At 37.3% G+C, this 54,786-nt stretch overlaps 4 protein-coding genes across 4 annotated transcripts; 3 read left to right on the top strand and 1 right to left on the bottom strand.

Annotated features, from left to right (window-relative positions):
- Positions 1–3,778: 3,778 nt before the first annotated feature.
- LOC126795688 (uncharacterized) lies at positions 3,779–4,584 on the top strand. Its single transcript, XM_050522469.1, has 2 exons — positions 3,779–3,955; positions 4,109–4,584. Exons 1-2 carry the CDS (start codon positions 3,779–3,781, stop codon positions 4,412–4,414), a joined length of 483 nt encoding a protein of 160 aa, XP_050378426.1. The 3' UTR covers positions 4,415–4,584.
- A 6,938-nt stretch (positions 4,585–11,522) lies between these two features.
- LOC126793179 (uncharacterized) lies at positions 11,523–14,815 on the bottom strand. The gene is made up of 8 exons (XM_050519626.1): positions 14,713–14,815; positions 14,460–14,595; positions 13,925–14,024; positions 13,697–13,817; positions 13,456–13,577; positions 12,929–13,050; positions 12,678–12,837; positions 11,523–11,900 (listed from the first exon to the last, which is right to left on the bottom strand). The coding sequence occupies exons 2-8, from the start codon at positions 14,584–14,586 to the stop codon at positions 11,786–11,788; spliced, it is 867 nt and encodes a 288-aa protein (XP_050375583.1). The 5' UTR covers positions 14,587–14,595; positions 14,713–14,815; the 3' UTR covers positions 11,523–11,785.
- Positions 14,816–25,405: 10,590 nt separating this feature from the next.
- LOC126793169 (putative pentatricopeptide repeat-containing protein At3g16890, mitochondrial) lies at positions 25,406–29,727 on the top strand. The gene is made up of 2 exons (XM_050519614.1): positions 25,406–27,830; positions 29,194–29,727. The coding sequence occupies exon 1, from the start codon at positions 25,509–25,511 to the stop codon at positions 27,537–27,539; it is 2,031 nt and encodes a 676-aa protein (XP_050375571.1). The 5' UTR covers positions 25,406–25,508; the 3' UTR covers positions 27,540–27,830; positions 29,194–29,727.
- Positions 29,728–29,966: 239 nt separating this feature from the next.
- Positions 29,967–43,971, top strand: LOC126795686 (disease resistance protein At4g27190-like). The gene is made up of 8 exons (XM_050522468.1): positions 29,967–30,684; positions 30,770–31,928; positions 32,285–32,665; positions 41,346–41,574; positions 42,129–42,226; positions 42,982–43,142; positions 43,375–43,471; positions 43,918–43,971. Exons 1-8 carry the CDS (start codon positions 30,227–30,229, stop codon positions 43,969–43,971), a joined length of 2,637 nt encoding a protein of 878 aa, XP_050378425.1. The 5' UTR covers positions 29,967–30,226.
- The last annotated feature ends 10,815 nt before the right edge of the window (positions 43,972–54,786 follow it).

Genomic DNA, 54,786 nt, shown 5'->3' with positions numbered 1-54,786 from the left:
TGTAAATTTCAAAGAACTCTAATCATCATATCTCGTTCAAAATGACCAAAAATGATCATGTCAAAACCAAGAAGACAGCAAAACCGAACCCATGATTCAAAGAATCTTGAGTTACATAAAGCTATTGCTGCAGGCAAGCAAAGCTATGTCTGCAGGCTAACAAAGTTACTGCCGAAGCTTGAAAAAGCTATTGTCAATGAAATTTGACAATTTATTCCTCTCCATTCTCAACACAAATATCAAGATGAAAATTCATCATTGGCATCTATGACCTTTTAAAACTTAGCAAGAGACAAAGATATAAAACACAATATCCGCACGAGATCCGTAAAACAACTACCTATCCCGTAGAACAGTGTGGGTGGTTACGCAATCAACAAGTCACTCGACTTCGCCACGAGACATCATCAAAAGAAATTAAGAGAGTCGACAACATGGGGAACAATTCCAAGCAATACCCCGTAGGACATTGTCAGAAAGAGGATTGAAAACAAATAGTACAATCATATCGACTGTATCAAATGGCAATAACTACATTCTTCAACCTAAGAGTTGGAAAAACATGGTATTGGAGCAGTTGAATACCAAACAATTAGGGTGGTAAAATCCATCCAATTGGTGCGGGAGGTCACCAATAATAATAACATCATTTGAGCTATGAAACGACTTAGAGAATACCAGAAAATGAACTGAAAATCATGTCAAAAGAACTTAAAATTGGGTGAAATTTAAACTCGGAAAATGTGGAAGTAAAAAATTGTGGGAAATATGCCGGAAAATTGACGAGAAACGACAAAAAAGTCGCTGGAAAAGTCGACAGAAACCGGCAAAACAGTTTGCCAGAAAACCAGCCGGCAGCGGCCGAAGCTGGCCGGTATGGAGCCCGGAGTTGTGATCGGTTCGATTACTCGACATCAATATTCACCATGTAAGCATCGTTAGTAATATAAAGCAAGAGGGTATCGTTCACAAACCGGGGATCCAGTCTATCAAAGAATCACAAACATTTAACAACGAAATCACAAAAGATATAAAAGATTCGAAATATATGATCGGATTGTATAAAAACATAAAATAAAAACCTAAACTAATATATACAAGTGATCAATCAAACACACACACAAGCCATCACCAAAACAAGGTACACAAAGCCAACGAAAATTAAGTTTCATTCTCCCTAAGGTTCATGCCGAAACATCTCATAAGTAACTAAGGTTGAATCATGCAATTAAGGTTCTCAACGGTTATCCTAAACACATAGACACTAAACACATTCAACTATTTCTCAATGGCATTCATTAAACTCTAATCAATTAATCTTAACATGCATACTCAACGCATCAAATAAAAATAATTGAATTCATCGCAAGCCTTAAATCTAACAACCTAGATGTCATAACTCAACGCAAACATAACACTTACCGTGTGTTTGGGTAGAGGACTTCAACGAGAGAGAGGACTTTTAAAAGGGATTACAAATTCCTCCGGGCTGAATCCATCGTTTGGCAAAAAAAGAGGAAGGGATTTTAATTGCATAGGATTTTAACGAGGAATTTTGTGAGGGATTCCACCGAATAAAACTCTCTCCTCTATGTTCCACCTCTCCACGCGTAACTTCAAAATTCCTCCGGGTCCTCGATTCCTCGCTCTCTCTACCCTTGGCATCGCTCATCTTCAGGTTTGTTCCACACTCATGGGCTGGTGTTTCTCTTTGTAATCAACGGTTCTATCGTTTAATTTGGCGTGAAGAGATCTCCATTTTGGGCGATCTATCGTATGTGTTCTTGAGATCTGTTCTAGGTTTTGGGTTTTGTAATGAGATATGAAACTTGTTATGGCTTCTGGGTTTTGTAATATGATACAAAACTTGTTCTGGATTCTGGGCTTTGTTATGGGATTCAAAATTTGGGATAGGGAATTGTTATGAGTTTTGAGGGTGGATCAGGAATTGAACTTTGATAGTTTCCTGGTAATGTTACACTGGTATTGATATCTTTTGTTTATTCAATGATTGCCAACGAAACTGTTATTCAATTTCTCTGACTGTCTGTAGGCCAAGCACAAAGAGTTGCACTTGCTAGAACCCTGGCCAATTCACCTGAGGTAACACCAAAGTTCATATACGACCTTAATTGAGCTGCTCGTTGTTTTGTTTATCATTTTTTCTGTACCATTAAACAAGCAGAAAGGCTTTAAACAGTTTAGCGGTTTCCTTTAGTTTCAAATGTGTATATGCTATTGTCATCTATCCTTAGGACCTACCAGAAGTCTTAATCTGATTTTCTTTAGATCCACAAGTTTATATGCCATTACTAATTTTAGGGCCTGTAAGAAGTCTTAGGATTTGCATTAGTGTTAATAGCTAACACTGGTAAGTAAGCTCTTGCTCCTGTGAATGTACATAAATAAGGGAAATTATGTTGCTGCTTCAGTTAAGATTTTGCCCCTTGAAATATTTGGGATTACCTCTTAGGGGTAGTTGAGATATAAAAAGGCATTCTTTCTAAGGGAGGGAGGATGAGTTGTGTTAAAGCTTTCCTTAACATTTTTTTTTAAGTAAGACAACATGAGAGTCTATGGACGTTGTGGAGGGCAGCGACACAAATAGTTGGGGATGCCTCTCTAGTATGAAGAGGGTCCAGTAGGAATCTTAGGTATTTCTCAAGGTTTATGAAGATGTAATCAGTTATGCAGGTTGGATGTTGGTTCTGGAGAGAGGATTATGGGAGTACCTTTTCTTTGGCGGTATCATTTTGTTATGCCTGTTTATTTTAACTTGTAAACATTGGTGGTTGTACCCTCATGGTGTGCTTCTTGTCGCCTGGAATGGGGTTCAAGAGAAATATGAGCGGCACTGAGATTGGGAAAATCATGTTCTTTGCTAATTTTGCTGGGTACTACACCATATATGAGATGGATGCCTACTGCACCAGAGACTCTTGTAGTTCTTATGTCATGTCTACCAGCAAATACTTTGAGATTCAGCAATCTGTGAGCTTGGTTGGATTTCTGGTTGCATGATTTACTAGGCCGAAATACTTTAGATTTCAGAAATGATGATTTTTGGATTGATTTTCTTAATTGCTGCATCATAAGTAAAAAATGATGGGAGGCTTTTGATTGCATTCCTCCTGAATACCCAGTATGCTGTGAAGCTGTTTTTGAATCTTTTCATACGTTTTGCCATAAGCTGGTTGATTCTCTAATGAATTTGTTGTGTGAAAAAAAAAACATGGTTTTGATGGTAGAACAAAAAATAAATCTTCATTGGGATGCAGTTTTTAAATTAAGGTGGATGGAAATGAGTTGAATACACACACGAACATCATGTATTATATATTTGGAGATTTTTGTGGGCTGGAGATGGAGGAGGTTTGGATAAGGCTAATTTTAGGGTTACTTTTTGGGGGTTATTTGCTAGAGTCCATTTATTGAGTAATGTTCTTTTCGCCGGGGGATTCTTGGTTCTATAGTGGATAGGATTGATTCATCCAATAAGATGATCATTGTGGAAGTACTAGTTTGTTGTTTCTTGCTGATGCCTCCTATTTACATAATTTCTTTATTTTTTTTCAACAGTAATCTAAGAATGGAAGCTAAAAAATGAAAGGATAAGAAGCAAAAATGTATAAAAAAAGAAGATGATGGAAGCAAATACTTGCAATGGAATCCGGAAATGGATATTACATTGGCCGATATTCTTAAAAGTGAGAGATAACAAGGCCACAAAGGTGATGGTGGGTGGAAATCTGAAGTATTCACTTCGGCTGCATTGAAGATGTCAACCATATATAACGTATTTGTGACGAAAGATAATGTCAAAAACCACCTGAAAGGGTGGAAAAAGACATATGGAGTAGTTTCTGATATCTTAAGTCAAAGTGGCTTTAATTGGGATAGTGGACGTAAGATGATAACCGTGGATGACGACAATGTGTGGAGTGAATATGCAAAGGTATGATCTTGTTTCCAAGTTTCTGATATCTTTTTTTTTTTTCAAGTTACTTTAATAAGCTATTTATATTGAGCTACATTGATTATCACTTTGCAAATTCATGTTTTAAATTTGAAGCTGAATTATCTTGTTTTCACATGTTTTTCATGACAGACACACTCTGAGGCTTCGAAGTATCGATTCAAGACAATTGTCAATTGGGATGATATTGTAGACTTGTGTGCGAAGGATAGAGCAACCGGTTATGGGGCTGAAAATGCTGATGATGCAAATGAGACTATGAGCATTGACGAGGACAATGTTAGCCTCAGTGGAATAGGAGGAAGTTTCCAAGATGATAGTTTGAAGAGAAAACCGAATATTCTACTTCAACAGTTACACCGCACCCAAAAAAAGTGGCGGTATCCGAAATGGCTTCTCCAATCAAAGAAATGGCATCTAGTATGGTTTCAACATTAAAGAAGAGTGCAAATGTGACAGTTGATGAAGTTTATGAAGAGTTGATGGGAATACCTGATTTAGAAGAAGATCTTCGGTGGAGAGCAATTGAGGTGTTTGTCAACAATCCCACAAAGTTTCAAATATTGAAGAAGATTCTAATTGAGAAGAAAAGCCAATTTATATTGAAGTCAATGTCATAATTGTTTTTTGAATTTATATGTTTTTGTTGTTGTGTTTGATATGTTATCAATCTTTCTTAGAACATTCGACATTTTAATATTATGAATGTAAGTACGATGCAATCTAAATTGTGACGGAGACTTTAATTGTTGCATTTTTAGAATTATTTGGTGACACAAACTTTTTCATGTTTTATAATAATTTAGTTAAAAGAAAATAATTACTAGTTTAAAAATAATTATATTTATAAATTCCTTGATTAAATCCCCTTTATCACCCAAACAAGTCATTTTAATAATCCATTCCCAAAGTCCTTTCATTTTAAAATCCCATCACCTTCAAAACCCTTCACTTCTAAATCCCTTCACTTACAAATTCCTTGGAACCTCAAAGTCCCTTACCCAAACACACACTTAGATACTTTCGAAATCACTTCAACAACATGCACGACAGAAACCAGATATCATAGAACAAAAACCTAAAAAATTCATCATCTTTATATAACTCGAAATCATACTACAACTTCATAGACAAAGTCGAAATAGATTAACAAAAACCAAACATTGTAATCATCCAAATACAAGAAACCTAAAAACCGAATTGAACATAGAAGAATCATGTTACACTTTAGGCAATCTCTACGCATTCACAAAGGTAGGTCGAGACTTCTAAGGTGATGGAGGTCCTTCACTCAACATGCTTGGAACAAGGGATGATGAAGGATGGAATTGATATTTAGGATTTCTTGGTAGTTAGTATGTGTTTGGGCAGAGCTTTAGTTAGTACTTGGTGCAAGGTTTGATGATTCTTTTCTGTAGAAATGAGGTGTTATATATAGAGGAAAAACTCTAGGGAGGCCGGCCACAAAGTTGAAACCAAATTGGTTTAGGTTTTCTAGATTTTCTCAATTTGGCAGAACTGACCTTTGTGTCATATTGTCGCCATAACTCTCGCTAGAAAATAGGTATTGAGGTGATTTCAATTGCATTGGAAAATAGGCTTTTGTAGATTTTCATCCATATATCATACGTTGTCTGAGTCATCGTGAGTTGTCCAGGAAAGTCCATCAAAGATGGATGACGTGCACTGGCAGAATTCTGATTCTGATAAGGATTGGACATTAATTACATATATTTTTCCTCCTTTAATGTTGATTTGTTTTGTACGAAATTCCTCATTTGAATTAAGGAGGCAGCTCTCTCTCTCTCTCTCTCTCTCTCTCTCTCTCTCTCTCTCTCTCTCTCTCTCTCTCTCTCTCTCTCTCTCTCTCTCTCTCTCTCTCTCTCTCTCTCTCTCTCTCTCTCTCTCTCTCTCTCTCTTATCTCATTGGCTGCAGCTTTCTTTGATTTTTTTTTCCTTCATTTACTACAGTCTTCTTTGATTTTCTCACCTCTTCTCATTTATTTGCTACATGACTTCTTTGATTTTATTACCTCTTCTCATTTATTTGTTGTAGCCTTCTTTGACTTTATTTGGTGCAAGAATTTTTGCTGATTCTGATATAGATTTGTGCCTCTATATATAGGAGAAACAAGACCCCAACTTTCCCTCACAACTCTTGGATTAAAAGCAAATCAATGGCTGAGATAATTCTACCGAGTCCACTGGACCTCCGAGTAATGATTCGGTCATATCTCCCTGTATGAATATGATATTGATTCGATTCTAAATCCTACAGAAAATAAACTCGTAGAGTTTTCCATCCATAAAAGGAACATCTTCTAATTCGATCTAAGCTATCCAGGGGAGCCCGTCAAAGTTGGACTACAAATCCTAACAGTTTTCTGATTCTTGCATGGATTGAGCTTCTAAGTGCATATCTTATTCTCCTTGATAATTCTAATTTGTATGCACGAAAATATCTTCATGTACACCTTGAAAATCCATCCCCAACTTGGTTTTGAAATCCAACTCCCAATAGGAAACCATCAATGTTGCACGGCCTCTCCTTATTCCTTGCGCAACTATGATTGTTTTCTTTCTCCAACATAGATTTATATTTCCTAATAAGAACAAGTATGTTAGAAACAAAGAAATAGGAAAGGATGAATCATACACAAACAAGGAATCATATCTCAACAAGGATTCTTAACATTTAAAACGATTTCATCATCAATTAACTCATAATCGATATAAACTCTACCTAAACACTTATTCATACAAAATAAACTAAAACATAATAAATAAGATGTAACAGAGAGTAAGAATATAGCATAAACACATTAAGAACGTCGCACTTTGTGCTCCTATCAAGTTGCAGGTCCGACAGGGGACGCCGGCAGGAATCAGGTGGTGGCGCCGGAAAGTGACATGAAGGCGGCCAAATCACCAGAAAATGTTCCGGAAACGCCAGCAGAGTAATAGGGTACGGCCAAACACGACGTCAATTTTTGACGTTCCGAGGTCCGTTTCTCAAATTTTAAGGTCCAATTTAACAATATAGTACTATTGGGGGGGTCTCATGTAAGCCAAAAGCGGCCAATTTAAAAACCACGTGAGTTGCAAACGTTGGCCATTCATGCTAAGTCAAGCCAAATATAATTCTCACGAGATCATCTTGTAAATAAGGAATACGAGAAATTTTATTGAATATGCCAATATTTAATACAACACAAACAAGCTTCTAATTCCAATAGACGACTTAAGCCAAAGTCCAGCAAAAAACATGACAATGCCAACGTCATACTCGGCCTGACCAAGTGTTTCATCCATTCATTATATCTGAGCCATGGGCTATTTTATGATATGGCTTCCATATCAATCCTGTGGCACAATTCTAAAGATTATAATTAGATTTTAAACAAAGATATATAATTATCGTAGGTAGGTTGTTTGTCAATGTTCCGTTAGATGTTTCATTTAAGTTGTAACTTAATTATTCCTACTCCTTAAATATAGTTACATGCCCATTTTCCAAGTAAGTAAGGAAATCCCAACCAGTGTTTTCAAAGGCGACGCCGAGACGCGCCGTGGTGCAGGGCCAAGGGTAAACGCCTCGCGTGCTCAACCTTAGATGAGCCGCTGGAAAGGCGACGCTCCGGGAGTGTGAGGCGACGGAAAACCAAAGGCGGGGCTTGATGCGAGGAAGTAGGCAGGTTGCGTGATCTCGGCGTGGATTTCTGGAATCCGGCGTCTTCGGTCTTGATCAGGGTTGGGGTCTTCATCGTCCAACGGGTTGTTGTCGGCGGCAATACGGCCGTTGTTGCTCGATATCTTCCTCGAGATCTCAGACGTGGCCTGATCGTGAGGGCTCTTGAAGCTGACCTCTTTTCCGGCGGCGATTTTGTTGAGGACATTCCGGTACTTCTTCTTCAGGCCCTTTATTATTAACTAAGTAGCACCGACACGGACACGAGTGTCTGTATTGGACACGATTCGATACGTAGACACGGCATATAGAAATGTTTTTGGAAACAGACACGTGGTGGACACGTTAATTAAATATTATTTTTAATATATATATATTTATTTAAAAAATTATTTTATAAATTTGAAAGTATTTAGAATTTTAGATGTATATATATGTCAAAGTGTGCATTAAAATGATGAAAACATAACTTGTTAGAATGACTAAGGACTTGATAAGTACCTTAGATAACCAAGGTTCGAATCTCACCACAAACATTCTTATTTTTATCACGAGTTTCTCTCCTTATATATATATATATATATTAAAGTGTGCATAAATATAATAAAAACTGGATCTGTTGGAATGGTTGAGGAGTTGTTGAGTGCCTTGGATGACCAAGGTTCAATGCTCACAATAAGCACTTTAACTTTTATTATGAGTTGGTGCGTGTCTGCGTGTTCGATTCGGATACTCGCGTGTCCAGGCCGTGTCCAAAGTCAGTTCACGTGTCCAAGCATGTCCGTGCCGGACACGCAATACGGTGCCATGAGCACGTGTCTGTGCTACTTAGATTATTAAGAACATGACCTGAAAAAAAAAAAACAGAAGTTCCAGAATATATCCTAGTGACAATGAATCATAAAAAGTATCATCATATTCAACTATATTGAACCACAAAACTGTTTCTCCAAGAGTAATCAAAATAGTTTCCTACCACCTTTCAGGGAAAAAAGGAAAACAAATTGCAACAAAGCTTATGGTGATGGATTATTATAAGCCATGATGATTAAAGCATGCCTCAAGTATTTACGTCCTAATGCAATTACATCCTGCCATACTCCTCACTGTCATCTGTTTTCTGTAGAGTTAATAATGCCGCTGTGATTCGATTCCATATAGATTTTAGACAGAAGTTGAACGATTGTGCCTTGACTGCGCATTCCTTGTGTCCTCTTCAAGACTGATCAATGAACAATTGGTTGGATTCTCTATCAACATCTTAGCAATTAGATATCCAGACATGCTCCATGTTTGGTACTTCCTCACTTGCTTCCCAATGCATATGCCCGTCTTACCATCATAGTACTCAGGCCAGCCATCTTTGGAAAGCCGCTGCTCAGCCAAACTGCTAGACTGCTACTCTGTTTTATTTTATTTTTTTGTGTAAATGGTTATGTAAATTTGCAACAAAAGAAATATTGGATTTATATACATCTAATTTGGTTTTAGAATAATTTATATATATATAATTAAAATAATTATTGTTGGAAAGGCGGTCGTCTTAAGTTGCCTTATTGTGCCGATGCTCTCGCCTCGCGACGCTCAACCTGATCACCTTCGCTTTCGTTTTTGCCTTTGAAAACATTGATCCCAACCCGAATTGGAATTCCATGTTTCAAGTAAGGTCCATTTCCTCCTATATTGGACTCCATATGCTTCAAGTAAAGAGAAGAAATCCTTATCCGTACTGGACTTGATACAAGAACCTTCTATATAAGAGGGCCTACTGCTAGGTTTCTATTATCTCACTTCCTTCTTCTCACAGACAATTGACAAAAACTTGAAGCTTTCGTGTTCATTCTCCGATCCCTTGCATTCCACCATGGCTAAGATTGTCCAGTCGCTCTTGTTCCTCACGATCTTGGTCACTTCTTCATTTTCAACCCTAACCGCACAACCCTGCTCAACCCACCAGTTCCTTAACCAGAAAACATTTGCAGCATGCAATGATCTGCCGGTCCTAAACTCAACTATATACTGGAATATCCCATCAAACGGCACAGTAGACCTTGCGTTCAGAGCAACCCTACTTGGCGATGCACGATGGGTGGCATGGGCGATAAACCCTAATTCCAGAGGTGGTATGGTTGGCTCGTAAGCTTTGGTCGCTTTTCAAAGAAGCGATGGAAGGATGTCTGCTTACACATCCCCTATAAAAAGTTACGGCACTCACTTGGAGCAAGAGAACCTCACCTTTCATGTCTACACCTTGTCCGCGGTTCAAGAAAACAAAGAACTCACAATCTCTGCCACCCTAGGGCTCTCAGACAACGTTACAACTGTGTTACAGTTATGGCAACAAGGACCTTTGCATGGTGACACACCAGGTATGCACCCAATGTCAGGCCCTTACCTAAACTCCTTCGGCATCTTGGATTTTCTTTCGGGCAAAGTCGAAGGAACCAGCACACATCACTCTTTGATGTCTCCCTTGAAAATATCCCATGGGATAGTAAACGCCGTGAGTTGGGGTATAGTCATACCAGTAGGAGTAACCGTGGCTCGAAATTTCAAAGGGTTTGGTCCAATATGATTCAAAGCTCACAGAGGTATCCAGATCTTCGGTTCTCTTGGTGCAGGAGCTGGCATTATAAGCGGCTTTGTGCTTGGTAACATCTCTCCAGGGATCGTATACAAACAACACAAATGCATAGGCATCACGCTGTTGGTTCTTATCATAGTCCAGTTACTGGTTGCGTCATTTCTCCGCCCCAAACCAGATGGAAAATATAGGTGGTTGTGGAATTTGTTCCACTATGCCATTGGTTACCCATCAATAATCCTCGCCAATGTAAACGTCTTCATAGGGTTTGGTATATTGGAACCGCCAAAGTCGTGGCTGTATGCCTACGTCGGAATTTTCGCTGTCTTGGTGTTTTGTGGTTTAGCAGGGGCGGCGTTCACAAGCTGGAACAACAAGAGAACCCAGTCTATAAAGACACAAGTCGAACAAAGGGCTGATGGAACTGTTTGAAGAGTCTACAATCTGTAGTTTTGTTTTAATATTTTTTTTAGAAGAGCAGTATATTTCCTTTGTTTTACAATTGTTGTACGTGCCTTGTATGATAATTATTTATTGAATATGAATGAAGAATATTTTCTTCTTTTAATCCCATGTTCTAATTTTATCTAAAGTTGATACTCCAGTTATCTGAGGGCCCTTAACAAATTAATTCACTTCTCTTTTTTCCAATGTTTTTTTATTCTTAATTCTTTTTTTGTTGCCTTTTTTTTTTTGTCTCTGTAAGATTATTCGTTGAACGTGAAATTGTAGTGACTAATGCTTAGGGGGGTAATTATGTCTGTATTCAACTTTGCTGCCGCATGCTGATGTTGAAGGCAGTTGCTCAAGCTCTGGAAAGGCACTGTATGCTAATGTTTCATCACAACTGAAGAGCCTGACGTTGTCCAATCAGACAACTCCGGCCTTTTCTGTTCCAGATGAGGTGACGTTTTATAGGATTTGAACCTAGCTAAATCTTTATTCAAGTTCGGCCAATTATTTATATTTCTCCTGTTCCTTGCATAGTTGCATATAGTTCGATTATTGGACTTATATTGATTGCTGATGATGGATACTCCAGGGGAGCATCTCAATGATGTAACTGTGATCATGAGTAACCAACAAGCAACTGTTAGCAAATTTGCATCGAATGTGAGTGGAAGATGCATCTAAAGTTCTAAAAATCAAGTGTAAAGAGTCCCCTGGTTGTTTTCCCCGACTCACTGTCGACCGTGCAACGTAGAGCAGTAATAGTCATAATCTGTATGCATTGGGTTGCTTGATAGACAACCCTGATACAATTTAAAAAGAAAAGTTGTCACTACATGGTAGTAAGTACTGCAGAACTCTGATACAATCACGGTCAATTAACTCAATGAACATGAGAAATTTAAAGTTCGATACTACGTTACTCTATTTACAATATTAAGAAGTTATATGCTTCCATGACTTCAAAAGAAGCACATGAGTATCTGTTAGTTAGCCCTTATCAACATGTAACTCCTTTTTCTTTCTCACATTCTAACTACATACCAGTATAGATTTTCTCCTATACATTGTCTTTCATTCCAAAGGCCTACTGTGATTCCACAACCGGAACAGTACTATAGGTGCACGTTTCTACCACCGTGTCATCATCCTTCCTTCTATATTCAGTCCAGGAAACCTTCCAAATCTTGAGCAAACTTTGCCTGCAAGAACATCATAGGGGAAAGGAGTAAGAAATATTATGTTAGCAGAAACACATTGTTTACAATAGAACTAATACATAAATAAGAATATTATTTAAAAAAAGAAAAAAAAACAATAGAATGATAAGTAGATCGCAAGGGGTTGTTCAATTCCTCAAGTACAAACTTTGCATGGCATCATGCCAATTTCACAACTAACAAGTAGTGGCATGAATGACAAGCAAAATCATGATACAGTTGGTCAGTTCTCACAAACTAATGAGCTACACTGCAAACCCAGAATAGGAAGCACACACAGCTAGAAGGGAAAATCGACAAACTAAGCAGACAAGCTGGCGAGAAAAATATAGAAAACATTTTAAGGTGTGCGGCTGAACTCTTAGTTTGGATTGAATTTCGAGTCTTCAGACGAGAAATTTGACAAACTAATTAAGTAGATGAGCTGCAAGAATGATAGAAGTGTGCAGCTGAATTGTTAAGAGTACGGAATTGCAGTCTTCGGGCCAGAAAAAAACGTCTCAAATTTAAAGTTAATAAGATAAACTGTGGGTATTATCAGTTAATTTGTATGGTCCATTGGTCCTTTTCTGGTTTATAGAGTTTTCTGACTGCTGTTATATCATACAAGTAAAAAAGACGGTTGAAAGATCATCTCATCTCTTTCAGGTGAATTACAGAGATTAAATTTGTGAATTGACCCTACTTAATGCATATTCCAAAGCTTACTGTTATAGACTTATAGTGAAAAACACTTTCTGAAAGGGAAATGACAAATACCTCTCTGTTTCAATAGTTCTCTTTGCAAGCATAAGTGTAAGGAAGACAGGAACCATTGCGGCACACAGATGCTTAAGGGTGTGCCCGCTAACAATATGATATGTCCATTTGTAGATCACTTCATCACCAGCTTCTTCCACCTTAGCTAAAAGATAAAACACTGCAATAACAATAAAAGTTTACAACCAACACAGTGAAAACACTAGATATATAAAATTTATTATAGGATTCTTGTTACTGAAACCACAAACCTGCTGCCCAAAGCCAATATGTGGAATGTGTGTACATAGGAGGTAACAAGACAGCCATCAAAGGAATGGCAATGCAGGGAAGAAACTGGACAAGAGCATATGGACGGAGGTCATCAAAAAATCTGCAGAAGAATACCACATCAATTATATTTTGAAATAGAAGGCAGTTTACAGACGGCAAAACAAACTTTGATACTGAGGGCTCCATCATCTATTACTAGGCAGATGCACACAGTTCTTGGGCAATTTTAGCAAAGACTATAAAGCAATATCAATTGATATTTACGACTTCCAGACCCCATTAAGGTTTCATTAATACCTATCAGCCAATGTTTCCCAAAACTCCATAACCCTACAAACGGTGCATGCCACCAAAGGGAATGCAATAGCAAACTCATATTCGTCTTGAATATTAGTGTTGCTCTGGAAGATGTATATCATTATTACAACTAGTTCTTCTACGGTGTAAATACAGCTTAAGGAAGGAGTGGTTATCATAATAAAAAGGAATGAGATAGAATTCTTGCCTCCAATACAATATGCTTATTACACCTGCCAAAATTAGAGGTATGATGGAAATGGTTCCCTTCCGCTCATCAATCCTTTCAATGATAAAAATTGCAATGATTGATGTGAAGGCAATGGTCATCTACAATTGTCACAAAAACATTCAGCAAAGAAAAACCTGCCAGTTAATGGAATATATGATATTTTGATATCGCTGATATTCTATAAAAGTAAATCATGTCAATTGCTAATCAGACTCACAGGCAAGCGATCCCACACTAGAGTAGCGTCATTTGGATTCAGATGATAATATGAGGATCCAATCCCAACAGCAGCCACACCAATGTAGAAACATGTCCAACCCCAAAGCTCACCTTGCAAGCTATTATCAGAAAGTTGAATATGAAATACATTAATTTCTCTTTTTCAGAATATCGTTTATCCATTTCTAGGCATTGAAATTTTTCAAAAGGTACAGGATCACACTACCTGAGCTTCATATGGTTCTCATAATAGCAAAGGATGAGACCGATAAGACCAACGACCAGGAAAGGGAAATTTGAAATCACATTAAGGGTATTGGGAATACCTGATAATCAAACTGACACTGTATAAAACTTATGCTTCTAATCAATATAAAAACAGAATTACAGGAATTCTTCAAAAGATTATAAAACGTATGCCGGGTCAAAACCTATTAAGGAGAGTCATACCCTAAAGCCCTAATCCATGATGAATATCCCAGCCTTATACTTGGGAAAGCTCTTAACGGAAAATCATAAATCAATAATCATTATTTAGGTTGGTATTGAAGTATTGAACTCATTGCATTATTATCTTATCTTAACAGTCGGAAAATCCGAAATGGGTGAGGTTAAAACACAAGTAGCCCAAATCTGTGTCATCTCCGACCGAAACCCAATATTCATTCTACTAAACAATAAGAAATCTCCTAAGGACAGAACCCATGTTTCGGCAAAAACACATGTAAGATGAGAGAGAGAGAGAGAGAGAGAGAAGAGACCGAAAAACCGGCGCTGGTCAGCGAAATCATGGTAGGCTTGGGACTGAGGGATGGCAGGAGTGACTATCATCAACACTACAAAGCAGATGATGGCCAATCCCCAGGCGTACATCGTTCTCTTCCTCATTTTTTTTTCCTGATAGAAATAGTCAAACCATTAACAGGTCACAATTCCATAGGGCGCCCTTTGAAACAATCATCAATTGGATTACAGAAAGACCCAGAATTTCAAGCAGCGAGTGATTGTACAAACCTGGAGATCGGTTCGAATGATTCTTGTCTCAGAGGTGAGAGTCTTGAGGTGACACAATTCTTAAGAGTTAAAACTGGAGCTTTTAACACGCCCAAGACCAAAACAATGTGATTTCGTCATTTCGACAAAGACTATGGAATAGGGTGTAGTAAAACTGAAATTCCGAGTGTAATTTGACTGGTGACAAGGCCAAGTCTTTTTTTCTTTTTTTAATTAGGTATTAATATCGAGAAGAGCTTCTATTTATATCTCAAAAAATGGTATTTGGACCTCATTACTTAATAAATCTCAATTTTGATGCAGGATGAAATAATTGTGTATTATTGAATGATATGGTGGCCTATATATAGGCATTTACAAAACTACAATCCCGTAGGATTCGGAGTCCTAATATATTACGGAGATGCTAATCTATCTCCTAACAGGAAACCTATTAGGCTAAGACACACATAAGGGTAGAATAGTAATTCTCCCGGAACACTCCCCCTTGTGTCGCATGCCTAGGTTGCATGGTGCACATATCGTTGCCTCGGTAAAAACCTTGTCAAGCAAAACAAAAACCTCTTGGGTAAAACAAAAGCTTGATCGAAGGGAAAAAGAGCACAACGCACCAACTACTTAAGGATCTTAACATGTGATGTAGAATCCCCCTGAAGTCTACCAAACTCTAATGTTCCGATAAACGACGCATGCCAATGCTCTTCACATGTTTCACAAAAGTAGATTTAGGCAAAGACTTGGTGAACAAATCCGCAACATTGGATTCTGAACTCACTTGATTGATCTGAACATTCAAGAACTTCTGTTGTTGAACGTTGTAGAAGAACTTAGGCGAAATATGCTTGGTGTTGTCTCCCTTGATGAAACCTAACTTCGTCTGCTCTATGCAAGCAGCATTATCTTCATAAATGCACGTAGGTTGATCAGTTGTAGAGACTAATCCACAAGAATCACGAATATGGCGAACAAGTGATCGTAGCCAAACACATTCTTTAACTGCTTCATGGAGAGCGATGATCTCCGCGTGATTCGAAGAAGTAGCAACAAGAGTTTGCTTTGTGGATCTCCAAGATATCGCCGTATTCCCAATGGTAAACACATAACCGGTTTGAGAACGAGCCTTGTGAGGGTCAGAGAGGTACCCTGCGTCGGCATAACCAACTAACAAGTTGTTTGGAGTCTTTGCATCGGGGGAAAGAGCTGCACGGGACCGGTTGCTGCTCTCGGCACCGCGCACGGTCTCCACGCCATGGCGGCCGGCGGCGTCGCTGCGGCGTACGGCGGCAAGGCCGGGGTCGGCGACGGCGGTGGTGTGAGGAGATACCGTGGCGGTGTTCTCTCTGCAATAGGGGTAGAACAATCCCATGTCAAGGGAACCTTTCAAGAATCGAAACAAATGCTTGATTCCATTCCAATGACGTAGCGTAGGTGCGGAGCTAAATCTAGCTAATAAGTTCACTGCGAAAGATATGTCCGGTCTAGTGCATTGAGCAAGATACAATAGTGCCCCAATCGCACTAAGGTATGGAACTTCAAGACCAAGAACTTCTTCATCATCCTCTTTAGGACGGAAGGGATCCTTCTTAATATCTAGACTTCGGACGACCATGGGAGTAGACAATGGACTGCAAAGATCCATATTGAAGCGTCGAAGCATCTTCTGCGTGTAATTTGACTGATGCACCAAGATGCCGTCGGCCCTATGCACAAGCTCAAGGCCGAGACAGAATTTCGTCCTCCCTAGGTCTTTCATCTCAAATTCCGACTTCAAATAAGACACGGTCTCTTCAATCTCATCAAGAGTACCGATTATGTTCATGTTATCAACGTAGACTGCAACGATGACGAATCCGGAATTTGTCTTTCGTATGAACACGCATGGGCATAGTTCATCATTCTTGTAACCCCTTCTCACCAAGTATTGATGCAACCGATTGTACCACATTCTTCCGGATTGCTTTAACCCGTACAACGAACGACGTAATCTGACTGCATGAGCACTCCGTGGTCTGGAGGCACTTGATGGAGGTAAAGGTAGTCCCTCTGGAGCTTGTCTTCCACGCCCGTATTTCGGGACATCCAACCGTGCCGGTACGTTCGCAGCGGGTATGTTTGATCTCGTCACTTTAGCAATATCTACAAAGCCGTCGGGCATCGAATCCGCGACTTTCTGGAGGTCGATAATGCGTTGCACTTCTAACTCACTTTGAGCAGTGCGGGGATCATAATGAGACATAGTGGGGACACACCACGTCAATTCCTGACGTTCATTTGGAATGATAACATTCCCATCTCCCCCTAACGACGGGAAGCATGTCTCATCAAAGTGACAATCTGCAAATCTTGCAGTAAAGAGATCTCCGGTGGTTGGTTCTAAGTAGCGGACAATCGTTGGGGAATTATAGCCAACATAGATACCTAATCGTCTCTGAGGACCCATCTTTGTACGCAGCGGAGGCGTAATAGGCACATAAACGGCGCAACCAAAGATGCGTAAGTGTGAAATATTGGGTTCGTAACCAGTTACCATCTAGTACGCACTAAACGCTTGGTTAGCCGCGGGTCGGAAACGAATAAGTGTCGCTGCATGCAACACTGCATATCCCCACGCAGAGACCGGCAGGTTAGTACCCATAACCATTGCCCGAGCAACAAGCTGAATACGTTTGATGGTAGCCTCTGCTAGACCGTTCTGTGAATGAACATGAGGAACGGGATGTTCAACTTCGATCCCAATAGACATGCAGTAATCATCAAAAGTTTTGGAGGTGAATTCTCCAGCATTATCCAAACAAATGGATTTGATAGGATAATCGGGGTGGTGAGCCCGAAGTTTGATGATCTCAGCTAATAACTTAGCAAATGCAGCATTCCTTGTGGATAGTAAAGCGACGTGTGACCAACGCGTCGATGCATCAACCAATACCATGAAATATCGAAAAGGTCCGCATTCTGGTTGAATAGGTCCACAAATGTCACCTTGGATACGTTGTAAGAATGGAATGTTCTCGGTTGAAGCCTTAGCAAAAGAAGGACTTCCTTGAAATTTAGCAAGAGAACAAGCTTTGCAAAACGAGCGATGGGCATCAGAAATTTCCATGGAGGCATGTGTAAGCACGGGAGGCATCACAAGCTCCTGTGAAGGAGGGGATGCCGCCACCGACGGCATGAAAGCCGTGGAGCTGCCGAGTGGGGCATGCTCGGCCGCACCATGCGGTGCATGGGTAGGCACGGCCTCACCGTGCGGAGCACGGGTGAGGTGATCCTCCAATCGCTTCCGGGACTTGAAAAATGGATGACCATGTGAATTCTTAAGAATTCTAATCATCATATCACGTCCAGGGTGCCCGAGACGGGCATGCCAAAGCATATAAGAGTCCGAATCACAAAAGTTGCGTTCAACCGCATATGATTCAAAGATCCGAATGGAAGTAAGATACAAACCATTCCCAAGACTCTTCATCTTCTCTAAGATGCGGCGATGGCCTGCTTTCTCAGAGGTAACACAAAGATATTCCTCTCCATTCTCAACATAAGTATCTAGGTGAAAATCATTGGCACGTATGTCCTTAAAACTTAGCAAGGTGCGGGGAGACTTCGGCGCATAAAGAGCGTCTACGACGTTAAGAGTCATACCATTAGGCAACATGAAAGAAGCAGTGCCTCTTCCTTGAATGATGGATTTCGAGCCAATCATTGTAGTCATCGAAGAAGTCGAAAACACTAGATCCGTGAACAACTGCCTGTGTCGTAGGACAGTGTGGGTGGTTCCGCAATCAGCTAGACATTCGATTTCACCGCGGGACATCTACAAAATGACAATTAAGAGAGTCAGCGACACGGGAACAATTCTATACAATACGTCGTAGGATATTGTAAGAATGGGAATCGGAACAAAGGTCGATCCCATCGAATGTATCACATGGCAATAGTACTACATTCTTCAACTAAAGAGTTGGAAATCATGGTATTGAAGCAGTGAAATACCAAACATTAAACTAGGGTGGTATAAACCATCCAAAAATGGTGTGGAAACACACAAAGAGTACCGGTGAGTGCATATAATGGACTTGGAGAAAACCGGAAAAACAAACCGGAAAACCATGTCAAAAGAACTCAAAACCGGATGAATTTTGGACGAGGAAAACGTGGCAGCAGGGACTGCTGCAATATGCCGGAAAAATGACGAGAAACGACGAAAAAATCGTCGGAAAACTCGTTGGAAAACCGGCGGCACCGATTGCCGGAAAACCGGCCGGCGGCTGTCGGAACTGGCCGGTATGGAGGCCGGAACTTCAGGTCCGAACGGGAACGCCGGCAGGAACCGGGTGGCGGTGCCGGAAACGCCGGGAAATGGCCGGAGGACGGCGAATACGCCGGCAAAACGTGTCGGAAACGCCTGAATAGTAACCGGGTCCGGCCAAGGCAAAACGACGTCGTTTTCCGACGTTCCGAGGTTCGTTTTCCGAATTTTAAGTTCCAAATTCACAATGTAGTGCTATTGGGGTCCCATGTGACCCAAAAAGCGTCCAATTTAAAAACCACGTGAGTTGCACACGTTGATCATCATGCTAAGTGTCGGATAAATAAAATTCTCAAAGAGATCGTCTTGTAAGCAAGAAATGAGAAATTTTATTGAATGCCAATCTTTAATACATCACACATGAACTTCTAATTCCAAAATCAAAAGACTATTACAAAGTCAATGAAAATAACAATGGCGGTCGGCCATAACAATACTTGAATCATAAAGCTTAAGAAGCTAAAACGACTAATCAAAGTCGGGAGTATCCATGGTAGCAACCGGAGGCCTAGCCTTAGAAGCAAGGGGCTCGGGTTTCATGGAGATATGGTGAGTCTCGATCTCAGGGTCCTCATCCACATGATTCGATTCGGGTTGTAGAAACTTCTTGTAGGCGGAGTAAGCCTTGATCATCTCTTTGCTAGCGCGACAATCGCGATTAAAGTGCTTGAAGGAGCCACATTTGAAGCATGGAGACTTGCCATTACCGGAAGTGGAGGCATTAGGAGGCGCACGGCCTCCTTGGAGTTTGGGACGGGGACGGCCTCCCCCGGAGGGTGCGGCGCCGCCACCATCACGGGTCCAAGTGTTGGACCGAGGCCGAGATCGGCCTTGTTGCCTCCCACCACGAGAGTTGTTATTTTGGTGCTGATATGGAGCGTTCCTTGATTGATTCTTTTGCTTAGGAGCTTTCCCATAGTTAGACTGTGGCGTAGAAATTCTTTTAGTGCCAACAGGTCTATTGTTGTTGTTGAGGAGAATCTCAGAATGTCTCTCCTTCTTAGCCAAGAGTGCCATTAAGTCGGCAAAAGACCGGATCTTCCCTTCCTCTACATGAGTGCGGTACGTATGGGCTTGAACCTCATAGTTGATTGGAAACGTGTCCAATGTCTTATTGAGAAGATCTAGGTCGGTCTTGATGACACCAACGGTGCCAAGATCAGATTGCAAGCATAGCATATCCTGATTGAAATCATCCCTCTCTTATAGTCCAATAGACGGATGTTATCCCATCTAACGGTCAATTCAGGAAGAAGCTTATCATGAACGTTGTTGTACCGCAAGCGTAGTTTGTCCCATAATTCTTTAGGATCTTTTACGTTCAAGTATTGCCTCTTGAGAGTTGCATGGATGTGACGTCTCATGAAGATGAGAGTCTGAGTCTTAGCCATGGGTGGGAAATCAGCAGGAGGGTCGACAAACATGCCTTCAATCCCTCGGCTCTCAAAAGCGAGTTCCATGTCGGAAACCCAGCGGTGGTATTCCTTTCCTTCTAGATCAAGAAGGCCAAATTCCGGTCGAGATGGCGATGACATCTACAAAACGAATACGGAATCGATCAGATTCAAGTATAATAGGAATTAGAAGGGGTGACGTATATGGTCACAAGAAAAATCGATGCAATCGGCGATACTCATGATCGCACCCAAAACAGCGGTGCACTCAGGCGACCACACGAAAATCGATTAACTTCCCTTTCAAAACAATCGTGACTCCCCCAGGACCGTCACACAGAAAACATCGACCAATAAGGGAAACCCATCCCTCTATAGTCTCATCGGCGTTATAAGAAAGGCCGGAATTAAGACAAGAAGAAGGCTAATAGCGCCCGATATAATATATCTATACGTTCAAAAGCGGGATCGTTTATGAAAAATTTACCTTTGAAGGTTTGTAGTATACGGGAGTAGCTTCTCTTGAGCGAAGTCCTTGCTTGTGAATTTCACGTCTCTTGCGTGAATATGCAGGAGGAGCAATTTTGAAGGTTTTGATGCGGGGACTTGCGGGGCAAAAAGATGTTTTTGCGGAGCGAATGCGGAGGAGACCCTGCGGTGCTGCGTGCGGGGGCTGCGGGGCTGCGTGCAGGGGCTGCGAGGCTGCGTGCAGGGGTTGCGGGCAGGGGCTGCGGCAGGGGCTGCAGGGGGGGGTGCGGCAGGGGCTGCAGGGGGGTTGCGGCAGGGGCTGCAGGGGCTGCAGGGGGGGTTGCGGCAGGGGCTGCGGCGATGCGGTGGCAGCGATGCGGCGGCGAGCAGGGGGTGCGCCGGCGATGCGGCGGCAGCGATGCGGCGGCGAGCAGGAGGTGCGCCGGCGATGCGGCGGCGGCCGGCGGAGAAAAGAGAAGAGAAGAAAAAAAATAGGGCTCTAAAAGTTCAGGGTTTTAGGGCAAAGTGCGTGATAACGTGATGCAGGATGAAATAATTGTGTATTATTGAATGATATGATGGCCTATATATAGGCATTTACAAAACCACAATCCCGTAGGATTCGGAGTCCTAATCTATTACGGAGATGCTAATCTATCTCCTAACAGGAAACCTATTAGGCTAAGACACACATAAGGGTAGAATAGTAATTCTCCCGGAACAAATTTCACTTTTACAAATCCTCAAAATGCTATTTAGACCTCTTTAGTTTTCCGAAAATGCCCATAATCTAATCAAATTATTATCCATTATTTTTTTTTCCAATTCTAATATTCAATTATTATAGACAACTCGAAAAATTCTTAATAATTACACAATCCATCTCAAATTAATTTTCACTTTCGCTCGTCAATTTAATTAATAATGTTGTTTTTTTTTTCATTCATTCATCTGAAACTCACCAAATATTAAAAGAAAAGTTTTAAATACACACCTATAAACTCTTGATACACATCTATATCATTCAATAATTCAAATAACATTTTGCATGTATGTTGAATGGCCAAAATAAATACATGTAATAATTCAGAAAATTAAAAACAAATTAAATTATCAAAACTAAGAATTTATTTTTAGAAACAATTAAAATAAGAAAATTTACAGGGAAATTTAAATTAGTATATATTTTGATGAAAAATTAAGTGGGAGATTCAAACAATTAATTCCTTAATTTTCACCGAAAAAGGTCATTTATATTTTTAGAGTCCCAAACAAGGTAATTCATGAAAACTAATTATGATTTTTCATCCTTCATTAAATTTCATCTTCATACATTCTTAACAAAAAAATGTTCATCTTCTTCAAACAATCAATTCATCCATTTCTCTTATGTATATATATATATATATATATATATATATTCCTCATGTTCTTTATCATTTTTATGGTTAAAGAATTTGAAAAAAAAATTGCAATCTATAATGATTCGTAAAAACAAACAAGAATCGATATGAACATTTATACGATGTTAATATATATATATTAATATACTAATTACTGTAAAAAGTAGTATTTTATATCTAATAATGACATATTTTGTGATTTTTTAATTCAAGGGTATTTTAGGTTTTTTTATGTGGTGTATTTAGTAAAAATATTGGAATGAGAACTCAAATAGGTAATGTATTAAATATGAGTGTGTGTATTAAGAGATTTGGGGTGTGTATTTAAAATCTCTCATATTAAAATCAACACGAAAAATTCAAACATCAATTGAATAATTGTTTCCCTCAGATCCTAAATGAAGTTTATCAAAACTCATATAGCTTTTTAATTGATATATGAAGATTGATAATATTATTTGTTGTAATTTTTTAACAATAAAAATTTAATTAAATAAGTCATCTTATTCCAATTTCCAAATGGAAGTTTTCCTATAATAAATAAAGAATTGACGAAAAATGAAAATTTTATTTATATTTGCTATTGTAAAATAGGTATGTTTAGAATTTTTTTTTCTTTTTTGTTCACTCTTATATATCGTTTTGGTAATTTATTACATGTTGAAAAAACCGATACTAAATTGGGAAAAGAATGAGGTCTAAATGTTGTTTTAGGAGGTATGAATAAAAGCTCTCTTTTGGTAATTTCACATGCATTGAAAAATTCAATTTTAACTTAGGAAAAAAAAGAGGTCTAAGTGCTGTTTTAGGAGGTATGAATAGAAGCTCCCTCGAGTGATTCTAGATATACCTCTGTATTTAATATCTATACCTCACTAATTATTTAAATTTTCTTTTCCACTTCCTATAAACTCTCACCTTAATTTATTTTTTACAACCACTTACATTAACGGTTTCACATTCTTCAATCTGCATAGACTTCCATTGAAGCATATTATATTCTGAGAGTTGAATCAAATTTAATTTAACTTTTGTTATATTAGATTTGTAGAGTGTCAGATTAAAAAAAATTATTTCTAATCTTTCTATTGTGTTAAAAATATTATTGTTAATCATTTTTATGAAACCAATATGTATTAATTGACCTATATGAGATAGTTGTTTGTAATTTGAAGTAATTAAGTCTCAGGTTAGAGCAGAAAAATATGAGAATAAAGATTGAATCGATGTCTTTTCAGATTAAAACATAAAAATATGAGAATGAAAAAAGAAAAATGGAAGGAGATGTATAGAAATTAAAGGGGTAAATTTAGAAAATTCAAGAAAAAAATGATGATAGAGGTTTTGTTGATGCAGTGTACTACAACGGTGTAGTTCACTCCACTACGGTGATCTGTATTGTGCTATGCTCCTTGTCCTTTTTCTTGTCACAAGTAGCACATCTCGTTAGAGTGGAGACCACGGCGGCGTGGTTTTCAACTCTCTGATACTTAAGTCAAGCGAATGATAATTTTGGCACAGTAAGAGTGAGAAGTCAAGTTTACTTACTTGAAATGGCAAAAGGTTTGGCCTTTAATAGCTTAGTAGAGGGGAGCCAAGCATTCATTTCCTGATGTGGGACTTGCTCCATCTAAAGACGTTTCCTGGAGCCATCTTCGGGGAGCGCGTGAGGCTGCGTTTGTAGTCGAATTGGGTCGTGCCCATTACGTAACTAGCGTGGCTAGTTCCACATCGGTGCTGCGGGTTCGAGCTTCGCTTGGGTTTAGTTATGCTGATTTCAGTGCTGATTATGACCAGACATAAGCCTATGCCAACATGTTTAGATAACAATTATGGAGGTGTAACTAAAATCACTCATTGATATTAGATGAGTAGCCACATAGCTATAGTTTTTTTTATCAAAAATAAATCTCTACTACTATAAACCCACCACCCAAGAAAATCACTAAATTATGAACTTCCGAATCTGATCTTCTGTGGTCGCACCTCACATATAAACATAAGGACAAATGTGTAAAAAAAATGTTTTAACCAATGTGTTTCTCCAAAACTAACCTTTGTGACAAATAGAATTATATAAAATAATTACCTATTAAGAAAACATTTAAGACAAAATTTTACAAGCCCATGCTGTAGAATCATGTACATTGCAAGGATACGAGGTTAATTCCATTTAATTGTCCAATTAACCCAACAAAATACAAACAGTTCCACGTGGGAAATCCCACAACAAAACCTAGACAAACAAAGAGCCCTCCAATTCGGGGGTAACCATAATCCACAAAGAACATATCATCGCATGTAGATAGCGCGTTGTCATCATAAAACTGATGTCGAACCTCCGCTTCTTCCTTCACTTGCTCGATAGCATGAAGCTGCAACTCTTTTTATCTAGTGTCGATCACCCCGATGATTTTTTTTTGTCTTTCATGCTTTCTAAAATGTTACTTTTTATTTTTCCCTAAATGTTACTTTTTTGTTTTGAATACTTTCTAAATGTTTACTCAAACAACAAAGCTTTTACGGGGTAAAATGTAAAACGATGACTGAGGGCGAGTTTAGTCATGAGGTAAATTTGTTATAAAAAATTGTGACATAGTTGGAACGGTCTTCCAGGTTTTGGGGTGATATAAAAAGTTGTGAAAGAATAAGTTTAGTATCTTTCCCCATATCCCTAGGGCTGTGAACAAAGTGTTAACTTCCCAAGGGAAATCTCTCGCAACCTTTCTTTGCTCTCTTACTTAGCGCAAGTCAACTTTAGCTGAGTTGGTTGATTAATCAATTGCAGCTGAGTTGTGTGAATAATTTATGAGTACTTAAAGTGTTTGGTGAATATTGGTATAAAAGTGTGATGAATTTATAAAAATATGGTAATAAGGTAATAAACAGATTATAATATCTCTTTCCGGATTAAAAGCTCAAATTTGTAGTTTTTAAAATTTATCTTATATAATCACTTATCATTTTTATTTGTCAAATAACTCAGTTAAATTATTTAAAAATTTAAACTCAGGATCTCTCGGGCTACAATCAATTTCGAAACACAGTAAACAAGCAAAGTTCACTTTGAAACCCTCTGGTCTTTTGGATAAACCTTTCGGCCCTTCTCATTTCTCAACACTCTATGCAGCACTTGACCAGTTGACCCCATCTTTGATGCCCGTAATTCATCCCCAATCTTATTGAATTTGGTTACTTTGGTACATACAAATTTGCAAGGAGAGTGAAATGAGATGGCTTTCTTCTTTAGCCTCTAGAGTCTCACCTGTACTCGGAACCCAACTCAAACCCAACAGGCCTCCGCCGCCATCTTCTCGCCACAAAGGTACTCACTTTGAGCTTCGAAACAATCTCATTTCAGCTAAGAATCCCGATCGTCCTGTAATCGATCACCTCTACATTGCTCGAATACTTTCTAGAAAGGATTGGTTTATGTTACTCAACCACGAGTTGAACGCCAGGAGGATTGTTCTGAATCCTCAGTGTGTTGTTAGTGTGTTGCAAAACCAAGAAAACCCATTGAACCCTTTGAAGTTTTCAATATGGGTTTCCAAGGTTGATCCTTTGTTCCTAAAGAATCGATCAGTTAGGACTGTGTTAGCCAACATTCTTTTCAGGAAAGGCCCGGTTCTGTTGTCTGTTGAGTTTCTTAAAGATGTTAAGAACTCGGGTGTTAAGGTTACTGAAGAGTTGCTTTGCATTTTGATTGGTTGTTGGGGGAGGTTGGGTTTGGCAAATTATTGTACTGCGGTTTTCGGGCAGATTTCGTTTCTGGGTCTTAGTATTAGTACTAGGTTGTACAATGCTGTGATGGATGCGTTAGTCAAGTCCAATTCACTTGATTTGGCTTATTTGAAATTTCAGCAGATGCCGGCAGATAATTGCCTTCCTGATAGGTTTACGTACAATATTCTTATTCATGGAGTTTGCAAGATCGGTATTGTGGATGAAGCTCTGCGTTTAGTCAAGCAAATGGAAGGCTTGGGGTATTTGCCTAATGTTCATACTTATACAAATTTGATTGATGGGTTTTGTAATTCAAAGAGGGTCGACGAAGCCTTCAGCATTGTGAAGATAATGAGGGAGAAGAATGTGAATCCTAATGAAGCTACTGTCAGATCATTGGTTCATGGGGTGTTTCGTTGCACGGACCCTAGTAAGGCTTTTGAGTTGTTATTGAGTTTTGTTGAAAGGGAGTCTCGTTTGCTTAAGGTAGCTTGTGATGCCATACTGTATTGCCTCTCCGATAATCACATGGCAAGGGAGGTTGCTGTGTTTTTGAAGAAATCTGGTGTGAAGGGTTATTTGCCCGACAGTTCAACGTTTAACATTACAATGGTTTGTTTGACAAAGGAATTGGCTCAACCTCGGAATGAGATATATGAAATATTGGAAGATTTCATACAGCGAGGTGGAAAACCAGGTTTCGGTACTTATCTTGTGTTGATTGAAGCTATGTACAAGTCTGGAAACATTGATGAGGGGAATCAAATCTTCGAGCAAATGATCAAAGATGGAGTTTTATCTAGTGTCTTCTCATATAACATGGTAATCGATTGCTTTTGCAAAGCCCAAATTATCGACAGGGCATCACAGGCATTTGGAGATATGCAGCATAAAGGTATTCCTCCTAACCTTGTAACATTCAATACACTTCTTACTGGATATTGCAAGGCTGGAGAGGTAAGCAAGGCACATGAACTGTTGATAAAGCTCCTAGAACATGGTTTCAAACCGGATATATTTACTTTTAGTACAATAATTGATGGACTCTGTCGGGTGCATCAGATTGATGATGCTTTCGATTGTTTTGCTGAGATGGTCCGGTGGGGAATCACTCCAAATGTCATCACATACAATATCTTGTTACGCTCTTTGTGTTTCATCAGAGATATTGCTAGAACAGAAGGACTAATGAAAAAGATGCAGTTATCTGGAATAAAACCAGATGCAAGCTCTTTCAGTTATCTTATTGAAAGTCTTTGTAAGATGAACAAGGTTGAGAAAGCAGAGGAACTATTTCTTGTTATGTTGAAATTGGGTTTGAATCCGGACAATTATACATGTAGTGTTTTTATCAAGGCACTGTGTGACATGGGAAAACTTGACGTGGCAAAGGAGATATTTCTCTCTATGGAAGCATATGATTGTTTACCCGATTCTTCTATTTGTGATATAATGCTGGAATCTCTGATTCAGCATAACCGTTTTGATGAGGCCTGTAGAATCGTGAAAAAATTTGTCAGGAGGAAAAACTAAATCTTGTTGGTCAACCCATGAGTCAATGCTTCTGCCTATTAACATCGGTCCAGAAGTCAGGTCTGGCCTTAATATACAAGACAAAAACTAGTTTGTGTGATGCATTTTGGAATCAACTGCGTACTGGATATGGGTCTTCTTCAGTTCAAGTTGCTTTGTATCAGCCTTGGCCCAGAAATTAGGTGGCCTATTCTTAGAAAAACGAAAAGCAAATCAGATGAGATTGATCAGTAGCACATTTGCGGGATAAATAGCATCCTCATTATGTTGCAACAGCTTCAATTTATCCTGGTATGTAGCAAGGCACTCTACTCCATCTTCCTTAATTGTTTTACTATCTCGTAGTGATAAGTTGCTATATTGCTGGTGCATGCACTTAATTACTTGTCTTTAAGCAAAATTATCTCAATCGAATCTTAATTGCATATTTCATGAGTCAAACTTAAAACATTACCAATATATGAAAAGAAGTACAGTACCATAGAGTTTACACTAGCCTACATACAAATTGAAAAAGTTTGTTAAAAAGGAGTTGACTGTAAGTTTTTCTGACTACTCTCACAACCACCCTCTTGTGTATTCTACTTAATTAGTGCGTGTGAACTAAACTCTGCCCGCATTAGATTTAGTTAACTCTTTCTCATCCGTTAGATTGTCACCAAAGTGATAAATGCCAGCCAACTTGCTGGACAATTACAATCCAAGACACTTGCAGTCTGAATAGATCTTAGGTTGGGAAGTATCAAGCCCCTAGGTAGAATCCTAGATTAAACTCTTTTTGTTTTTCCGTACTCCGGTAGTGGAAGAAGCTGAGATAAAATTTGGGTGTTGGGAAGGTGAAAAAGGTTACATTAGTCTAAGTTAATGGGCCCTTCCTCAGCCATTGTGAAGATGCTGATAAACAACTAAGCTCTTCCTGTGAAGATGATAAAGCTCTTTTCAGGAAATGGTTGTGACTGTTTCCTGATAGTATCAGACGGGGCTCAAGAAAAAATGTCCATCAAAGGATATTAGTAGCACAATGAAGACTTCGTTAGCCACTGCAGCTCTGTGGTAGAGAATATGACTTAACATTTTGGGCAGATAATTGTCGTTCGTTCTCAAAAAAAAAACATTTTTGGGCAGATGTGTCTGTGAGCTATCTCTGAGTGGGAAGTTTCCTCCACTGTACTTGTTCACTTGCATTATATATATTTGTTTCTTGAAATGTGATGTACATTATTGATAGAACTTACCTTTGCTTAAAATTCTGAGGATAGGCAACTGTACAAATTTAGGATGGCGTAATTATTTAGGAGAGAGAAAAATACTTGAACAAAAAAACATAACATAAACTGAAAATGAGAAACACCACAAAAAGAGTTACTTCTTTCTGTTACATGGTGTCTATAAGTCTCATTGGATGAAGAAGGGGTATAAATATTTTGTTTGGCTGTACTGGTACCATGTTGATTCCGTGGGTGAAATTACCCCTGAACCTATGATTTTATCAGAGTACTATTCTTAGTTGCATTTCTGATATTCGTAAATTCAGCTGCTGTCTGTTTGTTAGCTCATCCTATAAGCAATATCATTAATAAGAACAGTTGATTTTAGCTTCATGTTTATTTTCTCGTTTTCTAACTGGAGGAACAATGCAATAACTGCTTTCCAGGTTTCAGTTATGTTGAAGGGATTGGTTGGACTATAGCATACATAGGCAGCATTGATTCCAGACAAGGAAGTGTGCTGCTAAATTTTTCTGCTTGAAGTTGGCAATTTTATCATGTCATGGAGAATGATAAAGTTGTGTTGTTGCTCAGTTTGGTCCACATCGTAAAACAGAATAATGAAGTTGAATCTGAAGAGGCTACCACAGGTGAGGGTTTGGACTATGTGAATTTAAGCCGAGGATATTTCACTATGTTCTACTACCTAGGAGCCCATAGAATTGCATATTTCGGACAGAATTCGACTTGTATGATCTTGATATCAGGCATGGCCCCTTTTACAAGACTGAATTTGCCAAAATGATGGATAGGAATTGTTGCACATGTATATATCTGTTAAATTTACCCCAGTGATGTGACCATTTCAGTCTATAAAATAGAAAGTATGCTATTCAGTACCTCTTAATATTAGGCAGACGCTATTCTTCAAGTTGTAAGATATAAATGATGGCCTTTGTAATTATGTCTTTTATATTTTTGGCTGCATAGTACCTGATAAAGTCAAAGAAGGTGAATCTGGGAGATAATTGATCTGAGTAAAAGCCCTACGAATTACTCCAGCAAAAGCCTAGGATTATTACATCCAGCGACCATATATATTAGTGTTAAAATAATGTCAAATGGCATCTTGTTCTTGTATCACAGTATCAGGGATCAAAGCTTCATTTTTTATTTTGGTTTTGCATTTGGATTCATTTTTAATCAATTTCCAAGAACACCAAACGTGACCAGTTCATCCATCTCTCGAGTCTCGACGACTTTGTTGGATTCCATTCTCATTACTAATATATTATAACAAATCATTTTTGTGTTTTCTATGGGTGCTAGTGGGTATGATCATAGGAACCAATGAACTACCACTTGCCTTGTTCTGGGGATTTTAGTGTGGTTTCTGTAGTCTCATGACTCTCATACTCTCTTGCTTTGGTACTTATGGTTGGTTTCTTGTAACCTTGTTCTTCTGGGTTTCATTTTTCAATGGCCCTGCCAAGATCCTCAGCTGAACCAGCATCTCCTAAGCGGTGTAAGCATGATGTGTTTCTGAGTTTCAGGGGTGAAGACACCCGCAAGGGCATTGTTTCCCATTTATACGATGAGTTGCAGAACAGGAATGGAATCAAAACATTCAAGGATGACAAGCAGCTTGAAGTAGGGACAGCTATTTCTCCAAGTCTCCTAACAGCAATCCGAGAATCATGGTTTGCTATCGTTGTTCTCTCGCCAAACTATGCTTCGTCTTCTTGGTGTTTGGATGAACTTGCCCACATTTTCAGTTGCATGGAAGACAAGGACAGAATTCTGCCTCTTTTTTATCATGTTGATCCCTCTGATGTACGCCATCAAAGGGGAACTTTTCAAGTAGCCCTCACTAAACAGCGGAGAGATGCTTTAAACAAAGTGGCCAATCTCTGTGGTTGGGATGCCAAGAATTATGTGTAAGCATGATTAGACTATCCTAACAAGCTTGATTTGTACTAGTACTTGTTATTTGCCTATGACAATGATTCCTCTCTTTTGTAGATCTGAGAGAGAACTTGTCAAAGACATTGTGAATTTTGTGTGCAGCAAGGTACTTCAAGCTCCAGGACCAGTTGAAATCGAGTCTATAACGCATACCGGAGATTTTGAGGCATTTGAAGCAACCAGACAAGCTATGGAGAAGGTCATGTGTGCACTTAAACGTTATCATCTCACTGTAATTGGCGTCATGGGTATGGGCGGTGTTGGCAAAACTACCATGGCTACATATGCTAGTTCACAGGCCAAAAGAGATGGGATCTTCGATCATGTGATTATGGCTTGTATATCGCAGAACCCTGATTTGATGAAAATTCAAGGCATCTATGCAGATATGTTGGGACTAAAATTGCAAGAGGAGACAGCAATTGGAAGAGCTGGTAGATTGAAGGAGAGAATAATGAGACGAAATAAGATTCTTATAATCTTGGACGACATGTGGAAGAATTTAAGTTTATCAAGCATAGGAATTCCCAGTAACAATGAGCTTAGAAAGTGTAATTCCAAACTCTTGCTCACCACAAGGAGATTATCTGTTTGTCATGACATGAGGAGCCAAGCAATCATCCCTCTCAACATCCTTTCAAAAGAAGATTCTTGGAGCTTGTTTGTGAAGGAAGTGGGACATACTTTTCATGATACCAGTAGATTTTATGATATAGCGAGACAGGTAGCTCGAGAATGTGCTGGTCTCCCAATTGCATTGATAACAGTTGCAAGGGCAATGCGACATAAAGACATGGAAGAATGGGAAGAAGCAGCTCGACAACTAAGGATGTCTCAACCTGCCAACCTTGATGATGAGGGAGATGTTTTCAAATGCATAAAGTTGAGCTATGATTACTTAAAAAGTGATCTTGCCAAGTCATGCTTCTTGCTTTGCTGCCTATTCCCAGAAGACTATGACATCCGCATTGAGGACTTGCTTAAGTATGGGATAAGTCATGGTTTATTTCGAGATTGCAACACAATGCAAGAAGCTAGAGCAAAAACACATTCAGTGGTCAAGTACCTCAAAGCTTCAAACTTGCTTCTGGACAGCGAAATAGACGGATGTGTAAGGATGCATGATGTCATTCGGGATATGGCCATATCAACTACATTATCTGAGCACAATGGGCTTTTGGTGAAAGGTGGCGTACACAACCTTTCTGAAGAATTGGTAAGTAAAAGGTCTACAAGTAATTATACAGTAAACTTCTTTTTAATTCCTACAACGTCCAAATGCTGTAAAATTTGTAGTATTAGTTGAGAGAACGTAGAGTTTCAGGGAGAAATTCATAGATGGGAAATAAATTTGCAAAATGATGAATGTAGAAGATATAATTGGGAGGTGAAAGGAGATGTAGATAAGTAGAATAGAATAAGAAGATTATTACACAACAAAGAGATGGAAAATATTTGTGCTTCTAAGTGATTATAGAGGATCCAATTTCCTTACTAATCTCCAAACATATGTCTAAGGAGATTACATCTACTTTTGAAATATTTACTCATCTTTTCGCTATATTATTTCAGAAAAGGTGTCGAGTTGAGGAGCGATGGGAGCGTCTAGTCACTGCAGTATTATGGAGGAAAGGACAAGAAATAACTTATGAAACTGGGAGCCATGATACTGGCATTGATGCAAATGTTGAATCTGTAGTGCGTACTGATTGGCAAGTTCAGGAAATCGTGCAAATTGCTGATGAAATCCGAGATGAAGATCCTGTTGCCAGTAGAATATGTACGTTAATTATTGTTCGTTTCTTCTTTGCCTTTCTCTCCATTATTTATATATATAATCTAGCTAATAGCTTCATTCTTCACCATTTTGTTGAGCCGCTCCAGGATAATTGCTTTACAAGGGCAACCAGAATAATTGCTTTACAGGGTAACATAGTAGTGCAGTTTAAACCTGTTTGTACCATACAACAAGTGACGGCAAAGCCTTTGAGAGACACCCTACCAAACTACACACAAATACTGAAATACATACAATAACCTACATTGTATATCCAGTGTGTAACGAAATCATCAGTATCAACATAGGTGTTCCTACGTTTTGAGGAGGAAATACGAAGGATATATATAATTTTCATTTATTCAAAGCAGATCACAAGTAACGGTAGCTTACATAGGAGTGGACAAACTGACCCGAAAACCGAAAAAAACCGGACCCGAACCCAAACCGAATCCGAAAAAATCGAAATCCGAATAAAACCGAACCGAAAATAAACAAACTGAACCGAACCGATTCTATTTGGGTTGGGTTTTGGGTTCAGTCCCTTAGAAACCGAACCGACCCGAAAAACCCGAAGTAAATGGTCAACGTTACAAAATGACATCATTTTGTAATATTTATAATTTTATATTATTTTTATTTTTAAAATAAAAAAATAGTGTAGTCGGCCTCACAGCCGCACCTAATTTCTAACTTAATTGACCTAATGTATAAGAGGCGCATTATTTAGCCGTCTTGTTTCTTTCATATAATCGCTTCATAATGCGATAATTTTATTTTAAACCTAATATAAATGTTATGATACATTAGTTGACACTTAGGCAATCGCCAACTCTAATTCGAAATATGGTCGATCGACATAAGCAGATGTGATCGGTATATATATCTAGGGACTACGTAAAAATTTCATCCATTTTGGACATGATTTGACCGTTCGTACCTACGGTTAACTAAAAAAGAGGCGTTTTGACATATTGAAACCTCATTGACCGGGGTTTTGCCAAATAGATTTCTTCAGTGCGACCGCGCACGATATGTAACAAAAATTAGGTGATTTCAGATATGCAAACGGCTTTCGGCGTTCGCATATTTGTAATAGGTCATCCCTTAAGGCATAATAGTGGTGTTTTCGATTTACCGAAAATTCCGACGGTCAAATGAGGTCTGAATTAGATGAAATTTTTATAGGGTCACTAAATATATATACCGATAACATCAGCTGATGTCGATCGATCCCTAGAAGTTTTCTTCATATAATCGCTTCATAATGTGATAGTTTTATTTTAAACCTAATATAAAGGTTATGATACATTCGTTGACACATAGGTGATCGTCAACTCTAATTCGAAATATGATCGATCGATACCAGCAGATGTGATTGGTATATATATTTAGGGACCCTGTAAAAATTTCGTCCGTTTTGGACATTGTTTGACCGTTCGTAACTACGGTCAACCAAAAAAGAGGCGTTTTCACATAATAAAACCTCATTGACCGAGGTTTTGCCAAATAGATTTTTTCAGTGCGACCGCACATGATAGGTAACAAAAATTTGGTGACTTCAGATATGCAAACGGCTTTCGGCGTTCGCATATTTGTAATAGGTCATCCCTTAGGGCATAATAGTGGTGTTTTCGATTTACCGAAAATTCTAACGGTTAAATGAGGTCTGCATTTGATGAAATTTTTATAGGGTCACTAAATATATATATCGATGATATCGGATGGTATCGATTGATCCCGAGAAGTTTTCATCATATAATCGCTTCATAATGCGATAGTTTTATTATAAATCTAATATAAAGGTATGATACATTAGTGGACACTTCGGCGGTCGATAACTCCAGTTCGAAATATGGTCGATCGACACCAGCAGATGTGATCAGTATATATAGTTAGAGAACCCGTAAAAATTTCGTCCGTTTTAGATATTGATTGACAGTCCGTACCTATGGTCAACAAAAAAAGGCGTTTTAACATATTAAAATCCTCATTGACCAGGGTTTTGTCAAATGGGTTTTTTTTGCTGCGACTGCACACAATCGGTGACAAAAATTAGGTGATTTCATATATGCAAACGGCTTTTAGTGTTCGCATTTTGGTATTGGGTCTTCCCTTATGACATATTAGTGTTGTTTTCGGGTAAAAGTCTATCGGACTTGCGGGACTCGGCGAGCTTTTCGGATCCACGGGCTAAATGATGAGGCATAAGTCAATTAAGTATGGAATAATCATTAGACCATTAGTTTTTCATTTTTATGTTAAATTTTGTATTTTTAAAATTAATATATAATATCACGTATTTTACATACGGGTAAAACCGAAAAAAAACCGAACCGAACCGAACCGTACGGGTTTGGTTGGGTTGTGGGTCACAGCCTCTAAAATAGAAAAACCGAACCGAATCGAACCGAATTTAAAATTTGAGTTGGGTTATGAGTTTTGTCCAAAACCGAACCGAATGGACTCGTGTCCATCCCTAAGCTTACATATCGCTAACCACGCTACAAGTACTTTAATAGGTACAGAACAGTCCCTAACCAATTTATATGGGTAAAAAAGGATCACTTTCTTATAAAGCACAATTTAAACAGGAAGCCCATGAAAATATACCCGATCCGTAACATGTGGAATGGCTATAATGTGAAGTTTGATAGGTAGAATATGTCCCTGAAGTATATTTCTGAAGGTTGATTTGAAAAAAGAGACAAAATAGTTTCACAGAATTATTGTGCTTGAGAAATCATCTAAATCAAGCTGTTACAGGAGAAATATACACGTAATCTTGTGAGATAATTTTGCATGCAGCATGCTACTCATCATTTAAGTAGATTTCCTGTAAGTGGGAGATGTAAGATGGTAAATTTATGTTCAATTGCAGTATGCTGATAGGAGCACAAACTGTGACGTTCTTAATGTGTTTATGCCATATTCTAACTCTTTGTTACTTCTTATTTAGTATATTTTAGTTTCTTTTGTACGAATAAGTGTCTGGGTAGAGCTTATATCGATTATGAGCGAACTGATGATGAAATCGCGCTAAGTGTTAAGAATCCTTGTTGAGATATGATTCCTTATTCGAGTAGGATTCATCCTTTCGTATTTCTTTGTTTCTAACGTACTTATTCTTATTTGGAAATACAAATCCATGTTGGAGAAAGAAAGCAATCCTAGTTCCACAAGGAAAGAGAAGATATGCACTTAAAAGCCCAATCCATGCAAGAATCAAAATGCTGTCAAGATTCCTAGTTCAACTTCGACGGGCTCCCCTGGATAGCTCCGATCGAGTTAGAAGATGTACCTTATATGGATAGAAAGCTGTGTGAGTCTAGTTTATGCAGGATTTGGAATCAAATCAATATCTTATTTTTACATGGAGATATGACCAAATCATTACTCGGAGGTCCAGTAAGCTCGGCAGAATTATCTCAGCCATTGATTTGCTTTTGATCCAAGGGCTATGATGGAAACTTGGGACCTTGTTTCTCCTGCATATAGAGAACAAATATGTATCAGAATCTCCATAAATCCCTGCACCAAAGAATGTTAAAGAAGGCATGCAACAAATTAATGAGAAGAGGTAAGAAAGTTAAAGAAGACATGCAACAAATTAATGAGAAGAGGTAAGAAAAATCAAATATGGCTGCAGAAATTAAAGACTTTTGCTGCCTCCCTAATTCAAAGGAAGAAATTTGTGCAAAAGAAATCAGCATTAAAGGAGGAAGAAGATATGCAATTAATGTCCAATCCTTATATAAATCAGAATTCTGGCAGTGCAGATCATCCAACTTTGACGGGCTCTCCTGGACAGCTCATAATTATTGAGAAAATGCATGATATATGGATGAAAATCATGACTCAGTCGACTTGAATAATACACAACCAATGGAAATGTATAATTCACTCAATCCTCACCAAAACAGCAGAAAGAAATCTCGGACAATCTTCAGCGAAAACCCTCTAATTCTGCTAATCCACACCTGCAGAGCTATCCCCTACACCATCGAATAGGTGCACCAGGATTGTAAACACAAACCCGGTAAGCTTTGCAGCTCGTATGAGTAACAACAATATAACTCGCACATAAATACAAAAGAAAAATATTGAAAACATTTAATTATAAATGTACTCATGAGTCAATGGACGGCATATCTGGTTGTCCAATAATATCTGAAAATATAAGTGCTCATGAGAAATCGGGCAACCCATATGTTTACCCAAATACATTTATAATACGGGTACTCATGAGCGCAAAGTACATCTGTTACCCCTCATGCAGTACGCCGCCAGACATTGGGCAACCACGTGTTACCCAATATCCAAAAATATGGGTACTCATAAACCGGTAACTCATCTGTTACCTCTCATGCCAGTACACCGGCAGACAAACTAGAGCTCTAATTACATCGTAACTTTTGTCCGGCCAAGGCTAGGTTCCGACATGCCAACATGTCTAAAGACTGGTCGAAGACATAAAACGTTTTAACAAAACTCAATGTTAAAACCACGTACAATAATAATCCACTCATGTTATTGTACTACAACAAGCGACTCTTGCTCAAATAAAATAAATATAGTTGCCACAATATAATTCATTTGGAAATAAGAACGTAACAATATATAATATAGCAACTCATATATATGTATCATATTTACCATTTTATACACATACACAACCCACTATATTATATACATGTCATAGTTCAATCTTTTTAAGAAAATATAAATATGAGTCACCACCAAGGGTAAACTTGTCATAGTTAGATTTACTCACATTCACCATAGTCCATAATCACAAAAAAAAATTTCAAAATCATTTATTAAAATAACGTTTCACTTACCCATGAACCGTAGCAGATCAAGTTCATGTAATTTAAACCAAAACATATTTTTAAAATAATTTTTTATAAACTAGTGATGCAACGACTATGGTGACAACTCAAACTAAAATCAATAATTATAATACTACTTCGATCATGATGATCATTGTGAGGTTTACTCACATTATTTCCTACGTGCAACTTCCACGACACTGAAAGTAGTTTCCTCACTCGTTTCGTCGGTCATCTAATAGCATGATAAAATGCTTAGAAAATGATATGTAAAATATCAGGTAACGATTTCAGTACAGCTAAATACTGTTCATAAAACCTGTTCACAGAACACTGTTCATGTTTTACTGTTTACTAAAACACTGTTCAAATTTCTATTTTACTAAATAATGTTCACAAAACTGTTCACATTTAGTATTTATCATCATACTGTTTATGAACATTGTTCACAGTCTATTCATGCGCGCCACTGTTCACCGACCGCCACCAATGACCACCAAATTTCATCACCACAATCTAAATGACATTCCTAACAACTTCCTAGTTCACCACAAAGTCTAATTCTGAGCCTAAACACTTCAATTTAACAAGAACCGAAAAGCCCCAATGTAAAACTTAGGATTTCTTTTCTTCGATTCTCCTAGCACAGAACGATTTGGGATAAATCTTTTGGAGGGTTTGTAGTATGGAAGGAGACCTTCAAAATGGGACAAGAATCTTACCGATTGGTTGCCGGAGGAGGAAGATCCGACGAGTTGAATTTCGGCGAAATATACATTTTCGAATGAATTTCCGGGCTTCACCGCTCCCAAACGGCAGCGAGATGGCGGGTGACGCTAGGGGACGTAGCAACCTTTGAAACATGACCGGTGCGCCGCTCTATGGTGGCCGGACGCGGAGATCCGACAGCCCAAAGTCGGCTGCTCAGGAGAGAGAATTTCTGGATTTTTTTTCGGGATGAACAGTATTAGTGAACAGTACAACTCCGAATTTCTGGTTTTTCTTCCCCTTTTTCTCTTTAATTCCCCTATTTATACTATTTTCCAAAAATATCCAAATACCTTTTGATTCGTAATTTCTTCATACGAATTCCGATTTAGGCGTGCCACGTGTTCACGAATTCGTATCGACGAGCTCTACGACTTTCATGTAAGAAGTTTTCTAAGAAACCCAATGAGTCGAAAGTCAACTCTTAGACTCGTTAAATTGAACTTTTCCGAATAATTAATATTTCGAACCTTTTTGTTTTCATCCTCGTCTAATAAAATTGGAAAATGACCAACTTAATAATATCCGGAAACTCATTGGAAATTAGATATGAATTTTCAGGGTATTACAATATTGCATTTCTAGGTCTCAAATTTGAATGTATAACTTGCATCGCTTGAACAAAATTTCCAGCTAAAGCAAGCAAAGGAGGGGGCGTGAATCTGTGGATAGAAGCCATGACTTTCTGGTCTTACAAAAGTTTTATAAGCTTTATAGAGAGAAGAATAATGTTGAAAAGCTGCGGGAGGAAGAAATGAAGTTGAGGGAATCTGGATCTGATCTGAGGGAGTAAGTTCTAAAGTTACAATATGACCCTAAGTATGTGTGTTTGTAGCCAGTAGGATTCTGGATTTTCCAAAGATCGTGATGCATAAAGATCCCTCTGGTCATTCTTTCCTTATCAGGATGCATAACACATAATTGTCTAGCCAATTGTACTAATGCTCTCTCTCTCTCTCTCTCTCTCTCTCTCTCTCTCTCTCTGACAACTGAATCAAGAAGGAATGCCGAATGCAATTGTTTCATCTTCTTGAGTTCCATACTGATTATGTACCATTATCTAAAAATCAGGTTGGAGAAAAAAACAACTATAAGGAAAAGAGTTTCTGCTACTCTAAGAATTTTAGAGACAGTTTTGGAGCAGCTGGAGGAAACCGAAGAGGTTGGTTAGATATTTTTGTTAATTAAATACTTTAATGCTAAAAACAATGCTGGAATATTTATATAAAAAAAATACTTATAATTGTTTTTTACTGAATGTTATTGTTCCCGTGAATTTATTTTTACAAATATATAATATAGTACAAAATTAACACTTCAAATAATTGAGATTTTCTCAATTCCCCGGCAACGGCGCCAAAATGATATGGCGTTAATTAAACGTCTATAATAAACCCTGTAAAACATCATTGTCAGTATAAAATAAGTAGAGATCGTTCTTTCCGGGGAATTGAAGGGAACTCTAAACTTTTAGTGTTTGAGATTGATTATTAACTACTAAAATAAAACTTAAATTACTATTTACATGATCGACTTCTTTTTAACAAATTTAAACCAAATTTACCATTACACCACATAATTACAAGTTCGAACCTATCATGCATTCTAATTTGACCAATTACATACTTTTTAGGCACCAATACAATTAGAGCCTTAGGGGATCATCTAATCATGCAAGATTTCAATTAACATTTAGATTGACTTAGGGTCTAATCTAAATTTGCATGCAATCGAATTCAATAACACTTAAAGTAGAAATCAAACAAGATAACATTTAAGCACCAAATCTTTGTTGAAGTCATGTTTCATGTATGGCGTCACCCACCATGGTTTCACATGCAAATTTCCAGAATTTTTACCACTTTTAATCAACACAAACCGAATCTACTTAGGGCATGATTCGATTTGTGTCAATATGATTGATGAATCTAGCACTCAAACACAATCTTAGGGACTGCATCCAAGCACTAAATTCATATGCACATATCTGAAAATTATTTAAAAGTATGAGAAAGATGATTAGAACACAACAATAGAAATACAAACTCAATAATTATAGGAAACCATCAATTCGGCAAAGAACCAAAAATCTAATAAAATAATCTGAAAATTTTGATTCTTAATACAAAACAATAATCCCACACAAACATCATACTACAATCTTCATAGACAAAGTATTGTAGAAAATCAAAAACGAACAAACCCATAAAGAAGTTTTGCGAGAATCACACGTTGTAGGAACCTTGGAGGTGTGTCTTCAATCCTGATTTCGGTGGAGATGGAATTTGTATAGGGGGAGAACGACTTGTTGTTTTTTTGGTGAAGAATGTTTGAGGTAGTATTTTGCTAAAGTTTTGGCTCTTGAATGCAAATGAGAAGTGATATTTTTCTTTGTGAATGATGTGTTATTTATAGAAGAGTTTTGACTCTTTGAATATTATAGTTTGGATTTTTTCTCCTCAATTTCTTTCACTTATTTTTGTCATTAGTGGGTGCAATCTCATTTGATAATTTTTTTTCTTTTTCTCCTTTGTAGGTGTCTCATTCTTTCTCTTTTGCATTATCTATTTTTATTCTCTTCCTTTTTCTTTCTCCTCAAATTCTTTTACTTATTTTTGTCATTGGTGGGTGCAATCTCCTTTGATAAATTCCTTCTTTTTCTCCTTTGTAGGTGTCTCATTCTTTTTTTATTTTCCTCATTTACTTGACTTTTCCTCTATTTTTTTTCCTTCATTGTATAATCTGAAAATAATAAAAGACAAGATAATTCATATAAAAAAATCAAGTAAGTTACTAGAATAGGAGAGTAAGATTAGGAAAGTTACGGAATAAAATTTTAAGTTGAAGTAAGATTTTCCCAAATGGTACGTTTCTAGTCTAAAAAAAAAGATTCCTAATGCAAGAATGACTCTCAAGATATCGCCAATGCGACCAAAACGTAGAAAGATGAAGACTCCTAATCCAACTAGGTTTCCTAGTCCTATAAGGATTCCTACTCAAACTAGGACTAGACCAATTCTGCGTTTTTAACTCATGTAAGCACAAAAATGCATCAAATACCGCCCAAGACTCTTATTACGACTTAATGACTCAATAGTGCAGCAATAAGGGCTAAGCAAAGTACAAATTGAGGTAAAAACATGTTAAGAACGTTGTACAAAGTGCTCATATCAAAAGGTTGGTTAGATATTTTTGTTAATTAAATACTTTAGTGCTAAAATGCTGGAATATTTATATACCTTACTGTGTTTTCCAGAACACGCATACGTCTCGAGTTGAAGAGCATGGTACTTGCGATATTGGAACAACATCTCGAGTTGAGAAGCGATGGGAGCGTGTTGTGCATGCAGTAGTAAAAAGGGAAAGGATGGGTACAGGCATTTTTGGAACAGTTCGATCTTCATTTGTAACTGGAAGGGATATAAATAAAATTTTGGAAGCTGCAGATGAAATTGAAGATGAAAATCTGAATGCCTCTAGAATCTGTATGTGATCCAGTGTCTCATTTATCTTTTTCCCCATCAGGTTCATTGAGATTCTCATTCTGAAATATATTAGTTCTTCCATTTTTGAATTTGTCTAGCTAAACTCTAATTCTAATTATTGCAGTCATACAAAGTCTTTGTTGCCTATATTTTTTAGTTTCAATTAATTTTTGTGGTGTTTAGAGGTCTACTTTATTATAATTTTCTAATTAATCAGTTTTGGTGTATTTTATTAATATGTTTCTTTTTAGGTGCTATATATTCTAGTTTGTTACTTATTCAGTTCAATAACTTGGCCACAGTGTTTATCTATATCATTTTATATGTTTGCAACTGCTTGAATTCCTATCATTCAGCTTCTTTTAGATTCTTAATTTCCAAAAAGAAAAAAGGAAAGTAATAAAAACAAAGGAAAGACAGGTAAATTTGGCAGATGATGCATCATTTAAGTTCAATTATTGCTGGCAAAATATTTGTAAATCTTAAGAAATACTTAGCTTATTTGGTTGTAGTTCCCATTTGGTAATTAGATTTTTATACCTTTTAACCTGCAGTATGTGAGTGGGGCTATTCATTGTCTCAAGATCTGGATTCTAATAGTGAGCGAAAAGGAGTATTACAGTTTAAGGTTGGTCTGATGTGTGTCATTAAGGTATACCTTTCATTTATCAATCACTCATGTTTTTAACATTTTGCATTCATTTACATGCTTTCAGTACAAATATGGCATTCTGCTTTGGATCTGTTATGTAATTCCACTCAAAATGGATTAGTATGTGGTACATCTGTTCGGCAGCCATGTATAATCATGTTGACCAGGGTTTGGATGAAATCTTGAAATTTTTTCTTTCTAACAGCATATGTTGAAGCACTGTCATGCTAGTTTCTTTGTCTGAGTGGGTATATAATCCCATAGAAACGAATAAACTCTGAGTCAGAATTTGTAATTATGATAATTCATGCCAATTCCTCTTTATGCTGTTACTAACACACTATTTTTCTATTAACACATGATGTGCTATTCGATCTGTTTGGATACTTTCTAATTTATGTTCACACATTTAAGTGTTAAATTAGAAGGGTATTTTGTGTAATATGCAACACGGGATGTGTTAATAGCAAAAAAAAAAAGTGTGCTAATAGCAGTGCTAGCTAGAAAAAAAAAGTCAGTTAGTTTAAATGCATTAGGACTGTTGTTGTCCATATTGTCGTACTGCTTGTTCTAGTGATTAGGCATCTTTCTTCTAAAAAATTGTTGCTGTGTCCTTAAGTAGAAGTATCTCTAGAAATTAAAATTTTGGCTTTTGACAAGCTCAGCCTTAAGTTTGTAGTTCGTAATTTTATAATTTTGGATTTCTATCATCTTTTAATATAACTCGTATTGGTTCCTTTGAATAAAACTTCCAGCTAAAGCATTTGACAACAACCGGGAGAATAGATAGAAACGGAGACTTTGTTTGCATACAGCAGGTCTATAAACTTTACAGAGAAATGACTAATATTGAAAAGCTGCTGGAGGACAAAATGAAGTGGAGGGAGTGTAGTGCTTCCGGTGACTACCATAAAGAGTGAGTTAATCCAATTCCGGGTCTGAACCAAATTAGGTGTTCATTTTTTTGTTTGTCTTTGTCTGCATTACGCTTGTGAACTAATCTAGAGTTCTGGACTACTCAGGATCATGAAAATTAAAATTCTGTACTGTTTAGTTATTACCTCCAAGGTCCATCAACTGAACTCAATCCTGTAAAAACAGAACAATACCTCTGTCTACATGTATGATTGAGTTTTTTTTGAAACCAGGTCCGAGATGAGAAGAGTTTTTGCGACTCTTAAAGTTTTGCTGACATATTTGGAGATGGAGTCGAAGGATGATGTAACAAAGGAAATTCCCCAAGAGGTTGATTTTACACTTCTGTGTGAATTTTTTTTCCTTCTCTGTAGACTAAGCTTGCTTGCACGTCAATCATTGATTCATTTTTTTACTTTTCAGTTTATTTTGTTCTTCACTGCAAGTGATTTCTTCAGAGTTTATCTTGTGTTCTGACTATTTTGACTTGGCTGCTGAACACTTCTTATCATGGATCATTGTTAATCTAACAGTCCGGCAATCAGTGTGAATGTGTGAGTCTGTGAGAGTCTTTATTTCTCAGGGTGGTCGTTTGTTCTGATTGAGAATTAAAATTACCCAATGTATGCAAACAAGTAGGAGTTTAGACCAGGTTCTAATCGGTTTCGATGCTAGTATTTCTCTCCTTACATAAGTTATATCAGATGTTCACATGCATATCTTGCTATTACCTATTCACTTTGGGTCTGAAAATATTTATTTCTTATTGTAATTAGATGAAACGGATAATGGAGTCGGATGCAGCAAGGATTGAGGATCTGGATGACTGACATGATTTTATAATTCTTCTAGGGGAACAAAATATAGATCTTTGTAAATACGAAAATGTATGGGTTGTCTATTTGGCAGATTGACCGTATAGTATAGAATCTAGCTAAAAAGCATACAAATACCATTGTAGCGTTTCAAATGAGAACGATTTACTAGTTGAACACTTTCTTATTAATTAATGATTAATTAGACTCACTTTCATCTTAACTGTTTAGATTTTAGCAATATAACAGAAGACGATTTCTACACATTTTCAACTAAATTAGTGATCTTTAAAGTATCAAGAAGGGAGTTAATGTTCCAAATTTCAAGAAGGCAATCAAACATTATGGCATAAAACAGAGTATGAAACTGCAGAAGGAAGATACGAGGCTTCAAACCCTAAACCCTAAATGCTGAACACTAAACACTAGTGATCGACCTTCGTAAAACCTACATGCATGGATGTGACTAGTGCTCGTAATAAATTTTATGTACATTAGTCTACTATTAGAATCTAACTTGTCTACATATACGCAAATCATGATCATATTTGGAAGTAGAGTTTCATCGTTCTCACTTACGTTGTCATTGTCAGTAAATGGTACGCTTTATCATATTTGGTTACTCATTTTATCATTTTTATGTAATTCATCTATAGTTTACTACAAGAAATAAAGTTTGAGAGAGAGAGAGAGAGGACCCTTGTAGTTGATCTTTTATGGTGATTTTGGGCGTTAATCAAGAAAACTAATGACCTTTTTTTTTTAAAGAACGGTAGTAACGTCATATGTTGATAATGTAGGAAAATTCACTGAACATGAAATGTCCTTTAGGAAATCGTAGATAAAGAACCATGTGAAGCAACTAAAACTTAGAAAACCAAATTCTAGTTATCTCTATTCCAATAAACCAAAGAGAACCAAAGAAACTGTAAGACTAAGCTCACTTATTAATTGTTCTGAAATGACCCTACGCAGAGGAGGCCTCCCAGAAGAATTGAAGATCACCAAGGCCGATGAAGCAGTTCGATCACCAGATTTTCCACTCCCACCATCAAAAACAGAAGTATAGACACCTTGAGCATCCATCTTGAGAGCTCTCTTGGTTCCAAACTTACGCTTCTTAGCACATTTATGTCCAGAAGACTATGCAGCATTTTAATAATCTTACGTTTCTTGTTTGTGGACCATTTAGGGCGTCCAACCTTACACTTTTCCTTCTTAGCCAAAGACACTTTCAAATTACCATTCTCAATAGGCAATGAAAGCCCAGAAGCAAATGGTATATTAAACGACACAAGAGCCATACCTGGACCATTCACCCGAGAACGCTTACTAAAAAACCCTCAAAATACTGGATCACACTTACGAAATAGAGCTGCTTGAGCCACAAGGTTAGTTGACGACATACTCGAAAATGCCCGAAAAGTGAAAAGCATCTTGGGAAGAGTAGGTGATGAGCTCCCTTCTGTTTGCCCCCCAAAAGAAATAATTTGAACACCCTTAGCAAAAGGATTAGCCATCAGAGAACATACTTCGACCCAGAACCCGCACCCCAAAACTTAGGGTTAGGGTTATCTGGAAGGACTCAAATAGACACATGGCATATAAGAATACTCAATTTAAAAACCTCATCAATTGTAGTAAAAATAAGTAGGTTATCATTCTTAACGGGAATTGGGGGGTTCATCGGCTGTGCAACAGTGTATGTTATACATACACTGATGTGTGGTATAGATTGGATGTCATAACATGCACATGGGGTGTGTATGTGATAATGTGTGGAGGATGAGGCTGCTGCATACCATGCAGCAATGTAGGCTAGAATTACAATTTACACGTATACAAGAGACAAGAGACAAACTAACAACATCATATGCAATTTACAATTTACACGTATAAGGGATATATAAATGATTTTGACAATCAATGACATCACACAACCAATAGCCAATAGATAAGTATATGGAAAAGGTAGAGATATAATCAACTACACATTGACACGTAACAATTGGGATAACTCACAATTCAAGTATGTCATACAAGCAACCAACCATGAACATTGTTCAACTCATAATTCCTAGCCGAGAACATAGTAACATATCTCACATATATAGAAACTATTGTTGCCCCCTTATCTCATATAAGGGCTGCCTCAAGAATCAGATAATCCCTTCGTTTTGAAACATGAGTCGTCTCATAAACCTATATGAAATAGCTTATGTGTCACGCATATCTCTAGCTTGAGAGCTCAGAGACTTCTAATGTTTTACTTTCCTAACTTCATTCTCACCATTGATTAATCCCCTTCTTGAATGTGGATTGAAAACGTTTTAACATGCAAAAGCCTAGTGGTAGCTAATCACTAACCTAATACATGTTAAACCCTTAACAACATGAAAGTGTTGATCAAAGCCGATAAGATGTATCCTCAAATACATGCTGATACATATCTTAACTAACTCAATCATCATCGAATCAACTTTAATACTTAGCACTTAACCCATGATCATGACGTCAAGCAACTAGGTGTATTGCTCACAAGTAATCATAGACGTGCACTCCTAATTCCTAAACAACCACTTGATATCACAAATTAAATTAAGCACATATTCGACAATTGAGTATAAAAACATGGTGAAATGGCAAACTAATAAATCCTAAATTGTTAACATGCTTCAAGGTATTTGTAAATTAATCACCTAACATGTTTTCAATCAAAATAGCAATCAAAAAATCCAAACCTAACATGTTTTCAATCAAAATAGCAATAAAAAAATCCAAATTTCATGGATAAAATCAAATAAGTTCAAATCGCAAATACTGTAGAAAAGAAAACCAAAAGTATTCATGGTTACACTTTTAAAGATATCTTCAATAGATGGATGGATTAGTGGAGATGTATGATGGCTACCTTAGCTTCTTCTTATGCTTGGAGAAATCAAGCTTTTAGAGAGAAGGGGAGGTAGGCGACGTCTACTATACGTGTTTCTGACAATAAAGTTGAAAGATGGATGCATAAGATGCATCTATATACAGGAGCACAACTAGGGTTGTGGCTGAATCACCAAGGAATTCTCAACCAATCAGAAAAGAGGAAGAATACCCAAACAAACCTGAATTGCATCTTCCTTTGCGCGTCTACCTCTTGCATGCGCCCTATTATGTGTCTTGATTCATTCTCATGCAATAAAGATTTTTTATTCTAAATATTATCTCTTAAAATACATTCCTTAAGCTGAATTAACTCGCCATTATCTTTCTAAATAATCTCCAAGACTCATATTTAATCGCAAGAGTCGGCTCAGTTGGCTGACAGCCAAGTTGATTTTGTACTTGGCTTGGCTGGTCCTAAGTTCGAATCTTTCTTCCTACCACCTCTCGTCTTTATTTTTTTTTCGGTTACGCTCTTCTTCATTTTTCTGGGTTACGCTTTTGATGTCAGTAGATCACTGAGTGACCAACACACTCATCTCCATTTTTCCTTCCTCTTGTTCCTGTTTTTATTTATTTTCTTCTCATTGTTCCCATATTTCATTCTTTCCTAGCTATCTTTTTTCACCTTGTAGTATTTTCTTCTTTATTCTAATGGAAACACTATATTTCTTTATATTGTTTCCCTATTTTTCTCTCTCTTTTTCTTTAGTTACTTCATATTCTATTGAATTTTCTTTTGTTATTTCATTTTTATTGTAAAAAACAATTTGGCCTAAAACCAGCACTACCTATTATTAATTCTTAGTTCCGCCACTGCCTGCAATGTCCATATGTTGTAAAATGTGTAGTATTTGTTGAGAAAACTTAGAGTTTTAGAGATAAATTAGAAGGGGAATCAATATATGTTCATATAACAATGAATGTACAATGATTGGGAAATCCAAAGAAGATTTAGGTAAGTAGAATAGAATAAGAAGAATAAGGCACAAGAAATAGATGGAAGAGATTTGTGCTATCTAGTGATTATAGAGGATACAATCTCCTTACTAATCTCCAAACATAACTTTTAAGGAGATTGCATCATTAAGTTGGAAAACTTACTTCGATTTTTGCTATATTATTCCGGAAGAGGTCACAAGTTGAGGAGCGCTAAAGTGCAGTATTATGGAGGAAAGGACATGAATCCATTTATGAAACTGGGGGCCATGGTAATGGCATTGATGCAAATATTAAATATCTAGTGTATCCTGATTGGGAAGTTTAGGAAATCCTGCAAATTACTGATGAAATTCGAGATGAAGATCCTATTGCTAGTAGAATATGTATGTTATCACTGTTCATTTCTTATTTGATTTTATCTCCATTATTTATATAATCTTTGCTCATAGCTTCATTTTTCACCATTATGTTGCATCGCTCCAGGTGTTCGGTGTGGAATTTTACTTTCGGCAAACAGTCAGCGTACTGGCTGGCGAACCCTTGTAGTTTGCCTTGTTCTTGATTGTGTATGTGTTGGCGTGCCAGTATCTATGAGTCAGGTCATTGGAAATATACGGATGTCTATTTTCTGTATGATTTTACAAATCATAATTTCGATACTCTGGGAGAAAGTTATGATCGTTTGAGTGATGAGATGTCAAAGCTAAAACATACCCGGGTTCATTAGCATTCATGGATAGTTCAAGTTGTGTGGCACAAGTTCATCTAATTTCAATACATCAAGGTCAATGATTCAAATGAAGATGAACAGAGTACATGGATTCCTACTTTTACAATAGATATTTCAAGGTTTTCCCATTCCATATCAAGATAGGAGTCTGAAAGCAAGTTTTACAAGGAAACTAAAGTCAAAGATGAGCAAGAATCTTCCCTATATAAGGGAGCACGAATTTCATATGAGAGAGGTCTCCAGACCACAATGTAGATGCCTAAGAGCAGAGATCATCCATCAATCTTCACAATTCTATTATTTTATTGTTTTTTGCTGTATTTTTCTTAGTCGTAATTTGTTAAACCTTTTTTAGGATTAAATGATAGGAGAACAAAGTGTGACGTTTTTAATGTATATATGTCATTTTCTTGTTCTTTGTTACTTCTTATTTAGTGTTATAGACTCTTTTTGTTAGAATAAGTATTTTGGAAGAGCTTAACTCGAATATGAGTGATTTGATGATGAAAGTCGTACTAAGTACTAGAAATTATTGTTGAGATATGATTCATTGATCAAGTAGGATTCATCCTTTCCTATTCCTTGTTTCTAACGTATTTATTCTTATTAGGAAAGACAAATCCAAATTGGAGAAGTAATTCTAGTTGCGCAAGAAAAGAGGAGAGACTGAAAATAAGATTCCTAGTAGGATAAGGAGAGGCCATGCGACTAGATTGATTCACATTCGGGAGTTGGATTCTAAATCCAAGTTGGAGATGGATTCCCAATGTGAATTTGAAGATATTTTTGTGCATATAAACCATAATTATCAAGGAGAAGAAGTTATGCACTCAGAAGCCCAATCCATGCAAGAATCATGAATCTGTCAGGATTCTTAGTCCAACTTCGATGGGTTCCCCTGCACGACGTGCCATATATGGATAGAAAGCTCTACGAGTCTATTTCTGTAGAATTTAGAATCACATCAATTTCTTAATCATACAGGGAGATATGACAGAATTTTTACTGATAGGTCAAGTAGGCTCGACATAATTATCTCAGCCATTGATTTGCTTTTGATCTAAGGGCTGTGAGTGAAACTTGGGTCTTGTTTCTCCTATATACAGAGGCACGAATCTATGTCAGAAATCATCATCAACCTTGCGTACAAGTACTAGCCAAAGCTCTGCCGAAACAGTCCCTCATTCACCAAGAAACCTAAGCACCGATTCCTTCATCCTTTCACTATCTTTTTACTCCTAAGCGCGTAGCATAGGACATCTATTCCCTTGAAGATCTTTTGTTATCTTGTTTTAAGCCGCGAAGGATGATTCAAAGTGACTCTATGATTTTCATGTCTATGATTCGGTGTCTACTGTTTTTGTTCTTAAATGATTTATGTTTTGGTTTTGTTAAAATTTATTTTGATTTGATCTATGAGATTGTTATAACTTTTGAATGATGTATTGAATTAAGTGTTCTGATTTCTATACAATGATTTTAGATTTTATTGCCATGTGTTTCTGTTCAATATACTTAGAGAATTTTCAGTGTTCGTATGAAAATATATGTAATTGATACGTGGAGTTAGATTGCATATTTTAATCAACCAAAGATATGAATTTTTAAGATGCGCGGGGTAGACTAAGTTTTTGTTCTTGATGTGGTTCACTGTTGATTTGCCTAAGTAATTCATTGATGTCGTGAGGTTTATGTTTGTTAGTTAGGTTTCGATTTAAGACTTGTGCCATGAACATGTTTATCTTTTCTATGTGATTTTTGAAATTGCATGATTACTGATTAAGTAGGTGACATGCTTAATGAATTAAATATGCATGGCTTTTGAGTTGCATGGTAGGATAAGTATGTTAGATTTCAAGGAAGGCTTGGAACAAGACTCCAATGTGTTATGTGTCTATGTGTTAGGATAACTTCGGAAGACCCTAAGATTGTATGATCGATTCTAGGTTGAGAATGGATACTATGGCATGAACATGATTGAGTATAGATTTTGTTACTTTTGTTCTTTATATGATTTGTTTGGTGATTGTTTATGTGTTGGTTGGTTGGTTGATCACATGTATATATTAGCTTTGGTTTATGTTTCTGTTTTTATATTTCTGTTCTTTATCCATATTTATAAATCTTTTATATCTTTATGTGAATTCGTTGTTAATTGTTTGTGATTCTTTGCACTGACTGGATCTCCGGTTTGTGAATGATACCTTCTTGCTTTATACTACTAATGATGCATATATGGTTAATATTGATGTGGAGTAATCGATTTGATCATTAGGTTGATGCCCTTTCAAGATTGTTTATGTAGTTTGATGTTTTATTGATGGATTTATAGTTCATTGATGATGAATTCTTAGTCACTATTTGAATTGATGTTTTATGTTTAAGTTATTTGATTGATCACTTAGGGCTTTGCATATAATAATTAGGAGACAAATTTAAAGCAGAAATGCAATATAATTTAGGAAGCTTCTTGTGATTAAATGTAGTGAAGTACATTGTTACTCGAGAGAGAATGATGGTTTGCTTGATTTCCTTGAAGAAAGAAAAATTAATATAAAGAAAATATCGGTGGAAGGCCCATGCCTTCACGAACCACATGACCAACATGGAAATTGTCACACGGGCACAATCGATACCAAAACTTTTTTCTCTATGTGATGGCGCTAAGTAGCCTACACTACCTAGCCAGCCTACCCACTTCTCTCACTCAATTGTCTATTGCACAACGGAAACTATCTAATAAGCGACAATGAGTATACAAGCCACACGCACACACACAACACAAGTGTTTACGGGAGTCCGCTCCTAACCTTTAACTCATTTAAATCAAGTCAATTACTAATCGACAAAAAACGTCGTGACGCTTACGTATCCCCTTTTCGTTATTTGTTTAGCTATGAGACTTGCTTGCGGGACACGATTTTACACGGAGCACGAGGAGCATGACTTGGGGCGCGGACTTCGGCACTGCTATCTCAGGTAGGGTGAGCCGCCCACTAGGGTGGGCCGGTACCTTCCGGGTTATTGGTTTTCTATATATAAAATGTATATGTTATACATCTTTATCGCATGCTTGCATATTTGCATTTTACTTTGGTCGTATTGTCTCGAGACTGGCCATTTTATTTTATATATGATTATAAGTCGGTGATTCCAAGTACTGATGTCTGCCACCGCATGTTTTATTATTATATGGTGAATCCTGCGTCCAGATGTCTGGGCACCATCACGGTGATTATGTTGTCCTGATGTCCAGTACCGTGTGACTTATTACTACGGTAATAACCGTGTCCTGATGTCTGGCACCGTAGTACATTATTGGCTCTTGGTTCGCTCGAAGGCGAACCTTAGAGCCGATCGGGTTGGATATACCCCATCGGCGCATTTGATCATTCGAGCCGAGTCGCATATTTTACATATGTATGATTTTACTTGACTTGTCCTAAATTTTACGAGAATTGTTATAGTCTCAGTTTGACTTTCGTTACGCTAACGGTCTATATATAAATATATATACTGTTATATCTATATATATGTATATATATATATAAAGAGTTTTCAAACCTAACTACGGTTGGGTCATCTTACCCGCATTGGGTTAGTAAGGACGAGTGATCACCCCTACTTTTTAGGTTCCTAGCATCCGGTTTGCGAGGACTTGGATTAGGTGCTAGTGGCGTTGCATCACTCGTGGCTTACTTTCGATATCGAGGAGCCATCTTCCGGTGTGACTTTTTATTTACCCATCTCTGTTTCTACTTTAACAATTGCACGACGCATACTTTGTTACTTTTCATTTCAGTTGTGCTGTTGTTTCCTTTGGCCCGTATATATTATCATGCCGCACTCTTCTCATGTCATACTTGAACTTTCATTTTATTTGCTACCTTTCGCTTATTCGTATTTATTCAATAAATTGAGCTTCCTTTGTTTTTAACCAAAATTTACTATTATTTACTTATCCTCATAGCCTTGTATCGTAAGTTGGAGTTGTCGATGCGTAGGATCCCGTATCGATTGGTACTAACTTAGGACTACGACGATTACTGCTGCGTTTCAGGACCGGAAATAGTCCCGGGGTGTGACAATAGGTAGGAACCAACAACTTGAGAAGCCAAAAAAAGGCAGGGTAAAGTTTTATAGATCTGGAAAGATAGCAACTAGAAAATCCATTTGAATACAACAAAAAATAACATAAAATAATCTTTCTGAAAAAATCCTGAATTATCTTGCTTTTGCTTCTCCTATCTAATGGGAAGTCTTTCAAGTTTCTACATATTTGTTGCTTTTTTCTCAGTTAAACCCACCATCTCTTATCCACTACAGTATTCTTCTGATCAAACCCTATAACCTATATTTATTTACTTTCTCACAATCAAAGTTAACTTATTCAATATAAATATTGAACACGTAATCCTAATTCAGATTTTCCAAATTAGTGGTAAATAGCCCAATGCCAAAGGCGAATGAAAACCCTAAAATATAAAAACTAATATCAATTCAAAATCAAGCCATATACCAAACTCGTAGATGAACCAAACCACTAAATTGTAAAAACCACAATTAAATAAGACCAAACCACTTATACTTTAATCTAACATTTAAGAGACCTACCTTATCTCAAATCCAAGAGAAAATAACTACCTTCAAACCCTATACAATCAAAATCCCTACTATTTTATTTCAAATCTAGAACAAAACCTACCATAGCCATGAGCTAACTGACCTAGGTGAAAGGCTTGAATGATAAATACAGGAAATCTAATTCTCAATCAAGCGGCCTAATTTATAATGATTAAAGAACTTATAGAGGGAGTCCATGTTCAAGAAAGAAGCAATGAATTTAAATGAACCATAGAAAACAACAATTTGAAGCTTTAATGGATTAGATAAAACCTGTCACAAAACATTAATTGAAAACCAAACACCTATCAAATAGAGCAAACTTATACTACCAATTCTTATGCTACACTTTATGATCTCCAGCTGATTCTGATGTTATTATGAACAACAACAAAGAAAATCACAAAGCATCTCTATACCCTGAACTATACCTTTATTTGTTTACTATATTAACACTTTTGGTCGCCTGAGCCTTGCCTCTAACTCAGAACATGCCTCTTTATTTCCTGTGAAATTAAACAAACAAAACCGTTAGACAAACCAAACACACAATAGTTGAATGGTAATATTAGAAAAGAAAAAAAGATAATAAGGAAACTAAAAATTGAAAAAAAAAATGAACAACACATTACATACCTTGTTCATGGACTGATAAACCACGGAATCTAAAGTTCTTATTTTATTTGTCATTTTTATCAGTGTCACTCAATCAAACATGGCTCTCTAATGACTCATATATACTTCTGTAACATATAAATGATCCATGGAATCTAAAGGTCTTGAAACCATCAATGTCATGTAGTGACAACAGACAAGGCAAACTTCAATTTAGAAATTCAAGTAAAATATTATCACGTTCAAGTACAAACAGATAAAAGATATGCATTTGTTTCCTCCACATACAATTTGTAGATGATAAAATATAGGTTCTACCTGCTGCACTTGTATATACGATCTCCACTTGTTTTTCACTCTTTTTGGGCAATGACAGACCCGATAGAAATTGACGAACAATTCCTGAAGAAGCCCCATATAATACTGAATTCCACGGTCTTTAAAAATGAAAAGATGAGAAATCGCAGGTACAGAGCCACAAATAATCGCAACGACAAATGGAAACCAACAAAGAAAATCACCTTCTTCCGATCACAAATTCATTCTTCACAATCAAAAGCCAATGTCGGAGATCTCTACTACTAACTATAAATCCAATACCCAAGTACCACCAAATTACAAACTGACGGAAATAATCCTTTCATATCATACTCTGACAAACAAACAAATAACGGTATTATGGTCAAAATTAAAGTAAATGAAATAAAAAATATTTTTTTCATAGATTTTAATCAATAATTTTTTCACATAGATACTACCCATTTTTTACGTACCCATAAAGTGTGGGCGATTTTTAGTATAAAAGAAAGGGAGAGAGCAAAAGCCCTGATGCGTTCGCCAAATCTTCTCGCACCCTCTCTCAACCTGCAACATGAAACACGCCTCCCTTTCGAACAAAGATCCCAACCCACACATGCAGTCACAAAAAAACTGAATTATTTAGGCCTGTGTTTTTTAATAGACGATTTGGTTATAGTTTAGGCCTCAGT

The sequence above is a fragment of the Argentina anserina genome, chromosome 5 (assembly GCF_933775445.1).
Source record: "Argentina anserina chromosome 5, drPotAnse1.1, whole genome shotgun sequence".
Taxonomy (NCBI): Eukaryota; Viridiplantae; Streptophyta; class Magnoliopsida; order Rosales; family Rosaceae; genus Argentina; species Argentina anserina.
Note: the sequence above shows the minus strand (reverse complement) of the source record. Positions and strands in the feature narration are given on the sequence as shown.

Coding starts and splice junctions, on each gene's coding strand:
- LOC126795688 (XM_050522469.1), top strand. CDS start 3,779: ATGTCAACCATATATAACGTATTTGTGACGAAAGATAATGTCAAAAAC. Junction 3,956..4,108: donor TGTGGAGTGAATATGCAAAG/GTATGATCTTGT, acceptor TTTTCATGACAG/ACACACTCTGAGGCTTCGAA.
- LOC126793179 (XM_050519626.1), bottom strand. CDS start 14,586: ATGAGGAAGAGAACGATGTACGCCTGGGGATTGGCCATCATCTGCTTT. Junction 13,578..13,696: donor TAGTGTGGGATCGCTTGCCT/GTGAGTCTGATT, acceptor TGACAATTGTAG/ATGACCATTGCCTTCACATC. Junction 12,838..12,928: donor ATATTGGCTTTGGGCAGCAG/GTTTGTGGTTTC, acceptor TTGTTATTGCAG/TGTTTTATCTTTTAGCTAAG.
- LOC126793169 (XM_050519614.1), top strand. CDS start 25,509: ATGAGATGGCTTTCTTCTTTAGCCTCTAGAGTCTCACCTGTACTCGGA.
- LOC126795686 (XM_050522468.1), top strand. CDS start 30,227: ATGGCCCTGCCAAGATCCTCAGCTGAACCAGCATCTCCTAAGCGGTGT. Junction 43,143..43,374: donor TCCGGTGACTACCATAAAGA/GTGAGTTAATCC, acceptor TTTTGAAACCAG/GTCCGAGATGAGAAGAGTTT. Junction 43,472..43,917: donor CAAAGGAAATTCCCCAAGAG/GTTGATTTTACA, acceptor TATTGTAATTAG/ATGAAACGGATAATGGAGTC.